Genomic DNA, 72,089 nt, shown 5'->3' on the forward strand with positions numbered 1-72,089 from the left:
GCGTGACCGATTTAGATTATCCTTCTGAGGGCATTATTTAGATAAAAAAAAACTGGCTAAAGATTTGCGATATTTCACTATCAAGGACAAGCGGTTTAAGTACAGACAAGCGTTGCTTCTTTCTTGACGTGGGAGAAGATAGTGGTAGGCATCGTTAGCCTGTTCCGGAAGACCCTAGCATTACGCTCGTTCCAAATTTTTCAAGATACCAGCATGAGGATTGAAGCGGCGGACTTAGAAAGGTAGCATTGTGGTCAGAGACCGCTCCCCACCATCAAAGATAGAGTCGAAGCGCTGCCAGGAAGTGGGGTTGAGGCCATGCCAACCTAGCCAAAGTTTGATCATATTCCAAATCCGCATAGAGAAACGGCATTTGAACCACTCAAAGACAGAGTCGGCGTGCTACCAAGAAGCGGGGTTAAGGTCATGCCAACCAATCCAAAGTTTGATCATGTTCCAAATCCGCACAGAAAAGCGATATTTGAAAATAAGGCGAGACGCGGTCTTGGGATCAGGCTTGAAAAGTTGATAGGCCCCATAATTTGGCCATCCTTGTCTCTTTCTAGTTGTGCTGATCCCCTATAGTATTGTTGTTTACTTTACCAGTAATTAGAGCATCTATAATCGGACTTGACAAATTCGATCCCTCAAACGCCTGCAGACGCGATCGGATGCGCCCACGGACAGTGACCGATCACGCCTCAAATTAGCTACTCTGCATTAGAGTCCCTCATATTTCAAACCCTAAATCCATACAAAGCATGCAAAAATATCCTACGTACTACCATATTAGCTAAGCTTCGCGGTCGGAGATGACCACGACGTAGGTGCCGGGCGCCAGGTGGATGGGCGTGTAGGAGGGCTCCGGCTCCTCCTTCTCTTGCTTGGTGACATCCATGTAGGCGAGCATCTCCTCCTCCTCCGCGGCGTGCTGCGCCTCCATCTCCTGTTGGCGACGGCGTCTGGCCTCCGCATCCGACTCCGAGCGGAGAGAATGGAGGATGGTCTGCTGCTCCGCCTGCAGATCCGCGTCTCCAGCGTCCTCCATATGCTCCTCAACCTCCTCCTCCTCCTCCTCCTCCTCCTCCCCCTCCTCCTTCGGATCTACTGCATCCGAAGGTAGCCCCGCGGCGCTCTGGGCTTCGTGCCTTGCCCAGATCTGCTCAAGGAGTTGCCGTGGGCGCTCCAACATTATAAATGGATAACCCCTTATCCAGCGGCGCGTGTGGGCATGCCTACTAGTGGTGGCGGACGGGGGAGGGGTACGGTTTCAGTGTCGACGGTTGGCTTAAATAGTCGGGCTAGGCACTACGTGGCCCACCCGAGCGGCGCCACGCGGCAACATCGGTCCGACGGAGGAAAAGAACATCGGACCATTGAGTTTCCAGGCGATTCCGCGTGGGGACCCCGACGTCAGTCCGACCTGGCGGGCGCGTCCGGACGCTCTCATATCCGCCTCATGTTTGGACTAGATATGAGGGGTGCGGTTAGCCCATGCGTTTGGAGCCGTTTGAGGCGCCCGTTTGGATCGAATTTTCATAACCTGTCAGTGACCGGGCGGCCCCGATCCGGACATATGAGGCTGGTCTGGGGCATCTTGCTGTAGCTGCTGTTACAAGTATATAAAATGGGAGGCTAAGACTCCGGTCGGAAATGATTGGCCACTTAGTTAAGCATGACAAAATCGCCTATCAACGACAGCTCGAACGTATATGTTTGTTTATTTTGGAAGACGAATTATCCGGTTAAGAACCCACATTGACTCTCCACAGAAGAAGAAAAGACATGGAAAGAGAGGCGCGCATTATAAAACAAGAGTAGCAGCAACCAGAAGACAAAGGTTTGATGGAACTGGTCAACTGTATATGATCCGGATGAGGCCGGCCGGTCTTAGTATAAGTGGCCGAGTCGGGTCAGTGGAGGCAGCCGTCATCTTGGATGCGTTGGCATGTCCCTGGCTACCTCTCGGAACATCACACATCGCACACAAAGTTAAGCCGATGGGTAGCATTGGTTGTAGGGTAGTGTAGTGCCGCTGCCGTGTATCACTAGACAGTAGACACTGATGCGCTGTGCTGCCCCTCTTGTGCTTGTGCTTGGACCCGTGTTCTCTTGAGGCAATTGATTTTGTGATCCGTAGCCACCCGTTTTATTATCGGCTCCCTTTGTCGTCTCTGTTCCAGAAAGAAGGGGGGCTTGATCGGAGCAGATAACTCTTGAGTCTCTGTAGGGGTGCTTGCTTGATGACCTGCACTGCAGCAACTCTAGTGGTAAGCAGAATTCAGTAACATTTTCATTGGGACAAACCCACAGTCAGAACGTTCAGTTATCTTGCTCGCCTTCCTTTTCATTGAGACAAATCCTTAGATTTTCTTGCCCATGTTCCTTCTCTTAGAACAAAGAATCCAAGCTATGGAGCCCCTGTAGATTCGATCAACCACCCATGCAAAGCCAGTTGATCTAGGGTGGGGTAGTAGCAACACAAAAGATCGATGAACCGGGGTGAAGGTATCGGAATTTTGCACCCCCACCCCACCCCCCAGCCCTACGCACGTTGACTAGCAGCAGATACCAAAGCTGAAAATAATTAGCATCACCAGAAATTAAAACTCCGTAATCACCTAACCAGACATAGCTATTGGAGTTACAAAATGCTCAACTTGGGATTGCTTTTTAAAGAATTCTTCAAAACTCACAGCCTCGTAAAACTCCGTAATCACCTACCCATGTTTACTCTTACCAAGATCCTACAGGTTTCTTCTGCATGGCATTTCTTCCCTGTCAACCATTCACAATAAAACATCATTCTGTATTTTACTGGACTAGGAGCTCAACCCTCACTCACCTTCAAGATTCTGGTCAAGGTAATAAATGACTAATTTTTTTAGCACATGTAGTAATAAATACGATAAAGGAACCTATCGTGGTTTTGTCACGGTAGATGTCCTCGTCAAAGGACTAAGTCTCGAGGCCATCGCGACTAGGTGGTAGCTTGAACGGGGTTGACCGATAACGAAGGACACAAGTTTACCCGGGTCCAGCCCCTCACCGTGAAGGTAAAAACCTACTCCTGCTTGACTGATATTAATGATGATCCCAATTACAAGGATTCACTTTTGCTACCTAGCTTTTGAGAGGTTGCAATTTAGTCTTTGGGTTCTAGGAACTCCCTTTTATATAACAGGTTGAGTCCCTAGTTTTACAGAAACATCCGGGTCGGACTCCTAACCCGTATCCTACTTTGTCTCATATTGATCGTGCTCACCAAGTTTAGGAAAACCTCCCCTGGGCCTCTTCGTGAGTTGGCCCATAGGGCCCATGTGAGAGCCAACACCTTCGGGCCGGGTCAAGATCTGGGCCTTCTATCTTTCTTCTTGTTTGGCTTCACCGTGACCCGGAAGTGGAGTGACTCCCAGAGCCTACAGGATTGGTTCTTTAAGAACCCCTATGTCCACACATAATTGGTTCTTTAAGAACACACATGCTATACCCAATGTTTGTACATATCCTACAAGGACTAATCACGAGAATCCATAAACGGGGTCTCGTCGTCCTGTCGACTTGCAGCAGCCTATTGATGTGAGCAGTTCTCCAGATGTTGCTTCACACCAACATACACATGCTTTAGATCAGGCATCCTGACTGTTGGGACTATGCATGAACTCCGAGAAATCATGAATATTCAAGCCTAATAATTAAGAGTAAGGAATCTGTGATATATGGATTTTGGTGTTTACGTGAAAACTTCATCGCCTTTATACGGGTGTGTTATCACAAGTCTCCTCACTTGTGTTGGGTCGCCGCAGATAAGCGAAGAACGGTTAATAAGGCAAAAAAAAAAATAAAGCCAAGATCTGACAACAAGCATGGCCTATGATAACATGCATCTTGATTTTGAACTAAGGATAAAACTTCCATCAACAACATGAACAAGTAATGATCCAACCGAAAAAAGTGAAAGAAAAAAGAAGCAAATCTGACTCTTAGGGACACAACGTGCTGTCACCAAAATGCATAAACTGCCAGTGTAGAGATATCTCGCCAATCGTCAATGAGCTTCCCACTATGAAACAAGGGAAGAATACAGTACGATGCCGAGCTAATAAAAAATAATCTCAGCAGACAAGAAATCGGGCCTACTTTTATGAGCCGAAAAAATGTCATCGAATAGCTAATAATGTCACAAATTACCCCTCGTTGACAATTTTATGGGCGTCAACGTCACAAGCATCGTCATGGAATCCCGTCACAAATTGCTCCTAGTGGCGGCGCGCACAGAAAATGCCACTGATAATGGGACCTTCGGTGACATATTCCCTCAAAAAAATTGACCTCTGGAGATAGAGGAAGAGTTCTAGACTTTTAGGGATAGGGCGTCCGCTAGGAATGCTCTGATAAGTATATAAAATGCGCGGCTAAGACTCCGGTCGGAAATGATTGGCCACTTAGTTAAGCATGACAAAATCGCCTATCGACGACAGCTCGTGCATATATGTTTGTTTATTTTGGAAGACGAATTATCCGGTTAAGAACACCATTGACTCCTCCCCAAAGAAGAAGAAAAGACATGGAAGGAGAGGCGCGGATTATTATATAATAGAGCACCAACAAGATGAAGAAAAGGTTTGATGGAACAGGTCAACTGTATATGATCCGGATGAGGCCGGTCGTAGTATATATATAGTGGTTCGCCGCTGAGACTGGTCAGTGGAGGCAGCCGTCATGTGGATGCGTTGGCATGTTCCTGGCTCCCTCTCGGTCTCGGAACATCGATCACAATGCGCACAAAGGTAAGCAGATGATGGGTAGGAGGAGCTCGCACTGGTTGTAGTGTAGTATAGTGCCACTGCTGTGTATTGGTAGACAAGTAGACACTGATGCGCTGTGTTGCCCCTCTTGTGCTTGGACTCGTGTTCTCTCATGCAATTGATTTTGTGATCCGTAGTCGCCCGCTTTATTATCTATACGGGTGCTTGATCGGAACCTGCAGATAACTCTTGAGTCTCTGTAGGGGTGCTTGATGACCTGCACTGCAGCAGCTCTAGTTTTTTTCTAGGCAAACTCGCAAAGCTTTTCATTAAAACGTCAAGGACGAAGGAAAGATCTTCAGGATGGCCTAACCAAACATGGCGACCGGTCCTTTATTAAAGCTGTCTTGCTCACATTCCTTTTTAATTGATTGATTGAAACAAATCCACAGATAATCTTGCTCATGTTCCTTCTCTTTAAACAAATCCAAGCTATGGAGCCGCTGTAGATTCGATCAACTCACTGCGCAAAACAGGTTGGCTATTGATACCATGATCTAGGTAGCAACACAAACGATGCAAACCGGGGTAAAAGGTATGGATTTTGCAGTCGAACCATGTGTGCATAGCCAGATTTTTCACAACCAGGTTTACCCTTACCAAAGTCTCTACAGGTTTCTGCATGACATTTGTTCCCCGTCTGTCAACAATTCACAAGAAAACATCATTCTGTAATTTATTTATTTTGACCTGTAACATCATTCAGTATTTTACTTGGCTAGGAGCTCAACCCTCACCTTTCAGGTTCTGGATTTGCAGGCTCCCTTCCTGATCCTGATCCATATAAGTTGTAAGGTGAAGGTAATCCGTGACTAAAAACATGTTTATAGTATGGTAAAATACAATTAAAAAAAAGTATGTCCACAAATAACCGGTTCTGTAATAACGAGCTATACCAGATGTTTGTACAGATCCTACAAAGGCTAATCGTGAGGGTCTACAAGCGAGAAGCGATCCATCTGATGACTAGCACCCACCTATGGAGGCTAGCACTTCCCTGAATGTTGCTTCAAATCAAACCTACACAGGCTTCAGATCAGGCCTCCTGATATAGTGATCCAGAGAAGGCCATGACTACGCGACCAGTAGTTATCGTTGATCCGTTTGTCTATTGCTGACGCTGATATGTGAAGATGAAACCACACACCATTTACTCTATACGGCTCTATTGTAATGTCGGGGACCATGCACTCCATGTTGTGAACAGGAAAGACTATCTGAACATCTCGAAAAAATCGCCGGCGTGGCCAAGCGTGCGATTCCACCTAGTTGTCTTCATCTTCTGAATCCGATTCATCCTCTTCCTCTCTATCGTAGTCCTCCATACCCTAGTTTGTTCCGCGTAAACATCAGGACATCATTGACAGATGAACAAGATGTACTAGGAAGGCATGATACGATAGGATACGTAATGATTACCTCATCATAGCCCGCTGTATCGTCTTCACTTTCTGAACCTGATCCATCCTCGTCCTCTTCATCATAGTCCTCCATGCCCTATTTTGTTTCGCATCACATCAGAAAATCATTAATCGATGAACGAGATGTACTAGGAAGACATATAGGATACATAATACTACTAGTGTAAGTATAGTCATCTGCCTCACTGACTCTAGTATTATGCAATTTATGTTGCTTCAAAACCAGTTATTATGACATTCCAGAAGGTTTTCAAGCACAAGTTAATATGAACATGGCTTGGAAGCCAGTGTGGAAATCTTATCTGCTATTGTGTTGCTAGTAAAGTGACAAATAATAATGATGTGTCTTTTCTACAACTCATACAATGAATTACTAAATTTGGATGGGACAGTTAGCCAGTTATTGGGGGGGAGGGGTATGGCCTAACATAAACATACTGTCTTAATGGACACAGAATAAGAAAAATTACATACCAAATCACGCTTCATCTTCTTCATGTTGATTTCCAGTTGATCTATATGCTGGCTTAGTGCCTGCATGACAAGTCATGAGTTCAAAGAAAAACAAAAGGAAGTTAGCTCTTTTATGTGGCAACCTAACAAAAGTGAACTTACCTCATGGCGTTGCATTGCAACTGCGCGTTTCAATGCCTTAGCCTTTGTTAAGAGATTTCTAGGCCTTATGTTAATAGGCCTCCTATAATTCTTTCCACGGTAAAAAATAAGTGCATGACCCTTGGGAACTCTTTCGATTGCAACTAGTATACCACCACTCTCATACTCTAGAAGTCGTGCTGTCTCCTCAACAAACGCCAAGGTCTTTTGCTTTGTAATCAATTTGACAACTTCCCTGTGCTTCCAGTGCAAGTGCATATTTTCAATGACGCCATCAAAGACACCACGGATTCCTAATATAAATAAAGAGGATAAATCAAGTACTCGATAAAAATGGTGAATCATGTTCTAAGGTGATTGTTCAAGAAACTTACCAACAGGCAAATATGCTTTCATTTTCAGACCAATTCTACGGAAAACAGATCTCTCCTCGGCTGTGATCATTTCTCGGTCATCGGATGGGTTCGCAAGGACCATGGAAGCTTCAATCTTTGATAATAACTTCCCTGCTCTATGTATTTTTGCTTGAGCCTGTATATTAAAGAAGAAATCAAGGAAGAAAAAATAACTAAGGTTACAAGATTATGTCACACTAGCATACCTATAAAAGATAAGCAAACTCAACTTCATAGTTGCAAGAGCAATACAAAATAAGCATTTCAATGCAATGATATGTACACTGAAAATGAAATAATCCAATTTAAGTGGAAGCCCATTTTGCCTTCTGAACCTTCTGAAGCTACAGTTGTTATCTAAGAACAACATATATAAATTGCTTACAATGGAAAGCTTGTGTTCGAGTCTTCTGAAAAGCTTTTCCTTCTCTGATCTAAAAGACGCTTCTTTCATCTCTTGTTGCTCCTTAGAAGTTACATTTCTTCCCCAACGGGCTTGCGCCTCCTGAAATTCAGCAAGAGTTCCTACGAGAGCATGCCCATCAAAACCATCCTCCGGAGAGTGTTCAATGGAAATGGATCTTCTCTGCTCCTCTAGATTCTGGATATCTTTTGTCAACTCCTCTCTTTCAGCCAACGCAGCAGCAACAGACGTTGGGAGGAAGTCTTTTCCACGATATATTACAATGTAATATTTATTTCGAAGAAGCAGGGTACCCCCTGTTAGATTCTGGATGTACAAAATTGGGAAACATTAGCAAATGCACCAGAGCTTGTAGAGGTTACAAAAATTATAGAAGGACGAAAATGATCTCCTGAAACATGCTTTTGAACTCAATGTAAACACTAACATGGGAATATAATGCTAAACTGTGCAAGTTCCTAAAGAAAAGATGCTCTTATTGATTCATGGTGCTCTATCAGAACACTTCATCAGCAAGACTATTTTATTGGTACAGGATCCAGGAAGCAAGTTCTATTATGTGTAACACACTTTTGCTGCTAATATTTTATGATTCAGTAAGTGCTGGACATGGTTTAATCCTTTCTACATGTTTACTTGAGCTGTATTCTGGTGGTGATTTTTAGGAACTCTTGATATTGCTAGTTGCTTTGGTAGTAAAAAGATAAATTTCATAAGAGATTGATCCAGAAACTTGTCTTGGGACAGTCTTTTAGTTGCACTTATTCATGCCTTGAAAGTCTTTAGATGGTATTCAGTTGGGACTCAGCTTAGCTACCAAGGACAAAATACAGTCTGATAAGAACAAGAGTTTCCAAGGTCCATTGATGCAACTTTTACAAAGTAGCCATGCGGCCATGCCTATCAATGAGAGGGAACAACAATAAGATGGTATCCAAACCTTTATTTCGTCTGACATCAGCTTATTATTTGTGTTCTGGATTCCACGTTTGACAGCTATTTTCACCACCAAACTCTTCTCCCAAAGCTTAACAATAGCCGCGGCCAAGCCTTGATGATTCCGGTTTCTCCCTTCAATGAAGGTTAGGAAGCAATAAGCAGTTGTTTAATGCCAGCAGTAAAAACTGTGATGAGGAAATGATATTCGCACTATCGAAAAGCAATACCTAGAGCAAAATGACAAGGGAGGTTCCTTGCTAACTTTCGCAAATTAGTAAGCTCTGAGTTGGTAAGGCTTGTACGCATTCCAGTTGGAAGAACTCTAAATGGCGCCTTATAACCTGGAATTGTTTGTGGCAGCAAGTCGGCATCCACAGGTAAAATTCCCGTTCCCCACCAATCCACGAAACGAGGGCCCAGCTCATCAAGCATTTGATTGAACTCCAGCTCTTCTTCCGTCATGTCCTCTGTGTTGTGCAGATCCAATATGGGTGCATTATCATGTTGAGCAGTTAGATCCTTCCCCTGATTATCATTCTCAGCAGTGCTCGAGCCATCCGGGATGAACAATGTACTATCTTCACCCTTCCTCGGTGACGAGGTACCGTCCAAAGGTTGAGATTTCAGAGGCCTCGTGTAATTGCTCCCGCGATAGACAACCATAACACTCCCTGCCCTCCATATGATCAGTCCTCCTGTTCGTCGCTGATCAATAAAGACTGAACATCAAATTCACTGGAACAAACAGAAGATTGCAAGTCCAATTGCGCCAACCAATAATGAGACTGAACATTCCTAGTGCTGCATTGTTTGATAATGCAGGGGCAGAGTACCTCGACAAGCTCATGGGCAGTCTTCATGTCGTTGGCGAGGTCCTCGTGGAACTTGAGGCGGACCAGCTCCGACTTCCTCCAGGCGTCGTGGATCTTCTCCGTGATGGCCTGCGTGACCCCGGCCTTGGGCACGGTGATGCGGTCCTTGAGAGTCATGCCCATGCCCCGCAGGCGGCGCAGCTCCACGTCGTCCATGGTGAGCTCGGCCAGCGAGGGCGCCCTGACCCGCTTCCTCTTGACCCCGTCCGCCTCCTCGCCGTCGCTCTCCCGATCCCTCTCCCACGGGAGGACGGCCTCGTCGAGGCCGGAGGCGGCGAACTGGCGGTCGGGGCGCGCCCAGCTGCGGTCGAGCAGGTCGCCGAGGCGCTCCCTGCCGTCGAGCGGGGCGTCGGCGGGGGAGGAGGGCTCGTCGTCGTCGGTGCCGAGGCCGAGGTTGCGGAGGCGGTGGACGATGCGGTCGATGGAGGTGGAGGGCGCGTGGCCCGGGGAGGGCGCGGGTGCGGGCGCGGAGGGGTCGGCCGGGGCCCACTTCTGCATCCATGGCGCGCCGCCGCGGCTGGGGGCCGGAGGGGCGCGGTTGCGGCCGGAGGAGGAGGGGGCGGCGGCGGCGGCGGTGGGGGAGGCGGAGGACGAGGCGGGGCGGGAGAGGGAGAGGAGGCGGAGCGGGAGGAGCGGGCGGGAGGAGAGGCGGAAGGAGTGGTGGAGGGGGAGCTCGGAGAGCGCCATGGAGGTGGTTGGTTGACCCGTGTGGGTGGGGGTTTGGCCGGCCTAGCGCGGTGGCGCCATGGATGGGGGTGAGAGGTTTTGGGCCGGCGGATAAGGTGGAGGGGAAAGGGAAACAGGGTGGGGATATTTTTTTAGCGGGTTTGGGCTTTTGGTGGGTTTATAAACGGGTTTGAGTGGACGGCTCTTTGATTTGAATTTGAAAGAATTTGAATTGAATTTTCAGGATATAAACTCTTAGAAACGGTTTCATGTAAAGGCCGTTTGGTTTGTAAGATTATGAAACTTCATGAATGTTTTTACGAACTACTTTTACGCTCGAGGGGTTAGGCTTTAGCATGATGCCCGCATTGGAGGCTTACATCACGACACTCGCTAAAGGATATCAAGGCGATGAGTAAATACGTGACTACTAATTTTAACTTCCTCGATTTTTTTTATAGACTTGCGGAAATAATAGGGTCTCTAAAAGTACAACTGAGTTGCACTCTGAAATGGTGAGCTCAAACAAGCAAGCTAGCTAGGTACATAAAGTAAACAGGCAAACAAGTAACAAAGACCACGATAGATGTATCGTGGAGTCCGCACCCTTTGGGGATGCTAATCTCCATTGGAGAAGCGATAACCAACCGAAGCACCATGTGTCACAAAGTCCCCATTTCTCTTCGAGAGTCTCAGACCAAAATACATGAGCTCTCTTCACTAAGAGGTGGGTCTTGAGGTGGTCTCTAAACCCTCACAAAATTCTTGGAGTAAATCCACATTATTGGAAGCTTCCAGAATGCTCCAGTTGTGTGGGGTTCCTCGCAAAACCAAGAATGGAGCTTTATGGAGGAATCTCAAGATTTTTCAAGGTTTAATAGTGGCGAGGGGGAGGGGGCTCATTGCTGGAATTTTTGTCTATTTGGGCCTAGCCCAATAGCAGTTTCAGAAATTCCTAATAAATCCTAGAGGCCCACGCAGTCCATTCGTGCAAGGCAAGAGGTGGAACTAAAGTTTAGTCCCACATTGCTAGTTTAGAGGGAGTTGGACCTTTTTATAAGGGAGGCTCTTTCCCCACTTGTATGAGCATGAGAATAAGAGGGACATCCACGCGCGCTCCTCCGCCGCCGCCCGCCTCGTCACGACGCGATGCGCCGCGCCGCGGGTTGCGGGTTGCGGGAATGAGCCGAGCCGATGTTAAATTTTTGCCACGTACGATGGGTATACTAAAGGTCATGCGGGAGCTGAAACGTTTTTCGTAGTGGACACTGAATCCGAACGGGGTGCTTCTTCGGCAGAAGTCCGTTTGCTTCGTCTCCCTCTCTTCGTTTCGCCTCCCGTCACTGCCCTCTCGCCTCCTTCTCTTGCGCCTATAAAAGGGAGGTCGCTCCTCTCAGAGAGATGCACCAGAACTTCTCCTTCCTCTCGCCACTGGTTCCAATCTCTAAGCTGATGTTGTCTTCCTCATCCCGGCTTGCGGCGTGCACCGCGAGTCGGGACAGTAGGCCTCCGAAACCGCACCTCTTTGTGTCCTGTACGGGAGAAGGGTGATAAGGTTTTTGGGGAGCGCTCTGCGCGACTACTGACTTCTTCGTCACGGACGCCCCGGACTCCGACGACTACTTCCCCGACATCGACAACCTCCTCGACGACATGGAGGACATCGACCCCAAGTCTAGTGCCTCTGCTCCGGCTGCTGTCCAGTACGTGTTCTTGTTTTTCCCATTAGAGGTCCTGCCACAGTTCCTTGTTCTAGTGTTTGCCCTACACATGTTAGGATCTACCTCATATATGCATCTTGATCTACTGTCTGCTCGAGAGATGATCGGTTCTAGCTCATATATGCAGATGTTATTTACCTTCACTTTGTCAAATCGCATGACTTGTTTTATCACTGCTATACTAGTCATGCTTTATCTAGTATTTCTGTTAATAAAATCATTCGGTAAATTGCTCATATTTCCAACAATCCAAAAACCTTATTATAGGCAATTTACCCCAAGTGGTTTTGCTGCTTCCATGAGACCTCCTATGTTTGAGGGTATCCACTATAAGAGGTGGCGCGTGAGAGCAGTCTTATGATTTCAAACCATGAGTTTCTAGGATGCCACTCTTGGCAAACCTAAAGGAGAGCAAGATGCCCAACATGCACAAGCTTTTCAGAAAATGGACACCTTGTTTAAGGCTGCTCTCTTGAGTGTTCTTGGTGAGAACATAGTTGATGCTTATGTGTCAACTGATAATGGAAAAGATATGTGGGACGACCTCGATGCCAAGTTTGGGGTCTCGGATGCTGGCACTGAGCTGTACATCATGGAGCAATTTATGACTACAGGATGACTGAAGAGCAGTTCGTGGTTGAGCAAGCTCATGAGATACAATCATTTGCTAGAGAACTTGAGCAGTTCAATTGTATCCTATCGAACAAGTTTATTGCCAGAGGTATCATCACTAAGCTTCCTCCCACGTGGAGGAACTTTGCTACCTCACTGAAGCATAAGAGGCAGGAGTTTTCCGTTCCGGATCTCATTGGTACTCTTGATGTGGAAGAAAAGGCGAGAGCAAAGGACAACCGTGCTCGAGGTATTGAGGGAGGTTCTAGTGCCAATCTGGTACGGAAGAAGAACTTCCAGCCCCACAAGTTCAAGAACAAGGGCAAGTTTGATGGTAAAGCAAAGTTTGATGGGAAGAACAAGGTTGTGCAGCACACGAACTTCAAGAAGAAGAATGACAAGAAGAAAGGTGTTTGTCATGTGTGTGGGGATCCTGATCATTGGGCTCCAAGTTGCCCTAATCGCTATGACAAGCATCATCCTGAGAAAGGCGGCAAGACAGCTAATGTTGTCATTGGAGACACTAACATGAAGGATGCTGGGTATGGTATATTTCCCACTATTCTTTCAGTATGTCATTCTCCTGATTGGTTGATTGACACGGGTGCTAATGTGCATGTATGCGGTGATATTTCCATGTTTTCGTCTTATCAGACTGCAGGGACTTCCACCCTGATGATGGGTAATGGTTCAAGTGCTTCTGTTCGTGGTGTTGGCATGGTCGATCTGAAGTTTACTTCGGGGAAGATTGTGCGGCTGAAGAACGTGCATTATGTCCCCTCCGTCAATAAAAATCTTGTTAGCGGATCTCTTTTGTGTAGAGATGGCTACAAGCTTGTCTTTGAGTCGAATAAATTTGTAATTTCCAAGTATGGAACCTTTGTTGGTAAAGGCTATGAGTCAGGAGGCCTGTTTCGTTTATCCTTATCAGACGTTTGCAATAAAGTTGTTAATCATATTTGCAACAATAGTGAATCAAATGTGTGGCATTCACATCTTTGTCATGTTAACTTTGGTTGCATGTCGCGACTAGCGAAGTTGAACTTAATCCCTAGTTTCACCACCATCAAGGGATCCAAGTGTCAAGTGTGTGTACAAGCTAAGCAACCTCGTAAGTCTCATGTGACTGCGCAAACAAGAAATCTTGCACCACTAGAACTCATACATTCAGATCTATGTGAAATGAATGGTGTTTTGACAAAAGGTGGAAAGAAATATTTCATGACTTTAATTGACGACTCCACTAGATACTGACGTGTGTATCTTCTGAAATCTAAGGATGAGGCTTTGAACTTTTTCAAGATCTATAAAGCTGAAGTGGAAAACCAACTTGATCGAAAAATCAAGAGGCTTAGGTCCGACCGTGGTGGAGAGTATTTTTCCAATGAATTTGATGCTTTTTGTGCGGAACATGGTATAATCCATGAGAGGACGCCTCCCTATTCACCTCAGTCAAATGGGGTGGCCGAAAGAAAGAACCATACTCTAACTAATTTGTTAACGCCATGTTAGACACATCGGGTCTCTCCAAGGCATGGTGGGGGGAGGCGATATTGACTGCATGTCATGTCCTAAACGGAGTTCTCACAAAGAACAAAGAGATAACTCCATTCGAGGAATGGGAGAAGAAAAGGTTAAAGCTCTCTTATCTACGAACCCGGGGTTGTTTGGCGAAAGTCAATGTGCCAATTCCAAAGAAGCGGAAGCTGGGACCAAAAACTGTGGATTGTGCTTTCCTGGGATATGCTTTTCATAGCATTGGTTATAGATTCCTGGTTGTAAAATCTGAGGTACCTGACATGCATGCCGGTACGATCATGGAGTCGAATGATGCGACTTTCTTTGAAGATATCTTTCCCATGAAGGATATGGCTACCTCATCTAATCAGGAGATGCCTAGTTCATCGAATCAGGAACCAGTTACAATTACTGAACCTGCCATTTCGATGGAACACTTTGAAAGTCCTATGGAGGAGAACAACGAAGTTCCTACTAGGAGCAAGTGACAGAGGACCCCAAAGTCCTTTGGTGATGATTTTCTTGTGTATCTCATAGATGACACTCCCAGCTCTATTTCAGAGGCCTATGCATCTGAAGATGCTGACTACTGGAAGGAAGCAGTTCGTAGCGAGATGGATTCCATCTTGGCGAATGAAACTTGGGAGATAACTGATCGTCCTTATGGATGCAAACCTATAGGGTGCAAATGGGTATTCAAGAAGAAGCTTAGGCCTGATGGTACTATTGAAAAGTACAAGGCTCGGCTCGTGGCTAAGGGTTATACCCAAAAGGAAGGTGAAGACTTCTTTGATACTTACTCAAATGTGGCTCGACTTACCACTATTCGAGTTCTACTTTCACTAGCTGCCTCACATGGTCTTCTCGTTCATCAAATGGATGTTAAGACTGCTTTCCTAAATGAAGAGTTGGACGAGGAAATTTATATGGAACAACCAGATGGGTTTGTAATAGATGGTCAGGAAGGGAAAGTGTGCAAGTTGCTGAAGTCTTTGTATGCACTACAAAAAAATACACTTCCGTGATGATACGTGTTTGTCACAGTAGGTCGCGTTTTTTGTCATGCATGTACATCCATGAAAAATTTATGACAGAATCAAGATAGTCATACTTGTGCTGTCGTAGAAGTGTTCCATGACATTACCAAAATTATCATCACGGAAGTGTCCACTTCTCTGACGATAAATCGCGCGTCACAGAACTGCTTTCGTCAAGGGTGACCGACACGTGGCATCCACCGTAACGGAACGCCGTTAAGCTATCGGGTTGGGTTTTGGATCCGATAACCGTTAACAGACCCGACCAATGGGGATTTTCCACGTGTAAAATCATCATTGGCTGGAGGAAACACGTGTCGGCTCACCGTTGGGACAGATGTCATCCACTCATTGGATAGAAGGCGCCTATGATATGTCGACACGTGGCACGACCTAATAGAGGCCCATTCCTGTGAAAAGGCCGGCCCATTTGACTTGGTCAAAAGGTGGAGGGTCGGCCCACGGAAAGCCTGTTAACAGCCTGTTCGCATATAGCCCATTTATAGCCCGCTAATCGAGGGCCTGTTATGCCCTATCCGAATTAGGCCTAGTAGCGTCATCTGGGCCGTCCAATATGATTCGGCCCGTTTTAACTTCCGGCCCATGTGTGGCCCATGACTTCTTTCGGCCCATATGAGGACCTTTGTAACTCTTGGCCCATTAACGGGCCGTTGTGAAACTAGCCCGTAATGAACAGTGTATCAATTTATACCCATTAACGGCCCGTTATTCCATTGGGCCGTTTCCAGCCCAAGTTATCTTTCGGCCTTCTCAGGGCCCATTGATTCTTGGGCTCATTTGCAGCATTCGGTTACATACGGCCGGTTACTGTCATTTTCTACTTGTGGGTCAAATTTAGCCCGTCGTTACAGTCGGCCCGTTTGCGGACCATTAATACGTTGGGCCGTTTTCATGTAAAAAAACCCGTTGGGCTGTTTACATAGAGTTATCAAATACGGCCTATTAACGGCCCGTTATGGTCCATGAATAGTACAACCCATGATTGGCAAAATGATGATACGCCCCGTAGAAGGCCCATGGATCCTATGGCCCATATGAGGCCCATGGATGGTACAGCCCGTAGAAGGCCCATGGACCCTATGGTCCGTAGAAGGCCCATTGTTCCCTAAGGCCCGTATAGAAGGCCGATGGATCCTACGGCCCGTATAGAAGGCCAATGGTCCTACGGCCGAACGAAGGCCCATGGATCATACGACCTGCAGGAGGCCCATGGTGACAACAGTCCATGTGTTGCCATGATTATTTTGGCCTAGTTACCAAAAATAGGCTATTGTGGCCACTAGAAAAACACAGAAAAAGAACTGCAGTGACTATAAGCAAACAACTAAACAAGACAATAAGGAAATAAATAAGCAAGCAATTAAGGCTAGCCTATTACCGCTATTACACATATTACATCCACTGGGCATCAAAGTTCACCACCAGTGCAAATATAGGGAACAAAGCAGCATATTACATACACTTGGCCGTCAAAATTGGCCACCAGTGCAAATAAACGCGGCAGCAAAACAAGAGCATAACTGAAACAACTTCAGAAGAGCTCAAGAAACGTTATCCTGGGTATCCACCATGCTAGCAATAAGCTTAGCAAGCTGATTAGCTTTGTCCTGTTTGGCGCTAAAATCCTCCAACGCTTGCTGTTGCACCAGAAAGTATGCATCTGAATGCTCCAGGGACTTCCGCAGTCCTTCCGCTTCTTGTCGCAGGACAGCTGATCGATGTCTTTCAGCTTGTAGTTGAGACTCAAGAAACCGAACTGATTCAGACAGTGAGTTTGAATAGCTTGTGCATGCGGTAGTGGCCAGTACCTCGAACACTAAACCAAGACAGGACTTTGGGGTTGTCTCGTTGTCTTCAAGATAGTCTTCCTTAGCTGTTTTATCAGCTTTGTTGGAGACCAACAAGGATGTGTCACTATCCTGAACCTTATCTGCATTACTTCCTTTACCATTGCTTAATAAGGCACTCTTCCCCAATATTCTGTCAGCATTCTAAAAGAAGAAACAAGCAGACACATAACAAGTTTAGCATGTACTAGTATATGAAACTCATTTCGATGAACCAGTTCATTAGTAAGGTGGACATGATTAAACTACAAAGTCTTCTATTGCCAAGTACTAGTACATAATAAAAGCATCAAACAAACATATATCTATGTCCTATGGTCACTGCATTGTCTTGCCAAATCAAAATAGAGACATGGTTCAAATCATATCAGTTCAAGACAAAGCAGCAGTGAAAGAATACAAAGCGTGGGAAACTACACGGCACAACAAGATTTCAGATGGGTACCATGGGTCTACATGTACAACAACACTATTGGCTCTGTTGTGATGCTAGTAATGTGCATGATATGAAAGTCAACTGTATACACAATTGAAATTGAAATCAACAGAGCTATTGATAAGAGCAAACCTGTTAAAGAAACATGCGTGAACATACCTGTTGTGCCGTTGAAGTTTCGATTGAATCCTTCAATTTAGAAATAAGTTCGTATCAGTAAATACAGTGATACAAGAGCAAAGCAATCATAGTTAAAAAAGGCGCGCCTAAGCGAGCGCTTAAGCGCGCCTAGGCTCTAGGCGTTGGCAAAACGCATTGTGCATAACTACACATAATCTGTGCATAACTGCGCATAAGCATGCGCTTTGGTCAGTAAAGCGTAAGGCGGTGGCAAAATACACAATTAACGCCTAGCGCTTTTTGAACTATGATAGCAATGGAATCTTAAATTAGAACAGTTGTTCTTCAGGTTTAGGCACTTGTTCTACATAAACAGAGTATAGTAAGACGCAAGAATAAAATACTTAAAAATAGAAAATGAACTCATAGACCTTACCACATTCTTGGTTCGGGACCAGTACAGAACAAGGCGTTCCCAGCCATCGTCTAGTAAATGTGTCTCAGGAGAACGTAAGGGAATTTGATGAGTTTCTTTGCCGGTGAAGTACGCTTTCTTCAGGTAATTCCGATACTGCCACCAAGCATTCTTGAAGATAGCAGAGGTATTAGCACAGGTTATCTCATCCTGAGTTTCCAAATCGGTCCTTCTCTATAGAGAAAAATGGGAAAATTTATTGTATTATAACCATCATGGAGGTAGGATGTATGGGACGAAGCAAAGTAATTGCCATGAATAACATTACTTACACATAACTCCTGGACAAACACCTGCAACTGGCATTTTCCTTCATCTTCAGTATAATATTTCTAAGATGGGAAGATACGCACATATGATTTAACAATGTCAAATGCGATAGATGCTAAACTAGAACTGGCTGGTTGTGCTTCCTCCACAGGAATAGGCGTACTAACTGGTGGAGTTGGGGTTCGCCGTGATAGTACTGGCCCTTTGGGCACTGGATCTGCCTTACTAACTGCTGTTGTTTGGGAGCTCTGTGGTGGAGATGGTGCTGTGTCAACAGGAACTGGGTTACTATCGGCTGGGGTTGGGGTTAGATTGGGTGAAGCTGGTTCTCTGTCCATCACAGTAGGGGTACAATCTACGAGAGTTTGGGTTATGTGTGGTAGGTCTGGTTCTTGTGCATGTACAACCGGGGTGCTATCTCCACCAAGAGGTAGCACTGTTTTATTTGAAGACCGTGTTTTTATTCTGCTAGATACTGGCATCACCCGCTCCAATTCAAATGGCTGATAAACAGGAAACATAGTTGAATGTACAGACATTGTATGAGAGAAAGATGCAATAGATAGTGTGGAAAAAAGAGGGCATGAAATAGTTGGCATGTATATTTTTTAACTAAAACAGATAGCATGACATAATTTCACATATATGATGTCTATCTAAACTGGATAGCATAGCATAACATAATTCAAAGATATGATGAATAACTAAACAGGATCACATGACATAATTCACCTACATGTTATCTAAGTAATCAGGATCGCATCATTTAATTCACATATGTGATTTATATGCTAAACAGAGGGCATTCGATATGATGTCTGAACTAAGAACATGGTGTTGAATATTGTGTATATGATGTCTAAACTATGCAATGCAAGACACCGTATGCATGATATGATCAGTATAACTGTGCCAAGTTAGAGCATACACCTCAGTGGGGGAATATGACTGGTCATCTGTCTCTGAATCCATCTCCGAGGAGCTATCGGGACCCAACAAGAGATCTGCTTCGACAGGTAGCACTGTCTGCTCTGACGGCCTTGTTTTCACTCCAGATTTTTTCATCTCCCACCCAAATGGCTGATTCACAGGAAGAGTAGTTTAATGTACAAACATTGTCGATAAATGGAAATGTAATGAAGAAAAGGATGGGCAAGATATCATTCAAATATATGATGCCTGGTTAAATAGGATGGCATTGCACATTTCACATATATTATGACTGGCTAAAAGACATGAGACTGCATAATTCCCATATATGATATAGAAACTAAACAGGTGGCATTACAGAACATGTCTAAACTAAGCAGATGACATATATGATGTCAAAAGTAGGCACTGCAAGGCAACATATGCATGATATGACTAACATCATCATGCCAAGGTAGAGCAAACACCTTGGGGGGTAAATAGGAGTGGTCAGCGGCATCTGAATACGCCTCAGAACAGATATCTTCCTCTGGATTACAATCTGGAGAGGGGTGGGGAGGGTTTGCCATTGAACCCAACCATGGAGCGATGTCTGCATGACATTGTATTGTTGCGCAAAACTCTTCTCTTTTTCTCTACATGTTCAGCATGACTGTGTACAATATCTGACATGCATACAAAAAAAAAATGGTGAGATCATGTAAGGAGAGCATGCAGAAATTTAGAGTGATGGTAACAACCAGTGGATCGACGTTTTTCCGTTGAACCAAAATAGCCCTAATGGATCGACGTGAATGTATAGTAATAACTGATGCAACAAGTGTACAACCTCTTTGCCGTAGCCGTGTCGACCTCAACATCATTGGGTTGGTCGCTGAAGTAGTTGAGGCAGAGGTGGCTGTTGGAGGTTTGGAGGAAGATATGAGGAATCTGTAGACGATGTCCAGGGCACTGCTCTGTTGTGATGGATCGTTCTGTCATTGGAGCAGCTCCGGTGAGCCGTAAGACGTCAAGGCTGAAGCAGCACAAGACAGACATCGTCAATCTCAAGTGGGATTCTAATAGCGTCTCCAATAGATGATGAAAAATGGATGTAAAATTAACATCACCAAAAACCACCTGACTACAACAGATGAGGTAAAAACTATTGACTCTGAACTTAACTGTCGAAACTAAAATTAACTGTGGAATCTGAATGCTACTGTCGAAACTGAACGCAATGGTAGCAGAGAGACACTTGACATGTAGTTTAGGGAGGGCCTGCAGTTCATCTTCAACCTGCACACCCCTGAGCCGCCTGCCACCACCGGCCGAACCGCCGGCCCCAGCACCGCCTCGCCGCCCCGAAACAACTCGCCACCGCCGCCCCGACCAGCTCTCTAGGCCCCCCGCCCCCACCCCGAACCCTAAGATAGATAGTGGGGTACCACTCCGGCGAGCCCCCGTCCCTGCTGCGGGTGGTTCTTCCTTAACTCCGGCGAGCCCTCCCCCCCCCCAACCCCTGAAAATTGACTGACCCAAAAGTCGATTCAGTCGACTGAAGTGTGGCTTAATCGGAGCAGAGCAGCAGCACGAGCGAGGGGGAGAGCAGCAGCAGCAGCTGGGCGAGCGAGCAATCGAGCGAGAGCCGGAGCAGCAGCAGCAGATCCGGCTGGTATGGACGCCGCCGTCGAAGGGGCCTCACACTGGGGGAGAGCCGCCGTGGAGATGTCGCCCAGCGGCGCCGGCTTCAAGGTAGTCGCTCCATGGCGGTGCGGGATGGAGCACCGTCGGCGCCGGGAGGTCGAGTTAAGGAGAAGGTGCGATGCGATGAGTGTACAACCTCTTTGGTGGCGCCGAGTAGGCCTCGGCTTCGTCCGAGGAGTCGGTGAGGATGCTGCGGTTCCGGTGGAGCAGGTTAAGGCGGCGCTGTGGGGATGGAGCAGCCGCGATAGACGAGGCAATCATCGGAGAATCTCCTTGGAGGTGGAGGACGGGGCGGCTAAACCGGTGGGACGGCGAGATGGACGATGGATCCTCATCCGGGGAGGTGGACGAGGGACGTCGAGCTGTTGCGATGGACGACTCAAGGAAATATGCCCTAGAGGCAATAATAAAGTTATTATTTATTTCCTCATATTATGATAAATGTTTATTATTCATGCTAGAATTGTATTAACCGGAAACATGATACATGTGTGAATACATAGACAAACATATAGTCACTAGTATGGCTCTACTTGACTAGCTCATTAATCAAAGATGGTTATGTTTCCTAATCATAGACATGTGTTGTCATTTGATTAATGGGATCACATCATTAGGAGAATGATGTGATTGACATGACCCATTCCGTTAGCCTAGCACTTGATCGTTTAGTATATTGCTATTGCTTTCTTCATGACTTATACATGTTCCTGTAATTATGAGATTATGCAACTCCCCTTTATCGGAGGAACACTTTGGGTGCTACCAAACGTCACAACGTAACTGGGTGATTATAAAGGAGTACTACAGGTGTCTCCAAAGGTACATGTTGGGTTGGCGTATTTCGAGATTAGGTTTTGTCACTCCGATTGTCGGAGAGGTATCTCTGGGCCCTCTCGGTAATGCACATCACTATAAGCCTTGCAAGCAATGTAGCTAATGAGTTAGTTACGGAATGATGCATTATGTAACGAATAAAGAGACTTGCCGGTAACGAGATTGAACTAGGTATTGGATACCGACGATCGAATCTCGGGCAAGTAACATACCGATGACAAAGGGAACAACGTATGTTGTTATGCGGTTTGACCGATAAAGATCTTCGTAGAATATGTAGGAGCCAATATGAGCATCCAGGTTCCGCTATTGGTTATTGACCGAGAATAGTTCTAGGTCATGTCTACATTGTTCTCGAACCCGTAGGGTCCGCACGCTTAAGGTTTCGATGACAGTTATATTATGAGTTTATGAGTTTTGATGTACCGAAGGAGTTAGGAGTGCCGGATGAGATCGGGGACATGACGAGGAGTCTCGAAATGGTCGAGACGTAAAGATCGATATATTGGACGACTATATTCGGACTTCGGAAAGGTTCCGAGTGATTCGGGTATTTTTCGGAGTACCGGAGAGTTACGGGAATTCGCCCGGGAGTATATGGGCCTTATTGGGCCATACGGGAATAGAGGAGAGAGGCCAAAAGGAAGGAGGCTTGCGCCCCCCCTCTGGTCCGAATTGGACAAGGGGGGCAGCCCCCTTTTCCTTCTCCCTCTCCTCCTCTTTCCTTCTCCAACAAGGAAAGGAGGAGTCCTACTCCCGGTGGGAGTAGGACTCCCCCCTTGGCGCGCTTCCTCCCTAGGCCGGCCGCCTCCCCCGTGCTCCTTTATATACGGGGGCAGGGGGGCACCCCATAGACACAACAACAATTGATCCCTTGGATCTCTTAGCCGTGTGCGGTGCCCCCCTCCACCATAATCCACCTCGATAATATCGTAGCGGTGCTTAGGCGAAGCCCTGCGACGGTAGAACATCAAGATTGTCACCACGCCGTCATGCTGACGGGACTCTCCCTCGACACTCGGCTGGATCGGAGTCCGAGGGACGTCATCGAGCTGAACGTGTGCTAGAACTCGGAGGTGCCGTAGTTTCGGTGCTTGATCGGTCGGGCCGTGAAGACGTACGTTTATGTTATCCGAGCCTAGGTTTTATACGTTTATGTTATTTGCACGAGTAGAACACAAGTGAGTTGTGGGTGATACAAGTCATACTGCTTACCAGCATGTCATACTTTGGTTCAGCGGTATTGTTGGATGAAGCGGCCCGGACCGACATTATGCGTACACTTACGCGAGACTGGTTTTACCGCCGTGCTTCGCACACAGGTGACTAGCGGATGTCGTTTCTCCAACTTTAGTTGAACCGAGTGTGGCTACGCCCCGTCCTTGCGAAGGTTAAAATAGCACTAACTTGACGAACTATCGTTGTGGTTTTGATGCGTAGGTAAGAACGGTTCTTGCTCAGCCCGTAGCAGCCACGTAAAATTTGCAACAACTAAGTAGAGGACGTCTAACTTGTTTTTGCAGGGCATGTTGTGATGTGATATGGTCAAGATGTGATGCTATATTTTATTGTATGAGATGATCATATTTTGTAACCGAAGTTATCGGCAACTAGCTGGAGCCATATGGTTGTCGCTTTATTGTATGAAATGCAAACGCCCTGTAATTGCTTTACTTTATCACTAAGCGGTAGCGATAGTTGTAGAAGCAATAGATGGCGTAACGACAACGATGCTACGATGGAGATCAAGGTGTTGCGCCGGTGACGATGGTGATCATGACGGTGCTTCGGAGATGGAGATCACAAGCACAAGATGATGATGGCCATATCATATTACTTATATTGATTGCATGTGATGTTTATCCTTTATGCATCTTATCTTGCTTTGATTGACGGTAGCATTTTAAGATGATCTCTCACTAATTATCAAGAAGTATTCTCCCTGAGTATGCACCGTTGCGAAAGTTCTTCGTGCTGAGACACCACGTGATGATCGGGTGTGATAGGCTCTACGTTCAAATACAACGGGTGCAAAACAGTTGCACACGCGGAATACTCAGGTTAAACTTGACGAGCCTAGCATATAACAGATATGGCCTCGGAACACGGAGACCGAAAGGTCGAGCGTGAATCATATAGTAGATATGATCAACATATTGATGTTCACCATTGAAAACTACTCCATCTCACGTGATGATCGGACATGGTTTAGTTGATTTGGATCACGTGATCACTTAGATGACTAGAGAGATGTCTGTCTAAGTGGGAGTTCTTAAGTAATATGATTAATTGAACTTTAATTTATCATGAACTTAGTCCTGGTAGTATTTTGCAAATTATGCTGTAGATCAATAGCTCGCATTGTTGCTTCCCTATGTTTTTATATGTGTTCCTAGAGAAAAACTAAGTTGAAAAGATGTTAGTAGCAATGATGCGGACTTGGTCCGTGATCTGAGGTTTATCCTCATTGCTGCACAGAAGAATTATGTCCTTGATGCACCGCTAGGTGACAGACCTATTGCATGAGCAGGTGCAGACATTATGAATGTTTGGCTAGCTCAATATGATGACTACTTGATAGTTTAGTGCACCATGCTTAACGACTTAGAATCGGGACTTCAAAGATGTTTTGAACGTCATGGACCATATGAGATGTTCCAGGAGTTGAAGTTAATATTTCAAGCAAATACCCTAGTTGAGAGATATGAAGTCTCCAACAAGTTCTATGGCTAAAAGATGGAGGAGAATCGCTCAACTAGTGAGCATGTGCTCAGGTTGTTTGGGTACTACAATCATTTGAATCAAGTGGGAGTTAATCTTCCAGATAAGATAGTGATTGACAGAGTTCTCTAGTCACCATCACCAAGTTAGTAGAACTTTGTGATGAACTATAGTATGCAAGGGATGACGAAAATGATTCCCGAGCTCTTCGTGATGTTGAAATCGACGAAGGTAGAAATCAAGAAAGAGCATCAAGTGTTGATGGTTGACAAGATCACTAGTTTCAAGTAAAGGGCAAAGGGAAAGAAAGGGAACTTCAACTAGAATGACAAGCAAGTTTTCACTCCCGCGATGAAGCCCAAAGCTGGACCAAAAGCCTGAAACTGAGTGATTATACTGCAAAGGAAATGGTCACTAGAAGCGGAAATGCCCTAAATATTTGGTTGATAAGAAGGATGGCAAACTGAACAAGGGTATATTTGATATACAGGTTATTGATGTGTACCTTACTAGTGTTTATAGTAACCCCTAAGTATTTGATACTTGTTCGGTTGCTAAGAGTAGTAACTCGAAACAGGAGTTACATAATAAACAGAGACTAGTTGAGGGGAAGTGACGATGAGTGTTGGAAATAGTTCCAAGATTGATATGTTCATCATCACACACTCCCTATATTTTAGAGATTAGTGTTAAACCTAAATAAATGTTATTTAGCGTTTGCGTTGAGCATGAATATGATTTGATCATGTTTATTGTGATACAGTTATTCATTTGAAGTTAAAGAATAATTGTTATTCTGTTTACATGAATAAGACCTTCGATGGTTATACACCCAATGGAAATAGTTTGTTGGATCTCGATCGTAGTGATACACATATTCATAATATTGATGCCAAAAGATGCAAAGTTAATAATGATAGTGCAACTTATTTGTGACACTGCCGTTTGGGTCATATCGGTGTAAAGAGCATGAAGAAACTCCATAAAGATGGATTTTTGGAATCACTTGGTTATGAATCATTTGATGCTTGCGAACCATGCCTTTTGGGCAAGATGACTAAAACTCCGTTCTCCGGAACAATGGAACGAGCTACTGACTTATTGGAAATAATACATACCGATGTATGCGATCCGATGAGTGTTAAGGCTCGTGGCAAGTATCGTTATTTTCTAACCTTCACAAATGATTTGAGCAGATATGGGTATATCTACTTGATGAAACATAAGTCTAAAATAGTTGAAAAGTTCAAAGAATTTCAGAGTGAAGTGGAAAAATCATCGTAACAAGAAAAATAAAGTTTCTACGATCTGATCGTGGAGACGAATATTTGAGTTATGAGTTTGGTCTTCATTTGAAACAATGTGAAATAGTTTCGCAACTCATGCCATCTGGAACACCACAATGTAATGGTGTGTCCAAACGTCGTAATCGTACTTTACTAGATATGGTGCGATCTATGATGTCTCTTATTGGTTTACCACTATCGTTTTGGGGTTATGCATTAGAGACAGCTGCATTCACGTTTAATAGGGCACCATCTAAATCCGTTGAGACGACACCGTATGAACTATGGTTTAGCAGTAAACCTAAGCTGTCGTTTCTTAAAACTTGGAGTTGCGATGCTTATATGAAAAAGGTTTTCAACCTGATAAGCTCGAACCCAAATTGGAGAAGTGCGTCTTCATAGAATACCCAAAGGTAACTATTGGGTACACCTTCTATCACAGATCTGAAGGCAAGTTATTCATTGCTAAGATGGATCCTTTCTAGAGAAGAAGTTTCTCTCGAAAGAAGTGAGTGGGAGGAAAGTAGAACTTGATGAGGTAATTGTACCTTCTCCCTTATTGGAAAGTAGTTCATCACAGAAATCAGTTCCAGTGATTCCTACACCAATTAGTGAGGAAGTTAATGATGATGATCATGAAACTTCAGATCAAGTTACTACCAAACCTCATAGGTCTTCCAGAGTAAGATCCGCACCAGAGTGGTATGGTAATCATGTTCTGGAAGTCATGTTACTAGACCATGATGAACCTACGAACTATGAGGAAGCGATGATGAGCCCAGATTCCACGAAATGGCTCGAGGCCATAAAATCTGAGATATGATCCATGTATGAGAAAAAACTATGGACTTTGATTGACTTGCTCGATGATCAGCAAGCCATGTTAAATAAATGGATCTTCAAGAGGAAGACGGACACTGATAGTAGTGTTACTATCTACTAAGCTCAACTTGTTGCGAAAGGTTTTCAACAAGTTCAAGGTATTGAATACGATGAGATTTTCTCACTCGTATCGAAGCTTAAGTCTGTCTGAATCATGTTAGCAATTGCCACATTTTATGAAATTTCGCAAATTAATGTCAAAACTGCATTCCTTAATGGATTTATTAAAGAAGAGTTGTATATGATGCAACCAGAAAGTTTTCGTCAATCCTAAAGATGCTAACAAAGTGTGCAAGCTCCAGCAATCCATCAATGGACTGGTGCAAGCATCTCGGAGTTGGAATATACACTTTGATGAGTTGATCAAAGCATATGGTTTTATACGGACTTTTGGAAAGACCTGTATTTACAAGAAAGTGAGTGGGAGCACTACAACATTTCTGATAAGTATATGTGAATGACATATTGTTGATCGGAAATAATGTAGAATTATTCTGCAAAGCATAAAGGAGTGTTTGAAAGGAGTTTTTCAAATAAAGACCTCAGTGAAGCTGCCTACATATTAAGCATCAAGATCTATTGAGATAGATCAAGACGCTCGATAAGATTTTCAATGAGTACATACCTTGACAAGATTTTGAAATAGTTCAAAATGGAACAGTCAAAGAAAGAGTTCTTGCATGTGCTGCAAGGTGTGAAATTGAGTAAGACTCAAAGCCCGACCACGGCAGAAGATATAAAGAGAATGAAAAGTCATTCCCTATGCCTCAGTCATAGGTTCTATAAAGTATGCTATGCTGTAAACCAGACCTATTGTATACCTTGCTCTGTGTTTGGCAAAGGAATATAATTTTGATCTAATAGTAGATCACTGGACAGCGGTCAAGAATATCCTTAGTGAGGACCAAGGAAATACTTCTCGATTATGGAGGTGATAAAAAAGCCCGTCGTAAAAAGTTACATCAGTGCAAGCTTTTACACCGATCCAGATGACTCTAAGTCTCAATCTGGATACATATTGAAAGTGGGAGCAATTAGCTAGAGTAGCTCCATGCAGAGCATTGTAGACATAGAATATTTGCAAAATACATACGGCTCTGAATGTGACAGACCCGTAGACTAAACTTCTCTCACGAGCAAAACATGATCATACCTTAGTACTCTTTGGGTGTTAATCACATAGCGATGTGAACTAGATTATTGACTCTAGTAAACTCTTTGGGTGTTGATCACATGACGATGTGAACTATGGGTGTTAATCATATACAGATATGAATATTGGTGTTAAATCACATGATGATGTGAACTAGATTATTGACTCTAGTTCAAGTGGGAGACTGAAGGAAATATGCCCTAGAGGCAATAATGAAGTTATTATTTATTTCCTCATATCATGATAAATGTTTATTATTCATGCTAGAATTGTATTAACCGGAAACATGATACATGTGTGAATACATAGACAAACATATAGTCACTAGTATGCCTCTACTTGACTAGCTCATTAATCAAAGATGGTTATGTTTACTAACCATAGACATGTGTTGTCATTTGATTAATGGGATCACATCATTAGGAGAATGATGTGATTGACATGACCCATTCCGTTAGCCTAGCACTTGATCGTTTAGTATATTGCTATTGCTTTCTTCATGACTTATACATGTTCCTGTAACTATGAGATTATGCAACTCCCATTTACCGGAGGAACACTTTGGGTGCTACCAAACGTCACAACGTAACTGGGTGATTATAAAGGAGTACTACAGGTGTCTCCAAAGGTACATGTTGGGTTGGCGTATTTCGAGATTAGGTTTTGTCACTCCGATTGTCGGAGAGGTATCTCTGGGCCCTCTCGGTAATGCACATCACTATAAGCCTTGCAAGCAATATAGCTAATGAGTTAGTTACGGAATGATGCATTACGTAACGAGTAAAGAGACTTGCCGGTAACGAGATTGAACTAGGTATTGGATACCGACGATCGAATCTCGGGAAAGTAACATACCGATGACAAAGGGAACAACGTATGTTGTTATGCGGTTTGACCGATAAAGATCTTCGTAGAATATGTAGGAGCCAATATGAGCATCCAGGTTCCGCTATTGGTTATTGACCGAGAATAGTTCTAGGACATGTCTACATTGTTCTCGAACCCGTAGGGTCCGCACGCTTAAGGTTTCGATGATAGTTATATTATGAGTTTATGAGTTTTGATGTACCGAAGGAGTTAGGAGTCCCGGATGAGATCGGGGACATGACGAGGAGTCTCGAAATGGTCGAGACGTAAAGATCGATATATTGGACGACTATATTCGGACTTCGGAAAGGTTCCGAGTGATTCGGGTATTTTTCGGAGTACCGGAGAGTTACGGGAATTCGCCCGGGAGTATATGGGCCTTATTGGGCCATACGGGAATAGAGGAGAGAGGCCAAAAGGAAGGAGGCCTGCGCCCCCCCTCTGGTCCAAATTGGACAAGGGGGGCAGCCCCCTTTTCCTTCTCCCTCTCCTCCTCTTTCCTTCTCCAACAAGGAAAGGAGGAGTCCTACTCCCGGTGGGAGTAGGACTCCCCCCTTGGCGCGCCTCCTCCCTAGGCCGGCCGCCTCCCCCCTTGCTCCTTTATATACGGGGGCAGGGGGCACCCCATAGACACAACAACAATTGATCCCTTGGATCTCTTAGCCGTGTGCGGTGCCCCCCTCCACCATAATCCACCTCGATAATATCATAGCGGTGCTTAGGCGAAGCCCTGCGACGGTAGAACATCAAGATCGTCACCACGCCGTCGTGCTGACGGAACTCTCACTCGACACTCGGCTGGATCGGAGTCCGAGGGACGTCATTGAGCTGAACGTGTGCTAGAACTCGGAGGTGCCGTAGTTTCGGTGCTTGATCAGTCGGGCCGTGAAGACGTACGACTACATCAACTGCGTTGTGCTAACGCTTCCGCTTACGGTCTACGAGGGTACGTAGACAACACTCTCCCCTCTCGTTGCTATGCATCACCATGATCTTGCGTGTGCGTAGGAATTTTTTTGAAATTACTACGTTCCCCAACAACGACGTCATCGGGGAAGAGGCTCCGACTGGGCAGCGGTGATGTGGCGGACAGAGGAGGGTCGGGTTTCGCGGCTGGAGCGGAGAGGTAATGGCAGCCTGGGATTTCAAATGGCGAAAAGGGGGCGATGGGAGGGGGTGAAGCATGACTTAGGGATGCGCTTGTCCAAAATGTAGGGTGTGTTACAAAAGTACCCCCCACCGATTTGAACTAGCGGCCCTTTCGGCTCAGGGTTAGAAGGGGGATTTCGCGTGTCGGGATTTGGCAGCTGGTGGGAGTTTTCGCGCGCGTTGTAATTTCAGGATAGCAAGGCGCGGGTTGTAAAGGCGCCAGTTTTCGGAGCACGATATCTGAATTTTCGGGATATAACAAGACGCGGGTTGAATTTTAGGGACAAGCCTAATGTGTAGTAATATTGTACTTGTACGTACCAAATCAATTCGCACTTCCCTCAACCAAAAAGAAAACGAAAAAAATAAAACTATTCACACCACACAAAGAGAGAGTCTTGCCCCGTTTTACTATACAAATGCTATTCAAAGCTACTCCCTCCTTCCATCTATATAGGGCCTAATGCGTTTTTCGATGCTAACTTTGACCAAATATTAGAGCAATGATATATGACATGCAACTTACACAAAGCACACCGTTAACTTCGTCTGTGAAAGGTTCTTTCAATGATATAATTTTCACATTGTGCATGTCATGTACTATTAATCTTGTCAATAGTCAAAGGCGGTCTTAAAAATCTCATTACGCCCTATATAGATGGAAGGAGGGAGTATGAATCCATATTATGTCCGATTAATTTTTTTCGCTTTGCTGTATAATGCATGTAACCTACTCATACCAACATTTTAGTGCATTCCAAATGTCTATACTACCGCTGCAATTCGAACTAAATTTGAATTTGTTTCTCTATTTCAATAAGAATCTACAATCATGATTGTTGCCAACTTCAACCATCATAGTTTCCTTGCTATCCGCCAGATATAAATCAGATGGCCTATAATGCAGGATGGCAGGCACACCATCATCAACAACTCCTTTTTTTATAAGAGTAGAGATAAAATATATTAAATGTAGTATAACATGTTCATAAACACACCATGTGTATCACCGTTATATATATTCACACATACGTCGGTTTAAAACACTATGATAAATTCTTTAAATATCCAAATTCGCTTTTTATAATGAAGTATATATGATCTCTATTCGTCTTTTACACCCACACAACCCTCTTATCTTTGTAGCTAGCGCTAACTTTCTCTTGTGCATGCACAAGCCCGCATCCCTTTCACCCTCCCTCAGCATTCTCTAGCTCCATCGCGCAAATTCGTCTTTTCACTTTAGGTCGTTCACCCACAGTGTGTGTAGCCCCCCCAGCTCCTTCTTTATGGCACACATCGATCGATATGCCTCTCTAGCCAGGTGTGCCTAACACAAACACAAGCTTCCCCTCTTCTCTTGTCACCGTCCCTGCCTCACTCCCACCACTCTTTTCATCGTTCTCGTACTCGCACACTCCTCCCCGCTCGATATAGTATGCCTCTCGTACCACCTCCTACATGCATCCCTCCATCTCTATCCTTCTCCTCGTGCCTCGTTTGCTTCTAACACACACATGCATGTATACCGATCGATCTCCCAACATATACCTGGATCGACTTTAACTACCCCCCCCATCGATCAACGTACCTCACAAGTTATGTATCTCCTTTCTCTAACAAAGGGCGATTGATCTTCCTATGTAGTTATGTCTGCTTACCACAACCACATTGTCCCCCCTTATCATTCGTGCATGCCTCCTGACCCCTCTCTCACACGCACGTGCACAGACAACAAGCAGCCATCTCCTATCTTATTGATATTGCGGGCGTGCCCTCCGTTTGTCTAGCAAGCCTATCCCACCATTTGTTAGAAGCAACTCCACTACCACCCCCTCGAACACTCTAGATCTATCTCTTTCCCAACCTTATTCCTCTCATGCACATATGCATGGATGCCGATCGATCTCCCTTAATACAGAAGGCAGATCGATCTCCTTAATACATGAGGTAGGCCTCTCTCCTCCTCCACATAGCCATTGTACCTCTATAGTTAAGTGGGCCTCCCTCTTCCCCCACCACACACCAATAGTCGAGCGCTGCAGGTAGGTATCCATGCCACAGAGACAAACTGCACATGTCCCCTCTCACGTTCCAGTAGGCCAGCCACTCTATATCTTTGACGTGGGAACACACAAATTTGATGGCACTTTTTATCGATCGCGCGCACACACACACACATCATCCCTCTTTTTGATTCTATGGACACCTCAAGCCGGTGATATCTCCACTCTCTTCTCGTGGATCGCCCCCTCTATATATATGTTATATCCAGGACTCTATTTCACACACATTGCATATGTAACATTTTTTGATTGACCCCCCCCCCAAAAAAACTCTCAAGAACCCACACACTATATCTCTCTAGGTTTGTATCTCTCTCACACAACCCCACGTAGGTGGTGTACGTATACAAGAAGAGAATAGGTGCACCGTGCACGTACTCACGCTTCGTGCCCAGCCACACCCGCGCGGGTACACGGTGGAGCTCATTTCTTTACGAAATGGCAGCCCACGTGCTAATTTGAACGCCTGTAGCGGTTGTTTACCTAGGGAGGTCGTGTACCACGCCTGCACGAAACAAAGTTCGACTTGACGCGTTGCCGCGTTATTTTTAAATAAAGTTATAGCGCTCAATGGCACGTACACAGAATATAAAACGATTTTTATGGAGAAAAAGGTAGTCCGCTCACTATATACAATGGAGCCTTGCATGCCTGGTTTGTCGCTCTTCAGAATATCTCACACAAGTCTGCGGTGGCCTCTCTCTCTCTCACCGTTGGTCACTGATCCGGCCGCATCCCGTCTGCCGGGGGAAAGGGAGTGCGGTGGCCTCTCTCTCTCTCTCACCGTTGGTCACTGATCCGTCCGCATCCCGTCCGCCGGGGGAAAGGGAGGAAGTGCATCGTTTCTCCGTTCGACGGTGCCGAGGCAGCACGTCCCGATCTGCGGTACACGCTGTTCTCTCTGACCAAGCTCTGGCGCGGCAGGGCCTACGCCACCTGCTCGCAGATTCCACCCGCCGCCGCTCACCTAGTTACATCCCGACGACCTCCAGGTATCCCCTCCAGCCTTGCTCTACTACCCGTCTTCCCACATTGCTGCATGTGGATCTTCCATAGTTCTTTGCCCAAAACGTAGCTCGTCCAGCGTACTTTCCATATTGCATTCTCGTCCTCACACCGTTTTAGACAAACACAACCGTGTTGCTATCTTCCCTTAGGGCAAGGAATATGCTTCTTTTTTGTCGTCGCATGTGTCATCAACTGTTATTGGCCAGTAATTGTTTCCTTTCTACCTCTTTTTTGCAAACAGGGCTATCCATTTCACCTTGTTGCTATTGCGACCTTTTGGTGAACTGCACAAATCACTTTTTTCTAAAGAGTGTTTTGTGCAGTTGTACTAAAATGTCACATGGGAAACGTCTCTACATTTCAGTGCGACTGCACAAAGGGAGATTGGTTTTGCTCTATCCTCCTCATCCAACTCCGAGCCTAATCTTCTCCAACTAGTTAGTCTTAAAAAAGACTGCAAAGGTGACCGTCTTCTATTTATGTGTTTATTGTTTCATCAGCAGTCCTCTATTATCGTAATCACACTTAATATCTTTGGAACAGGGACGCTCAACTCTATTTTAGTGGAACTGCACAAAATGATCTGAATGTTGCATGCTCTAGACAGCTACTTTTTTTCCAACATGCCTTGTTGATTTAGACAGAGCTGGTGGGGGACGTTGCTGCCAATGAAAGCATGGATCAATTTTAATTTAACACCTTCTCACTGTTGGAAATATGCCCTAGAGGCAATAATAAATTAGTTATTATTATTATATTTCCTTGTTCATGATAATCGTTTTTTATCCATGCTATAATTGTATTGATAGGAAACTCAGATACATGTGTGGATACATAGACAACACCATGTCCCTAGTAAGCCTCTATTGACTAGCTTGTTGATCAATAGATGGTTAAGGTTTCCTGACCATGGACATTGGATGTCGTTGATAATGGGATCACATCATTAGGAGAATGATGTGATGGACAAGACCCAATCCTAAGCCTAGCACAAAGATCGTGTAGTTCGTATGCTAAAGCTTTTCTAATGTCAAGTATCGTTTCCTTAGACCATGAGATTGTGCAACTCCCGGATACCGTAGGAGTGCTTTGGGTGTACCAAACGTCACACGTAACTGGGTGGCTATAAAGGTGCACTACGGGTATCTCCGAAAGTGTCTGTTGGGTTTGCATGAATCGAGACTGGGATTTGTCACTCTGTGTAACGGAGAGGTATCTCTGGGCCCACTCGGTAGGACATCATCATAATGTGCACAATGTGACCAAGGGGTTGATCACAGGATGATGTGTTACGAAACGAGTAAAGAGACTTGCCGGTAATGAGATTGAATAAGGTATCGGCATACCGACGATCGAATCTCGGGCAAGTACAATACCGCTAGACAAAGGGAATTGAATACGGGATTGATTGAATCCTCGACATCGTGGTTCATCCGATGAGATCATCGTGGAACATGTGGGAGCCAACATGGGTATCCAGATCCCGATGTTGGTTATTGACCGGCGAACGTCTCGGTCATGTCTGCATGGTTCCTGAACCCGTAGGGTCTACACACTTAAGGTTCGATGACGCTAGGGTTATAAAGGAAGTTTGTATGTGGTTACCGAATGTTGTTCGGAGTCCCGGTTGAGATCCCTGACGTCACGAGGAGTTCCGGAATGGTCCGGAGGTAAAGATTTATATATGGGAACTCCTGTTTTGGTCACCGGAAAAGTTTTGGGTGTTATCGGTAACGTACCGGGACCACCGGGAGGGTCCCGGGGGTCCACCAAGTGGGGCCACAGGCCCCAGAGGGCTGCATGGGCCAAGTGTGGGAGGGGACCAGCCCCAGGTGGGCTGGTGCGCCCCCCCACAAGGGCCCACGACGCCTAGGGTTTGGGAAGGGGGCGCCTCCACCTTGCTTGGGGGGCAAGTTTCCCCCTCTCTCCCCTTTGGTCGCCACCCCAGATGGGTTTTTGGGGCTGCCGCACCCCTTGGGGTGGGATCCCTAGAGGGGGCACAGCCCCCTCCCTCTCCCCTATATACACTTGAGGTTTTGGGGCTGCCATACACAAGAGTTTCCACCTCTCACTGGCGCAGCCCTACCTCTCTTTCTCCTCGTCTCTCGCGGTGCTTGGCGAAGCCCTGCTGGATTGCCATGCTCCTCCATCACCACCACGCCGTTGTGCTGCTATTGGATGGAGTCTTCCTCAACCTCTCCCTCTCTCCTTGCTGGATCAAGGCATGGGAGACGTCACCGGGCTGTACGTGTGTTGAACGCGGAGGTGCCGTCCGTTCGGCACTAGGATCTCCGGTGATTTGGATCACGACGAGTACAACTCCTTAAACCCCGTTCTCTTGAACGCTTCCGCTTAGCAATCTACAAGGGTATGTAGATGCACTCCCCTCTCTCTCATTGCTGGTTTCTTCATAGATAGATCTTGGTGACTCGTAGGAAAATTTTGAATTTCTGCTACGTTCACCAACAGTGGTATCAGAGCTAGGTCTATAGCGTAGATTCTTTGCACAAGTAGAACACAAATCTATTGTGGGTGTTGATTTTGTTCAATATGCTTACCGTTACTAGTCCAATCTTGTTTCAACGGTATTGTGGGATGAAGCGGCCCGGACCGACCTTACACGTACACTTACGTGAGACAGGTTCCACCGATTGACATGCACTTGTTGCATAAGGTGGCTAGCGGGTGGCAGTCTCTCCCACTTTAGTCGGATCGGATTCGATGAAAAGGGTCCTTATGAAGGGTAAACAACAATTGGCATATCACGTTGTGGCTTTTGCATAGGTAAGAAACGTTCTTGCTAGAAACCCATAGCAGCCACGTAAAACATGCAAACAACAATTAGAGGACGTCTAACTTGTTTTTGCAGGGTATGCTATGTGACGTGATATGCCCAAAAAGAATGTGATGAATGATATGTGATGTATGAGATTGATCATGTTCTTGTAATAGGAATCACGACTTGCATGTCGATGAGTATGACAACCGGCAGGAGCCATAGGAGTTGTCTTAATTTATTGTATGACCTGCGTGTCATTGAACAACGCCATGTAATTACTTTACTTTATTGCTAACCAGTAGCCATAGTAGTAGAAGTAATAGTTGGCGAGACAACTTCATGGAGACACGATGATGAAGATCATGATGATGGAGATCATGGTGTCATGCCGGTGACGATGATGATAATGGAGCCCTGAAGATGGAGATCAAAAGGAGCAAAATGATATTGGTCATATCATGTCACTTTTTGATTGCATGTGATGTTTATCATGTTTATGCATCTTATTTGCTTAGAACGACGGTAGTAAATAAGATGATCCCTCATTAAAATTTCAAGAAAGTGTTCCCCCTAACTGTGCACCGTTGCGAAAGTTCGTCGTTTCGAAGCACCACGTGATGATCGGGTGTGATAGATTCTAATGTTCACATACAACGGGTGTAAGCCAGATTTACACACACGAAACACTTAGGTTGACTTGACGAGCCTAGCATGTACAGACATGGCCTCGAAACACAAGAAACCGAAAGGTCGAGCATGAGTTGTATGGTGGATACGATCAACATGAAGATGTTCACCGATGATGACTAGTCCGTCTCACGTGATGATCGGACACGGCCTAGTTGATTCGGATCGTGTAATCACTTAGATGACTAGAGGGATGTCTATCTGAGTGGGAGTTCATAAGATGAACTTAATTATCCTGAACATAGTCAAAAACCCTTTGCAAATTATGTCATACCTCGCGCTTTAGTTCTACTGTTTTAGATATGTTCCTAGAGAAAATATAGTTGAAAGTTGACAGTAGCAATTATGCGGACAGTAGAAGGCTTATGTCCTTAATGCACCGCTAGGTGTGCTGGACCTCGAACGTGGTCTGTGGATGTTGCGAACATCTGACATACACGTTTTGATGACTACATGATAGTTCGGTAATGTTAAATGGTTTAGAATTGAGGCACCGAAGACATTTTTGAAATGTCGCAGAACATATGAGATGTTCCAAGAGCTGAAATTGGGATTTCAGGCTCGTGCCCACGTCAAGAGGTATGAGACCTCCGATGAGTTTTCTAGCCTACGAACTAAGGGAGAAGATCTCAATCGTTGAGCTTGTACTCAGATTGTCTGGGTACAACAATCACTTGAATCGAGTGGGAGTTAATCTTCCAGATGAGATAGTGATGTTTCTCCAAAAACATTGCCACCAAGCTATTAGAGCTTCGTGATGAACTATAACATAACAAGGATAGATATGATGATCCTTGAGCTATGCGTGATGTTTGACACCATGAATGTAGAAATCAAGAAGGAGCATCAATTGTTGATGGTTAGTGAAACCACTAGTTACAAGAAGGGCGAGGGTAAGAAGGGGTACTTCATGAAACGACAAATTAGTTGTTGCTCCAGTGAAGAAACCCAAGGTTGAACCCAAACTCGAGACTAAGTGCTTCTGTAATGAGAGGAACGGACACTGAAGCAGAACCACCCTAGATGCTTAGTAGATAAGAAGGCAGGCAAGGTCGATAGAAGTATATTGGATATACATTATGTTAATGTGTACTTTACTAGTACTCCTAGTAGCACCAGGGTATTAGATACCGGTTCGGTTGCTAAGTGTTAGTAACTCGAAATAAAAGCTACGGAATAAACAGAGACTAGCTAAAGGTGAGCTGACGATATGTGTTGGAAGTGTTTCCAAGGTTGATGTGATCAAGCATCGCACGCTCCCTCTACCATTGAGATTTGGTGTTTGCGTTGAGCATAGAAATGATTGGATTATGTATATCGCAATACGGTTATTCATTTAAGGAGAATAATGTTTACTCTATTTATTTGAATAATACCTACAATGGTCTTGCACCTAAAATGAATGGTTTATTGAATCTCGATCGTAGTGATACACATGTTCATGCCAAAAGATATAAGATAGTACCACCTACTTGTGGCACTGCCATGTAAGTCATATTGGTATAAAACGCACGAAGAAGCTCCATGTTGATGGATCTTTGGACTCACTCATTTTTTGAGAAGTTTGAGACATGTGAACCATGTCTATTGGTGTGTATGCATGAAGAAACTCCATGCAGATGGATCGTTTGAACTCACTTGATTTTGAATCACTTGAGACATGCAAATCATACCACATGGGCAAGATGACTGAAAAGCCTCGTTTTCAGTAAGATGGAACAAGAAAGAAACTTGTTGGAAGTAATACATTTTGATGTGTGCAGTCCAATGAGTGTTGAGGCACGCAGTGGATATCATTATGTTCTTACTTCATAGATGATTTGAGTAGATGTTGTATATTTACTTGATGAAACACAAGTCTGAATTATTGAAAGGTTCAAGTAATTTCAGAGTGAAGTTGAAGATCTTCGTGACAAGAGGATAAAATGTCTATGATATGATCATAGAGATGAATATCTGAGTTGCGAGTTTGGTACACAATTGAGACATTGTGGAAATTGTTTCACAACTAACACCGCCTGGAACACCATAGTGTGATGGTGTGTCCGAACATCATAGATGCACCCTATTGGATAAGGGGCATACCATGATGTCTCTTATCGAATTACCACTATCGTTCATGGGTTAGGCATTAGAGACAACCGCATTCACTTTAATAGGGCACCACGTATTTCCGTTGAGATGACACCGTATGAACTATGGTTTAGAGAAACCTAAGTTGTCATTTCTTGAAAGTTTGGGGCTGCGACGCTTATGTGAAAAAGTTTCATCGTGATAAGCTCGAACCCAAAACGGATAAATACATCTTCATAGGATACCCAAAATGGTTGGGTATACCTCCTATCTCAGATCCGGAAGCAAGAGTAATTGTTTCTAGAAACGGGTCCTTTCTCGAGGAAAGATTTCTCTCGAAAGAATTGAGTGGGAGGATGGTGGAGACTTGATGAGGTTATTGAACCATCACTTCAACTAGTGTGTAGCAGGGCACATGAATTTGTTCCTGTGGCACCTACACCAATTGAAGTAGAAGCTTATGATAGTGATCATGAAACTTCGGATCAAGTCACTACCGAAACTCGTAGGTCGACAAAGATACATATTACTCCATAGTGGTATGTAATCCTATCTTGGAGGTCATGTTGATAGACAACAATGAACCTATGAGCTATGGAGAAGCGATGGTGGGCCCGGATTCCGAAAAATGGCTCGAGGCCATAAAATCTGAGAGAGGATCCGTGTATGAGAACAAAGTGTGGACTTTGGAAGAACTGCTTGATGGTCGTAAGGCTGTTGGGTATAGATGGATTTTAAAAGGAAGACAGACAATGATGGTAAGTATTACCATTAAGAAAGCTCGATTTGTCGTTAAGATGTTTCCCGACAAGTTCAATGAGTTGACTACGGTGAGGCTTTATCACTCGTAGCGATACTAAGAGTCTGTTGGAATTATATTAGCAATTACTGCATGATTTATGAAATCTTGCAGATAGAATGTCAAAACATTGTTTCCTCGACGATATCCTTGAGGAAAGGTTGTATGTGATACAACCAGAAGGTTTTGTCAATCCTGAAAGACGCTAATAAGTATGCAAACCTCCAGCAATCCTTCTAAGGACTGGAGTAAGCATCTCGGAGTTGGAATATACGTTTTGATGAGATGATCAAAGATTTTGGGTTTATACAAAGTTTATGAGAAACTTGTATTTCCAAAGAAGTGAGTGGGAGCACTATACAATTTCTGATGAGTATATGTTGTTGACATATTGTTGATCAGAAATGATGTAGAATTTCTGGAAAGCATATAGGGTTATTTGAGAAGTGTTTTTCAATAGAAAACCTGGAATAAGCTGCTTGAACATTGAGCATCAAGATCTATGAGGATAGATAAAAAACGCTAAATGGTACTTTCAAATGAGCACATACCTTGACATGATCTTGAAGGTGTTCAAGATGGATCAGTCAAACAAGGAGTTCTTGCCTGAGTTGTAAGGTATGAAGTTAAGACTTAAAGCTCGACCACGGCATAAGAGAGAGAAAGGACGAAGGTTGTCCCCTATGCTTCAGACGTAGGATCTATAGTATGCTATGCTGTGTACCGCACCGGAAGTGTGCCTTGCCATGAGTCTGGTAAGGGGGTACAAGAGTGATCCAGAAATGGATCATTGGACAACGGTCAAAATTGTCCTTAGAGTAAATAAGGACATGTTTCTCTATTATGGAGGTGATAAAGAGTTCGGCGTAAAGGGTTACATCGATGCGAGCTTTAACTGTTGGAAATATGCCCTAGAGGCAATAATAAAAGCATTATTATTATATTTCCTTGTTCATGATAATTGTCTTTATTCATGCTATAATTGTGTTATCCGGAAATCGTAATACATGTGTGAATAACAGACACCAACGTGTCCCTAGTGAGCCTCTAGTTGACTAGCTCGTTGATCAACAGATAGTCATGGTTTCCTGACTATGGACACTGGATGTCATTGATAACGAGATCACATCATTGGGAGAATGATGTGATGGACAAGACCCAATCCTAAACATAGCACAAGATCGTATAGTTCGTTTGCTAGAGTTTTCAAATGTCAAGTATCTATTCCTTAGACCATGAGATCGTGTAACTCCCGGATACCGTAGGAGTGCTTTGGGTATGCCAAACGTCACAACGTAACTGGGTGACTATAAAGGTAGACTACGGGCATCTCCGAAAGTGTCTGTTGGGTGACATGGATCAAGACTGGGATTTGTCACTCCGTATGACGGAGAGGTATCACTGGGCCCACTCGGTAATGCATCATCATAATGAGCTCAGAGTGACCAAGTGTCTGGTCACGGGATCATGCAGTACGGTACGAGTAAAGTGACTTGCCGGTAACGAGATTGAACAAGGTATTGGGATACCGACGATCAAATCTCGGGCAAGTAACATATCGATAGACAAAGGGAATAGCGTACGGGGTTGATAGAATCCTCGACATCGTGGTTCATCCGATGAGATCATCGTGGAGCATGTGGGAGCCAACATGGGTATCCAGATCCCGCTGTTGGTTATTGACCGGAGAGTCGTCTCGGTCATGTCTGCTTGTCTCCCGAACCCGTAGGGTCTACACACTTAAGGTTCAGTTACGCTAGGGTTGTAGGGATATGTATATGCAGTAACCCGAATGTTGTTCGGAGTCCCGGATGAGATCCCGGACGTCACGAGGAGTTCCGGAATGGTCCGGAGGTAAAGATTTATATATGGGAAGTCCTGTTTCGGGCATCGGGACAAGTTTCGGGGTTATCGGTATTGTACCGGGACCACCGGAAGGGTCCCGGGGGTCCACCGGGTGGGTCCACCTGTCCCGGGGGGCCACATGGGCTGTAAGGGGGTGCGCCTTGGCCTAATGGGCCAAGGGCACCAGCCCCACATAGGCCCATGCGCCTAGGGTTTAGAGGGGGAAGAGTCCTAGGAGGGGAAGGCACCTCCTAGGTGCCTTGGGGGGGAGGGAAACCTCCCCTTGGCCGCCGGCCCATAGGAGATTGGATCTCCTAGGCTGCGCACCACCCCCCCTTTGGCCCTCCTATATATAGTGGGGGAGAGGAGGGACTTGATACCTGAATGCCTTGGCCTTTGGTTGCCTCCTTCTCCCTCCCCAACACCTCCTCCACCTCCATAGTGCTTAGCGAAGCTCTGCCGGAGTACTGCAGCTCCATCAACACCACGCCGTCGTGCTGCTGCTGGTGCCATCTCCCTCAACCTCTCCTCCCTCCCTTGCTGGATCAAGAAGGAGGAGACGTGGCTGTTCCGTACGTGTGTTGAATGCGGAGGTGCCGTCCGTTCGGCGCTGGTCATCGGTGATTTGGATCACGTCGAGTACGACTACATCATCACCGTTCTTTTGAACGCTTCCGCTCGCGATCTACAAAGGTATGTAGATGCATCTAATCACTCGTTGCTAGATGAACTCCTAGATGATCTTGGTGAAACGAGTAGGAAAATTTTTGTTTTCTGCAACGTTCCCCATCAGTGGCATCATGAGCTAGGTCTATGCGTAGTTCTTCTTGCGCGACTAGAACACAATTTGTTGTGGGCGTAGATTTGTCAACTTTCTTGCCGTTACTAGTCCTTTCTTGCTTCAGCGGTATTGTGGGATGAAGCGGCCCGGACCAACCTTACACGTACGCTTACGTGAGACCGGTTCCACCGACTAACATGCACTAGTTGCATAAGGTGGCTGGCGGGTGTCTGTCTCTCCTACTTTAGTTGGAGCGGAATCGATGAACAGGGTCCTTATGAAGGGTAAATAGAAGTTGACAAATCACGTTGTGGCTTTAACGTAGGTAAGAAAACGTTCTTGCTAGAACCCTAATTCAGCCACGTAAAAACTTGCAACAACAATTAGAGGACGTCTAACTTGTTTTTGCAGCAAGTGGTTTGTGATATGATATGGCCAAAGTTGTGATGAATGATGAATGATCTATATGTGATGTATGAGATGTTCATGCTATTGTAATAGGATTCACGACTTGCATGTCGATGAGTATGACAACCGGCAGGAGCCATAGGAGTTGTCTTTATTCTTTTATATGACCTGCGTGTCATCAAGAAACGCCATGTAAATTACTTTACTTTATTGCTAAACGCGTTAGCCATAGTAGTAGAAGTAATAGTTGGCGAGCAACTTCATGGAGACACGATGATGGAGATCATGATGATGGAGATCATGGTGTCAAGCCGGTGACAAGATGATCATGGAGCCCCAAGATGGAGATCAAAGGAGCTATGTGATATTGGCCATATCATGTCACGTTTATTATTTGATTGCATGTGATGTTTATCATGTTTTGCATCTTGTTTACTTAGAACGACGGTAGTAAATAAGATGATCCCTCACAATAAATTCAAGAAGTGTTCCCCCTAACTGTGCACCGTTGCGACAGTTCGCTGTTTCAAAACACCACGTGATGATCGGGTGTTTTATTCAGACGTTCACATACAACGGGTGTAAGACAGATTTACACATGCAAACACTTAGGTTGACTTGACGAGCCTAGCATGTACAGACATGGCCTCGGAACACAGAAGACCGAAAGGTCGAGCATGAGTCGTATAGAAGATACGATCAACATGAAGATGTTCACCGATGTTGACTAGTCCGTCTCACGTGATGATCGGACACGGTCTAGTTTAACTCGGATCATGTAATACTTAGATGACTAGAGGGATGTCTAATCTAAGTGGGAGTTCACTAATAATTTGATTAGTTGAACTTAATTATCATGAACTTAGTCTAAATATTTTACAATATGTCTTGTAGATTAAATGGCCAACGTAGTCCTCAACTTCAACGCGTTCCTAGAGAAAACCAAGCTGAAAGACGATGGCACCAACTATATGGACTGGGTCCGGAACCTGAGGATCATCCTCATAGCTGCCAAGAAAGATTATGTCCTACAAGCACCGCTTGGTGACGCACCCGTTCTCCCTGCAGAACAAGACGTTATGAACGCTTGGCAGGCACGTTTCGATGACTACTCCCTCGTTCAGTGCGGCATGCTTTACAGCCTAGAGCCGGGGCTCCAAAAACGTTTTGAGAGACATGGAGCATATGAGATGTTCGAAGAGCTGAAAATGGTTTTCCAAGCTCATGCCCGGGTCGAGAGATATGAAGTCTCCGAAAAATTCTTCAGCTGTAAGATGGAGGAAAACAGTTCTGTCAGTGAGCACATACTCACTATGTCTGGGTTGCATAACCGCTTGACTCAGCTGGGAGTTAATCTCCCGGATGATGCGGTCATTGACAGAATCCTCCAGTCGCTTCCACCAAGCTACAAGAGCTTTGTGATGAACTTCAATATGCAGGGGATGGAAAAGACCATTCCTGAAGTATTTGCTATGCTAAAATCAGCAGAGGTAGAAGTCAGGAAGGAACATCAAGTGTTGATGGTCAATAAAACCACTAAGTTCAAGAAAGGCAAGGGTAAAAGGAACTTCAAGAAGGACGGCAAGGAGGTTGCCGCGCCCGGCAAGCAAGCTGCCGGGAAGAAGCCAAAGAATGGACCCAAGCCCGAGACTGAGTGCTTTTATTGCAAGGGAAGCGGTCACTGGAAGCGGAACTGCCCTAAGTACTTAGCGGATAAGAAGGCCGGCAAAACAAAAGGTATATGTGATATACATGTAATTGATGTGTACCTTACTAGTGCCCGTAGTGGCTCCTGGGTATTTGATACCGGTGCAGTTGCTCACATTTGTAACTCAAAGCAGGGGCTGCGGAATAAGCGGAAACTGGCAAAGGACGAGGTGACGATGCGCGTCGGGAATGGTTCCAAGGTCAATGTGATCGCCGTCGGCACGCTACCTCTGCATCTCCCTTCGGGATTAGTTTTAAACCTTAATAATTGTTATTTAGTGCCAGCTTTGAGCATGAACATTGTATCGGGATCTCGTTTAATTCGAGATGGCTACTCTTTTAAATCTGAGAATAATGGTTGTTCCATTTTTATGAGAGATATTTTTATGGTCATGCTCCTATGGTGAATGGTTTATTCTTTATGAATCTCGAACGTGATGCTACACATATTCATAATGTGAGTACCAAAAGAAGTAAGGTTAATAATGATAGTCCCACATACTTGTGGCACTGCCGCCTTGGTCACATAGGTGTCAAACGCATGAAGAAGCTCCATGCTGATGGACTTTTAGAGTCTCTTGATTATGAATCATTTGACACGTGCGAACCATGCCTTATGGGTAAAATGACCAAGACTCCGTTCTCAGGAACAATGGAGCGAGCAACCGACTTATTGGAAATCATACATACCGATGTGTGCGGTCCAATGAGTGTTGAGGCTCGCGGTGGCTATCGTTATGTTCTCACCCTCACTGATGATTTAAGTAGGTATGGGTATATCTACTTAATGAAACACAAGTCTGAAACCTTTGAAAAGTTCAAGGAATTTAGAGTGAGGTTGAAAATCAACGTGACAGGAAAATCAAGTTTCTACGATCAGATCGTGGAGGAGAATACTTGAGTCACGAGTTTGGGGCACACTTAAGAAAATGTGGAATAGTTTCACAACTCACGCCGCCTGGAACACCTCAGCTTAATGGTGTGTCCGAACGTCGTAATCGCACTCTGTTAGATATGGTGCGATCTATGATGTCTCTTACCGATTTACCGCTTTCTTTTTGGGGCTATGCTTTAGAGACTGCCGCATTCACTTTAAATAGGGCTCCGTCGAAATCCGTTGAGACGACACCGTATGAATTATGGTTTGGGAAGAAACCTAAGCTGTCGTTTCTAAAAGTTTGGGGATGCGATGCTTATGTCAAGAAACTTCAACCTGAAAAGCTCGAACCCAAATCAGAAAAATGCGTCTTCATAGGATACCCAAAAGAAACTATTGGGTACACCTTCTACCTCAGATCCGAAGGCAAGATCTTTGTTGCCAAGAATGGGTCCTTTCTGGAGAAAGAGTTTCTCTCGAAAGAAGTAAGTGGGAGGAAAGTAGAGCTTGATGAAGTATTACCTCTTGAACCGGAAAATGGCGCAACTCAAGAAAATGTTCCTGAGGTGCCAGCACCGACTAGAGAGGATGATAATGATCAAGATACTTCTGATCAAGCTCCTACTAAAATTCGAAGGTCCACAAGGACACGTTTCGCACCAGAGTGGTACGGCAACCCTGTCTTGGAAATCATGCTGTTAGACAACGGTGAACCTTCGAACTATGAAGAAGCGATGGCGGGCCTGGATTCCGACAAATGGCTGGAAGCCATGAAATCCGAGATAGGATCCATGTATGAAAACAAAGTATGGACTTTGACTGACTTGCCCGTTGAGCGGCGAGCCATAGAAAATAAATGGATCTTTAAGAGGAAGACAGACGCGGATGGTAATGTGACCATCTATAAAGCTCGGCTTGTCGCTAAGGGTTATCGACAAGTTCAAGGGGTTGACTACGATGAGACTTTCTCACCGGTAGCGAAGCTGAAGTCCGTCCGAATCATGTTAGCAATTGCCGCATTCTATGATTACGAAATATGGCAAATGGACGTCAAAACGGCATTCCTTAATGGTTTCCTTAAGGAAGAATTGTATATGATGCAGCCGGAAGGTTTTGTCGATCCTAAGAATGCTGACAAAGTGTGCAAGCTCCAACGCTCGATTTATGGGCTGGTGCAAGCATCTCGGAGTTGGAACATTCGCTTTGATGAGATGATCAAAGCGTTTGGGTTTACACAGACTTATGGAGAAGCCTGCGTTTACAAGAAAGTGAGTGGGAGCTCTGTAGCATTTCTCATATTATATGTAGATGACATACTTTTGATGGGAAATGATATAGAACTCTTGGACAGCATCAAGGCCTACTTGAATAAAAGTTTTTCAATGAAGGACCTTGGAGAAGCTGCTTATATATTAGGCATCAAAATCTATAGAGATAGATCGAGATGCCTCATAGGTCTTTCACAAAGCACATACCTTGATAAGATATTGAAGAAGTTCAATATGGATCAATCCAAGAAGGGGTTCTTGCCTGTGTTGCAAGGTATGAAATTGAGCTCAGCTCAATGTCCGACCACGGCAGAAGATATAGAAGAGATGAGCGTCATCCCCTATGCCTCAGCCATAGGTTCTATTATGTATGCCATGCTGTGTACCAGACCTAATGTTAACCTTGCCGTTAGTTTGGTAGGAAGGTACCAAAGTGATCCCGGCAAGGAACACTGGACAGCGGTCAAGAATATCCTGAAGTACCTGAAAAGGACTAAGGAAATGTTTCTCGTTTATGGAGGTGACGAAGAGCTCGTCGTAAAGGGTTACGTCGACGCTAGCTTCGACACAGATCTGGATGACTCTAAGTCACAAACCGGATACGTGTATATTTTGAATGGTGGGGCAGTAAGCTGGTGCAGTTGCAAGCAGAGCGTCGTGGCGGGATCTACATGTGAAGCGGAGTACATGGCAGCCTCGGAGGCAGCACATGAAGCAATATGGGTGAAGGAGTTCATCACCGACCTAGGAGTCATACCCAATGCGTCGGGGCCGATCAAGCTCTTCTGTGACAACACTGGCGCTATTGCACTTGCCAAGGAGCCCAGGTTTCACAAGAAGACAAGGCACATCAAGCGTCGCTTCAACTCCATTCGTGAAAATGTTCAAGATGGAGACATAGAGATTTGTAAAGTACATACGGACCTGAATGTAGCAGATCCGTTGACTAAACCTCTCCCTAGAGCAAAACATGATCAACACCAGAATTCCATGGGTGTTCGATTCATCACAATGTAACTAGATTATTGACTCTAGTGCAAGTGGGAGACTGTTGGAAATATGCCCTAGAGGCAATAATAAAAGCATTATTATTATATTTCCTTGTTCATGATAATTGTCTTTATTCATGCTATAATTGTGTTATCCGGAAATCGTAATACATGTGTGAATAACAGACACCAACGTGTCCCTAGTGAGCCTCTAGTTGACTAGCTCGTTGATTAACAGATAGTCATGGTTTCCTGACTATGGACACTGGATGTCATTGATAACGAGATCACATCATTGGGAGAATGACGTGATGGACAAGACCCAATCCTAAACATAGCACAAGATCGTATAGTTCGTTTGCTAGAGTTTTCAAATGTCAAGTATCTATTCCTTAGACCATGAGATCGTGTAACTCCCGGATACCGTAGGAGTGCTTTGGGTATGCCAAACGTCACAACGTAACTGGGTGACTATAAAGGTAGACTACGGGCATCTCCGAAAGTGTCTGTTGGGTGACATGGATCAAGACTGGGATTTGTCACTCCGTATGATGGAGAGGTATCACTGGGCCCACTCGGTAATGCATCATCATAATGAGCTCAGAGTGACCAAGTGTCTGGTCACGGGATCATGCATTACGGTACGAGTAAAGTGACTTGCCGGTAACGAGATTGAACGAGGTATTGGGATACCGACGATCGAATCTCGGGCAAGTAACATATCGATAGACAAAGGGAATAGCGTACGGGGTTGATAGAATCCTCGACATCGTGGTTCATCCGATGAGATCATCGTGGAGCATGTGGGAGCCAACATGGGTATCCAGATCCCGCTGTTGGTTATTGACCGGAGAGTCGTCTCGGTCATGTCTGCTTGTCTCCCGAACCCGTAGGGTCTACACACTTAAGGTTCAGTTATGCTAGGGTTGTAGGGATATGTATATGCAGTAACCCGAATGTTGTTCAGAGTCCCGGATGAGATCCCGGACATCACGAGGAGTTCCGGAATGGTCCGGAGGTAAAGATTTATATATGGGAAGTCCTGTTTCGGGCATCGGGACAAGTTTCGGGGTTATCGGTATTGTACCGGGACCACCGGAAGGGTCCCGGGGGTCCACCGGGTGGGTCCACCTGTCCCGGGGGGCCACATGGGCTGTAAGGGGGTGCGCCTTGGCCTAATGGGCCAAGGGCACCAGCCCCACATAGGCCCATGCGCCTAGGGTTTAGAGGGGGAAGAGTCCTAGGAGGGGAAGGCACCTCCTAGGTGCCTTGGGGGGGAGGGAAACCTCCCCTTGGCCGCTGGCCATAGGAGATTGGATCTCCTAGGATGCGCACCACCCCCCCTTTGGCCCTCCTATATATAGTGGGGAGAGGAGGGACTTGATACCTGAATGCCTTGGCCTTTGGTTGCCTCCTTCTCCCTCCCCAACACCTCCTCCACCTCCATAGTGCTTAGCGAAGCTCTGCCGGAGTACTGTAGCTCCATCAACACCACGCCGTCGTGCTGCTGCTGGTGCCATCTCCCTCAACCTCTCCTCCCTCCCTTGCTGGATCAAGAAGGAGGAGACGTGGCTGTTCCGTACGTGTGTTGAACGCGGAGGTGCCGTCCGTTCGGCGCTGGTCATCGGTGATTTGGATCACGTCGAGTACGACTACATCATCACCGTTCTTTTGAACGCTTCCGCTCGCGATCTACAAAGGTATGTAGATGCATCTAATCACTCGTTGCTAGATGAACTCCTAGATGATCTTGGTGAAACGAGTAGGAACATTTTTGTTTTCTGCAACGTTCCCCAACATTAACACCTATCCGAATGACTCTGAGTAGCAAACCGGATACGTATAGTGGAGCAGCCATTTGGAATAGCTCCAAGTGGAGCGTGTAAGCAACATTTACAATATGACCTAGAGATTTGCGAAATACATACGGATCTGAATGTTGCAGACCCGTTGACTAAAACCTCTCTCACAAGCAAAACATGATCAAACCCCAGAACTCATTGAGTCTTAATCACATGGTGATGTGAACTAGTTTAGTGAAACTAGTAAACTCTTTGGATGTTGGTCACATGGCGATGTGACCTATCAGTGTTAATCACATGACGATGTGAACTAGATTATTGACTCTAGTGGAAGTGGGAGACTGTTGGAAATATGCCCTAGAGGCAATAATAAATTAGTTATTATTATTATATTTCCTTGTTCATGATAATCGTTTATTATCCATGCTATAATTGTATTGATAGGAAACTCAGATACATGTGTGGATACATCGACAACACCATGTCCCTAGTAAGCCTCTATTGACTAGCTCGTTGATCAATAGATGGTTACGGTTTCCTGACCATGGCCATTGGATGTCGTTGATAATGGGATCACATCATTAGGAGAATGATGTGATGGACAAGACCGATCCTAAGCCTAGCACAAAGATCATGTAGTTCGTATGCTAAAGCTTTTCTAATGTCAAGTATCATTTCCTTAGACCATGAGATTGTGCAACTCCCGGATACCGTAGGAGTGCTCTGGGTGTACCAAACGTCACAACGTAACTGGGTGGCTATAAAGGTGCACTACGGGTATCTCCGAAAGTGTCTGTTGGGTTGGCACGAATCGAGACTGGGATTTGTCACTCCGTGTAACGGAGAGGTATCTCTGGGCCCACTCTATAGGACATCATCATAATGTGCACAATGTGACCAAGGGGTTGATCACGAGATGATGTGTTACGGAACGATTAAAGAGACTTGTCGGTAACGAGATTGAACAAGGTATCGTCATACCGATGATCGAATCTCGGGCAAGTACAATACCGCTAGACAAAGGGAATTGAATACGGGATTGATTGAATCGTCGACATCATGGTTCATCTGATGAGATCATCGTGGAACATGTGGGAGCCAACATGGGTATCCAGATCCCGCTGTTGGTTATTGACCGGAGAACGTCTCGGTCATGTCTGCATGGTTCCCGAACCCGTAGGGTCTACACACTTAAGGTTTAATGACGCTAGGGTTATAAAGGAAGTTTGTATGTGGTTACCGAATGTTGTTCGGAGTCCCGGATGAGATCCCTGACGTCACGAGGAGTTCCGGAATGATCCGGAGGTAAAGATTTATATATGGGAAGTCCTGTTTTGGTTATCGGAAAAGTTTTGGGTGTTATCGGTAACGTACCAGGACCATCGGGAGGGTCCCGGGGGTCCACCAAGTGGGGCCACAGGCCCCAGAGGGATGCATGGGCCAAGTGTGGGAGGGGACCAGCCCCAGGTGGGCTGGTGCGCCCCCCCACAAGGGCCCAAGGCGCCTAGGGTTTGGGAAGGGGGCGCCTCCACCTTGCTTGGGGGGCAAGTTTCCCCCTCTCCCCCCTTTGGTCGCCACCCTAGATGGGTTTTTGGGGCTGCCGCACCCCTTGGGGTGGGAACCCTAGAGGGGGTGCATCCCCCTCCCTCTCCCCTATATACACTTGAGGTTTTGGGGCTGCCATACACAAGAGTTTCCACCTCTCCCTGGCGCAGCCCTACCTCTCTTTCTCCTCGTCTCTCGCGGTGCTTGGCGAAGCCCTGCTGGATTGCCACGCTCCTCCATCACCACCATGCTGTTGTGCTGCTGCTGGACGGAGTCTTCCTCAACCTCTCCCTCTCTCCTTGCTGGATCAAGGCATGGGAGACGTCACCGGGCTGTACGTGTGTTGAATGCGGAGGTGCCGTCCGTTCGGCACTAGGATCTCCGGTGATTTGGATCATGATGAGTACGACTCCTTCAACCCCATTCTCTTGAACGCTTCCGCTTAGCGATCTACAAGGGTATGTAGATGCACTCCCCTCTCTCTCTCGTTGCTGGTTTCTCCATAGATAGATCTTGGTGACTCGTAGGAAAATTTTGAATTTCTGCTACGTTCACCAACACTCACAACTCTGTCTTCAGTGATGATGTAATTATTAGCTCTGATCTGCTAATAATTGACACGCATTAGCAAGGAAGTTAGTTTTTTATTGTTTTCGAAAGAGCATCAATGGCAAGACACGCGAAACAGAAGCTAAAAGCTCACACCATTGTACAATTTCATGTCTCGCTGGAAAATTATTTGTATAGTACGTCAATTATGTAAACGAATGATGGAAGCTTGATAGCATTGCCAGAAGCCTCTTCATCATCCGGTTCCATGTGCCATGCACAAAATTATACTCCTTCGTTCCTAAATATTTGTCTTCTTACAAATTTCAAACGGGCAAATTTTAGAGTGTAGATTCACTCATTTTGCTTCGTATGTGTACTCCCTCCGTTCCTAAATATTCTATTCGTCTTTTAGAGATTTCAACAAGTGACTACATATAAAGCAAAATGAGAGAATCTACACTCTAAAATATGTATATACATCCATATGTGCCAGTCCATTTGAAATCTCTAAAAAGACAAATATTTGAGTAGTCACTCGTTGAAATCTCTAGAAAGACAAATATACTCCGGAGTATATTTAAGAACCGAGGGGGTAGTGCACAACCGCATGAGAGACTCAACCCTGTAGTTGCCCGCATTAATAGTGAGTAATGAGCAATCAAATCGTAAGCCCCACCTTTCCCGCTGTAAGTTGCTATGAAGAAGCAACCATCAATACACTCTTCTTTGAATCCGCTCATACTACTCCATCCATCACTGTTTATACAGCGCACTTCAAAAAAAAGAAAAAAGATCTGTGGGACCAAGGCGACTAGCGATCGGCCTGAAAAATAGCATTGGTAGTTATAGCACGGCGTCTATTACTAGTAGAGGGAATAATGCGTACACACATGCATGCAGTGCTTCCACCCCGGGTACACACATGCATGCACTTACTCCATTCCGTAGTTACATGGAGAGAAAATTGTGGACTTGATTGCAGTTACCACGCCCTAATTAATTGCGGTTACACGTCTAAAGTCTCTCTGGTGGTGGAAATGCATTGAGAGAAATGCATCATAATGAAGCGCGTCCTGTAAACTGTGACGGAGGGAGTAGTATGAAGGTTCAAAACCAAGTACGCGTATGGCCAGTCGGTCAACGCACCTCCTCTTGGCATATCACTGACATGTGGGACAGGAGTGTGAGCAAACCGATCTCAATTGACGGCAAAGAGCCAACCCGCCGTTCCTTGAGAGAGACGAGGAGCGAGAACACACAGACAGGTTCGCATGGAGGCCAAGATATATTCGAGCATGGTTGGTTGATCGATATCATTCATTACATGTTGATGTTGGGCTGCCGTTTTCCGCCCTTCTCCGGAATAAACGTGTACTTTATTAGAGATAAAAAGAAATAAGAGTACAAATGCTCCACCATGCGGTTCTAGTAGTAGTACTACTCGTACTACTGCGCTTGGCTCTTCGCCTCTTCGTGAAGTCGAACAATGATGGTACTCCGCATGTTGGGTACTACAGTGTATGCCTCTGACAATCTAACACCGAATGGACTGTTGCATGTCCACCGAGGGTAGGTTGCATTAGTCAAAAGGCGTAAGCGAGCTTCACCTTGTCCTGCAAGCTTCTCCTCGTTCTGCGAGTTGACGGGACACACCAAAAAGTAGTGCTAGTCCATACTCCCTCCTTTCCGGTTAATATGGCTCAATCCTTTTTGCGGGTAAATGAGAGAGCTTTATTCATATATAAGCATTCATAGGACGATCAGCCAAGACACTGGTCACTAGGAAGCGAGGTACCCCGCAAAAAAAGAAGTAGGAAGCGAGGTGTTTCATCAAGCCAGCTCTCGGCCACATTCAAAGTGCAGCAAGCACGGTTCGCACGAAGATGCGCCGCAAGGTTTGCTGACCTGTTTACATGCTGAATAACAAAAAAAGTGGAAATATTACCGAGCGCTACTATTTGTAATAGGATATGAGCCAGAATTAAGCGAGAATTGTGGCGAGTGTTCCATGCAATCAACTTCCATTATCACATGCGAGAACCCTCGAAGATAACCAAATTGCTTTATCACATTTTAAAATTATAATAAGAGTGCAGACGCTCCTCCATCCGGTTCCTAGTACTAGTATAGTACGTACCTTTATAGACTATATTAGTAAACTTTACGCTTGGCTGTTCGCTTATTCGGGAAGTCGAACAATAGTAGCACTAGTATAGTGTATGCTTCTGGCAATCTGACACCGAATTAACTGTTGCACGTCCACCGCCTGAGCGAGGGAGAGCTTGCATTAGTCAAAAGTTTCTCCTTGTCCTGCGAGCCACCGCGCACAAGTAATGCTAGTCCATACTGCCACCTCTCCGGTTAATATGGATTAATTTCAAACGAGATAAATACACTGTCTGTCACTGTATATTTGTAAAAATACAGTAAGTGGACTTCATAATACGCTCATTGCGCTCAATATATATATATATTCGGTGTTTATACGGTCACTAGCTCACCCTCACTGAGTATGTGTGTGCATGCACGTGTAGGTTGAGCACTTAGCGTGACCGTGTGTGTTCCGTCGTGTGCTCGGACATGCATGCATTAGGGCGTCGCGCGCGTTTTTGCGTCCATGTGTACGTGTGACTGTTGCATACACGTAGGGGGAGTACGTGTAGGGGCCACTAAGGAGCAGTCAAATCACATAGTAAATCACGTCTGTCGTGTTCGTGTCTCACCCTCCTCCACGGCTCGACCCACACGGTCGCTCGGCATGCCACTCACCGCAAACCGAGTATGCGATAACTTTCCCGTCTGCTTGTCGATGGATCACGCCATGGAGTACTACTAGCACTACTAGAAGAGATTGACGAGTTGGGGGAGGACAGCTAGCTGTAGCACGGACTCCCAAAAACTTTGTACATGCATGTTGTAGCCAGCTATTGCGACCTTCGAACGCGGAGCAGCCGCGTGCACCCGAAAGCGGCGTGGGCGACGCTCTCTCGGCTGGCGCGCCGCTTCAATGTCAGCGCCAGTGAGAGGTCGCGTCCGCTCTGGCCGGGCATGAATGCGGCACTGACCGTTTCGGGCGGGAAGCACGCGCGGGTGATGAAGAGGGTTCGGGTTGGTCAGGACCGACCGTGGCAGCGGTTCGGACGTGTGCAAACAAGAGATGTTGTATGTTAATATTGCTGCATATATAATTAACAACGTGAATAATGTGCCAGTTGGACAAATATGATTGGAGATGGAGATGGAAATGGAATTTTACGTAAACTCGGATATGCATGTCTATGTCTATGTGTGTGTGCGCGACGACTCGCGGCCTGGAAGCGGGGGCGTGTTTTTGATAGAGTTTTCTTTCTTGGTACGTTATAAAATCAGTTTGTCCAATTCACATCTAGATGTTATTTAAGGATATCACATCTAAGCTCCCACAAGTATATAATGTAGCAACAAGAAACAAAAAAACTAGGACAAAAAAAATAGACCACAAACTATCGATGCTCATGGTCGCGCCTCATGGTTGCGTCGGCTGATGAAGCTGATCGATTTTCAATGAAAAACAAGCTGTCTTCCATCAGTGCTATTTGCTTGTTATGCACAAAGATGATATCCTTCGTCAGTTCACCTTGGTTGCGTTGGAGACGCAGTTGTCTTTCATGTTGGTGCAATTTTATCACACAATTGGCTATGAACCAAATGTTTCCTCGAAGAAGGATCGACGTTGGTACTAAGAGCATAAGTTTTGTATTGATTTCTAAGCCTTCTTACAACTTTGTCTCCAGCTCCCCTGTAATTTTATTTGTCCAGCTATTAACTTTGATTTAAAAAATGGTGTGGACTAAAAACCCGGATGGACGTAGTAGCCCTCCATTTTAAAACTCCGCATATTAGATTTGACTGAAGTCAAACTTTGTAATACTCTCAAACCTTTCCGATAATTGAAATTAAAATTCTTTATTTGTACACACTCTCACACGTTTCCGATAATTTGGCGCATGTGTGGTTGTTCACTTAAGGGAGGGTAGTGTACCACACGTGAAGGACAGGAAGTGCGACCAGGACGCGTGGGCGTGGATCGTTAGTTCATTGGAAGTAGTACTCCCTCTGTACATTAAATAAAGAGTTTCGTTTCGTACTTACACAATTTAAAACGATTGTTATGGAGAGAATAAGAAAACCACTCCATTATATATTAGTCGTATACACACGAGAGTACTATATGGACGCAACTTCATTGACTTAGTGCACCTGCCTTTGGGTTTATGACAGGTGGGCCCAAAATGTGGCTGGCTCACCTATCATACAACCAAAAGAAGATGGAGTGAAGGCACCGGAGCTCAGTCCGTACTACATTAGTATATATATAAGCGGGAGCCTCAACGCTTGTTCGCTAGGGTTTGCACTCTCCACACGCTCGCCGCAATACATATATGTTACACGCTGGAGGCTCAATGTTCATTTGCTAGGGTTTGCTATATTCACAGTCTCTCACCTTATCTTCACCAGATCTAAACAAGATTGCGTTGGCCTCTTGTCTCTCGCCCCCCTCACAGCTGGTGAAGGAGGCGTCCGTATCCCGTCGCACCGGGAAGGGGAGGAGGTGCAGCGTTAACTCTATCGCCTTCGGCAAGGGAGGCAATCCACTGCCAGCTGCGCTATTCTCTTTCACCCAGCGCCTGTGCGGGAGGGCCACCGACCCCTTCTTCCTCGCTGCCGTACATAGTGTGGGCAGATCCGGCCTCTTGCCACACGCCTTGCCACATCCCGACGACCCTAAGGTATAAGTTTCTTTGAAACCGTCGTTGCTCTAGCTGCATGTGGATCTTTTCCGATCTGTAGTCGAATCTAGGTCTTGGTTCAAAGGGGAAAGAAAGGTGCGGTGGGGTGGAGCATGAATCTAGGACGTGGTTCAATGAGGAAAGGAGGGAGGAAAAGTAGTATAGACTGGCTATCCAGCCGCTTTGTTGGTCGAAAAGGGAAAAAGGGGGTAACCCAGTACACACATCTGTAAGGAACCGATCTCTTTGTTGAAAAGGGAAAGAAACTGGGGGGGGGGGTCGGGTAGTTTGTGCAGGACTAGATTTGCTGCCCTCACATAGGAAAAAGGTTCAAAGAGAACAAATATGGGACCAACACAGATATGCTGCTTGGCTACATACTCTGCATCACCCATTTATACGTGTGGACACACATGGTGCTAGCATGTCCCATACAGCTATTTTGCTGTTGTTAATCTAAGGGCCTATTTGGTTCCAAATAAGTCACCAACTTATAAGTCGAAAAGTGAAAAAGTGACTTATTTTGCCAAATAGACCCGACTTATAAATCACCCCAACTTATAAGTCATAAGTTGCTCCACCCCAACTTAAACCTTATAAGTCACCCCCTTTTACGTGTGTCCCACCACCTACATGATGTTGATTGGTGTGGGAAGGTGTGTCAGATGACTTATAAGTCAGGTGACAACCAAACAGGCGTAACTTATAAGTCACTGTTTTTAAGTCACCCGACTTATAAGTCAGGTGACTTATTGGAACCAAACAGGCCCTAAGAATGCCGCCGAAAAATTGAAGCAATGCCACTGTTAAAAGTAAATTACATTTTTTAACGAATGTTGTTTCAAGAGAGTGTCTCTGTTAATATGAATCAATGCTACCGTTTTAGAAATGCTACTATCCTACTTTGTTTTCCATCCAAGATAAGTTAGATGCTTCTTTCTGTCACCGTTTGTTTCATCCTCCTTTACCGGCAAGTAATTGTTTCCTTTTTTGCCTCTGTTAAAATAGGAGTCAATATGAATGAATCACACTAATGGAGAATTGCTCCTCTCCTGCTTTGTTTCCCATTAAGACAAGTCATCAACCGTTATTTTTCAGTAATTGTTTCCCTTATACCTATTGTTGCTTACAGGGATATCAAAATTAAAGCTCGGTTTTATTCCGACTTCGATTTTAGTTGAACTGCACAAAAGGAGCCAATGTGTCCAAGGCAAACTGCTGCGTTACTGGGTCCAGTTGGTCGTTCCACTTTGCAGAAAGAAGCAGTCACTGGATGCGGTACATTACAGAAGGAATGACCGAGAAGCTTTACAGAGTATTATTAGACACCGGTGACATGACTAGTCTGCAGAGACCATTGGCAATTTAACAACACGTGGAGTGCCCTGGGCAAAAAGTGCCCAAACAAGTACAAGAAGCTAAGACAGGACACGAACATAGGCATTACATATTTTGAATGGGAAAAGCTTGTCAAAGTTTAATCATTGATGTTAGCAAGAAGACATTAGTTTAATATATTGGAATTGGAAAACCTTGTCAAAATTTGCTCATTGATGTTAGCAAGAAGACGTTAGTTTAATATATTGGAATTGGAAAACCTTGTCAAAATTTGCTCATTGATGTTAGCCAGAAGACATGCATTTGATATTTTTGAGTGGGACGCCCTTGCTGTGAGCAGTGTCGAGTGTTTTTTCCTATTCCTGTGTTCAGTTTAGAAGTAAATAGTTACTCTGCTGAGATATTCCTGTGTTAAGAGTTTGTTCTGAATATTGTCTATGTAATGCCAGGCCTTGTGTTTGATTGCAAAGTTGAGCTTGGAATGTTGTGGCATGCGGCATCACGAGCTGTTCACCGTGCCTCCTGAGAATAATGCTTCGTATTGTTTTGCATGTCGATCTAATGCCAGTGATTTGCTTGTTAAGAAGATCATCCTATTCTGTTGTTTCCGTGCGTAAAAGTTCATCGTCTGATGTTTCATTAATAGCCTATACGACATGTCGGGTAGGTTAGACGTGAAACTATATGATCTTCCGACCAACTCATGATATTAGGCCGTGATTGGATTGACGTTTTCCAACCAAAACCGCTTGTAAAACTGATGCTTGTAAATTAAAGCAGATAGTCTCGGGCGAAGGCGCTTGGTTGGTCGATTTCGACTAGTAAAATATCGGAAGTACTTCACACACGATAAAAATGTTGAACGACACTCGGACGATTGCTAATCCAGCCATTAGCTGCTATTTCAGCCTTGCCCATGGATGGCATGATACGCACATCGTGCATGTATCGTCTGGTAATGTCGTCCATATAGCAATGCTCGTAAAATATACACTGGTCTCTCAAATTACACGCATAACCCGCCGGTTTTACTTACAGACCTCGGGCCTTCCGATGACGAGTACATTACACTTGTATGTTAATACAAGTTTGAAATAAACCAGAGCTCCCAAGCGCGGCCTTACCGTTTCATGCCGTCTCAGTTTCTTGAAGGTGCTCATAGGTGTCCGATGATCCCGGCTTCCTGAATGAGCAGCGGGCGCTGTATCAAACCTCCGTAGGGCCCGCGAGGCCCTCTCTGTTGTCCTTCAAGTTGTTGCGCTCGCCGTGGCGCCGAGCTTTGTTAACATGGTCAACGAACATGAGGATTCAGGAGATGACTTTATTTTGACTGGATGACACTAGGGACCCACTAGGGCCATAGCCGTACGTACGCAACTGCCTCCTTATTATGTATAACTATTTTTTTGCTTTCTCCTGGTTTCCTAACATCACGGTCCCACACCATTGTCAACCTATGTAGTCAATATAAACGAGAGAATTGCACAAGGTGCGGCCGACAGCTGGGACCAAGCAGCTCGAGCAGTATTTGTGTTTTTGAGGCGTGAGCACTGTAGAGTTTTTCTTGGCGATGATTTCGTTGTTGTTCAGAGGAGAGTAGGGTATTAACTGGGCGGGTTGTGGCCCATCTAGCCCAGGCCAGATATCCAACCCATATACTACTTTTTTCAAGATGAAAATGGCTACCCCAGCTATACATCTTTTTGAGGAATACCCAGGCAAGGTCAACTTGTTATTCTCTGCCCCACTGTGCTGCAAATTTTTCCTAGGAGGGATGCATTAGGCTTAACAGGAAAATGGGCTTTAAAAATAATAAATGGGATGTAATTATAAAAACTGGGCAGTAACTATAAAAAAATGCACCAAACACGAAATTAGTTTATAAAATATTACTTATGGATTCTGAAAATCTTAAATTTTCATTGTTGCGCGCGCAATGTTTCGTTGGATTTTTACGTAATACAAATTTATATTTAATCTGAATAGAAATTTCAGGATAAAAAATATTTCGGATCCCATCAAAATGTGGGAAATTTTATTGAATTCTGTCTTCAATGGTTGGTTGAAATTATTAATCGTTGTCCTAGCTAAAAAGGGGGTTGTACTTTTAACAAACTGTAAATGGGCTATTGTAAATTCCATTAGAATTCAAAAAAGGGCTGTACATTCTTACAAAACGCAAATGGGCTATAAGTTCTCTGCCACACACTTGTGGGCCTACTAAGTGACGCGTCCCCTAAAAAAAATAAGTTGACGCATATGCAAGGCTTTGTCAACTTATTATAGTTAACACACGGTTCTAGCAGCAGTGGCCGTTGGATGTCTATCCAACGGATGTCGTGCTTCTTCTTCAATCTTGGATATTCTTAGCTTCGGCCGCCCAAAAAATGATTCCTCCCCCTGACATCTGGGGCGCACCGTTTGGGAGGCTGACCTGTGGGCCTACTAAGTTGGAGCGTACAAAGGGCTTTGTCAACTTAGTCAATATAAACGATTCTAGCTTCAATGACCGTACGATGTCCATCCAACGGTCGTAGTGCTTCTTCAACCTCTGGTCTTCTTGGTCCAGCCGCCCAAAGCAGCGCCCGTCGTGCCGCCTGCTCCTGCCTCCCGTGGCCGGCTGTGCTGCCGTGGAGGCCTCACCGCCCCATACTACTCCCACCGCTGGCCAGGCCATCCCTCCACTCACCCACACCCCCTGTTATTCTGCGGCGACGGCAGCCTCACACCGCAGCCAAACCAGTGAACCCTCGTACTGCTCTCCACGCGGGCTTCCACTGCTGCGTCTTCCCCGCCTCCGCGTCGTCCCCTTCCTAGGCGTCGCCGTCGTCCACCGCCCTGGTGCTCTCAGTGCGGCGTGGTCAATGTGGTCAACGACCAACTTCCATCGGAAGAGTACTGTACATGGAGAGGCTGACAGCTGGGTCCACGGTGGCCGCAAGCAAGTGCCTCCTTATTACGCACAAAATAATTATTCCTCCACCTGACAGCAGGGACCCGCCGGACAGGCCACCTTATTTCGGGAAAAAAAAGTTTCCCCCCTGACTGTTGGTACCCACCGGACGGGCCACCGTATTTCGCAAAAAAACGTTCCCCCCACTGTCAGCTCAGACCCACCGGAAGTGCCTCTTTATTACGCACAAAAAAATGAATACTCCCCCTGCTAGTTGGGACTCACCTTGGTGGGAAGCTGACTTGTGGGCCTACTAAGTTGACGGGGACGGAGGGCTTTGTCAACTTAGTCAATATAAACGATTCTAGCTCTAGTGACCATACGATGTCCATCCAACGGCCGTAGTGCTTCTTCAACCTCTGGTCTTCTTGCTCCAGCCGCCCAAAGCAGCGCCGGTCGTACCGCCTGCTCCTGCCTCCCGTGGCCGGCTGTGCTGCCGCGGAGGACTCACCACCTCCATACTACTCCCACCGCTGGCCAGGGCATCCCTCCACTCCACTCACCCACACCCCATGTTATTCTGCGGCGACGGCAGCGCGGCCGAACCAGTGAACCCTCGCACTCCTCTCCGCGTGGGCATCCACTACTGCGTCTTCCCCGGCTCCGCGTCATCCCCTTCCTAGGCCTTGCCATCGTCCACCGCCGTGGTGCTCTCGGCGCGGCATGGTCAATGTGGTCAACAACCAAATTCCATCAGAAGAATACTGTACGTGAAGAGGCTGACAGCTGGGTCCACGGCAGCCGCAAGGAAGTGCCTCCTTATTATGCGGAAAATAATTATTCCTCCACCTGACAGCAGGGACCCACCGGACGGGCCACCAGTATTTCACGAAAAAATGTTTGCCCCTGACTGCTGGGACCCACCCGATGGGCCACCGTATTTCGCGAAAAAAACGTCCCCCCTGCTGTCAGCTCGGACCCACCGGAAGTGCCTCCTTATTACGCACAAAAAAATGAATATCCCCTGCTAGCTGGGACCCACCTTGGTGGGAGGATGACTTGTGGGCCTACTAAGTTGACGGGGACGAAGGGCTTTGTCAACTTAGTCGATATAAACGATTCTAGCTCCAGTGACAGTACGATGTCCATCCAACGGCCGTAGTGCTTCATCAACCTCTGGTCTTCTTGCTCCAGCCGCCCAAAGCGCCGGTCGTGCCGCATGCTCCTGCTTCCCGTGGCCGGATGTGCTGCTGCGGAGGCCTCACTGCCCCTACTATTCCCACCGCTGGCCAGGCCCTGCGGCGACGGCAGCCTCACACCGCAGCCGAACCAGTGAACCCTCGTACTCCTCTCCGCGCGAGCTTCCACTGCCGCGTCTTCCCCGGATCCCCGTCGTTCCCTTCCTAGGCCTCACCGGCGTCCACCGCCCTGGTGCTCTCGGCACGGTGTGGTCAACGTGGTCAAGGAACGACATCCATCGGACGTGGACTGTATGTGGAGAGGCTGACAGCTGGGTCGACGGCCGCAGCAAGGAAGTGCCTCCTTATTACGCGGAAAATAATTATTCCTCCACCGGATAGCGGGGATCCACTGGACGGGCCAAAGTATTTCGCGAAAAAAACGTTTTCCCCCTGACTACTGGGACCCACCAGCTGCACCTTAGCATGCAAGGAAGTGCGTCCGGGCAAAAAAAATGATTCGCCCCCCTGACTGCTGGGACCCACCAGCTACTTCTTCTCACGCAAGGAAGTGCGTCCAGGAAAAAAAACGATTTGCCCCCCTGACTGCTGGGACCCACCAGCTACATCTTCGCATGCAAAGAAGTGCGCCCGGGCAAAAAAAACGATTCGCCCCCCTGACTGCTGGGACCCACCAGCTACATCTTCGCAGGCAAGGAAGTGGCTGACAGTCGGGACCCACCTGGTCGAAGCGTACATACTGTTGTCATTCTGGTCTTGAACATGTACGTACATCTATACTGGTGGATGTAGAGGCGCGCATGTGTCGTAGTAGAGGCACGCACGTAGCATGTACACGTACGTACAACAGCGAGGGTGCAAGAAAGAAAATACGGCCACGTATGTACATACGGGCAGGGTCTCTAACGCCTATCGCGCATACGTACATGGCTGGGTCGGAACAGAGAAACAACGTCGTCGTCGTGTTCATGGGGAGCCAACCGGCTGGGTCGGAACAAAATGCGTGGTTGTGTTCATCGAGAGGACTTGGATGGAACAGGCGATGGAAACGAGGCCTGGCGTACCGCACAACAGAGGAAACGGCCTTGTGTTCGACTGGCCACGTTCGAAACGGGGTCCTGTTGATCGAGAGGGGCCTGGCGTACCGCAAAACAGAGGAAATGGACCTCCTACGGTAGAAATGGGGGTCCTGTTGATCGGGAGGGGTGTGGCGTACCGCAAAACGAACGAAACGGACCTCCTACGGTCGAAACGGGGGTCCTGTTGATCGGGAGGGGTGTGGCATACCGCAAAACAAACGAAACGGACTTGTGTTGGAGCACTACGGTCGAAACGGGGGTCCTGTTCATCGGGAGGGGTGTGGTGTACCACAAAATGGACTTGTGTTGGAGCGCTACAGTCGAAACGGGGGGGGGGGGGTGTGGCGTACGGCAAAACGGGACTCCAGGGGATACTGTTCATCTCCACCGTCGACCTCCTCCAGCCTCCACGGGCTACCGTCGACCTCCTCCAGCCTCCACGGGCTCCTGTTCAACCAGCCTCCACCACGCGCTACTCCACCGGCTACTGTTCAACCACCCCTCCACGGGCACCCCTCCAACGTCTACTGTTCATCCAGCCCTCGACACCACGGGGTCCTGTTCAACCATCCCTCCACGGCCACCCCTCCACCGTCTACTGTTCATCCAGCCCTCCACACCACGGGTTCATGTTCATCCAAAGGCAATGCCACCGCTCACTGTTCATCCAACCCCCTCCCCCCCGCAACACTCACTGTTCATCCAATCGATCGGCTTCAGTTAGCAGCAGTAGCGAAGGAATCGCTCCATCGGGTTCAGTTAACAGCCATCGATCGATCGCTCGGGTTCAGTAACGCGTAGCCTGCAGTGCAATCGCTCGGGTTCAGTTAGAGCCCGACGCCTCGCTCGGGTTCAGTTAGAGCCAACGCCTCGCACACATGCGCGTATGTACGAGAGAAACGCGCATCTCTCCGCCCCCGACCTCCCACCGTAACCGGCAACTCCCCGAAATTTTCCTCCCCCTCGCTTCTACCATGGTTTTTTCCGTCATGGACGGCCCAAAGAATGTCATGCAGTTGCGTCTCCGGCCCGCCCAGGACGAAAAGCCCATTTTCTGTCATGATTTTTTGTCATAGAAGTAGGAGCCCACCACATCTATGATGATACCGGCTTTTGTCACAATTATCGTCACAGAAGTGTCATATGTATGACAGAAAAAAACTTCGTTCGGCCCAAAATGTCACAAATGTGTCTTTTTTTGTAGTGATGGACTCAAGCAAGCACCCAAACAGTGGCATGAGAAGTTCGAAAGAACTTTAACAGCTGCAGGCTTTGTTGTGAACGAAGCTGACAAATGTGTGTACTATCACCATGGTGGGGGCGAGGGAGTTATGCTTTGCTTGTATGTTGATAACATACTGATTTTTTGAACAAATCTGAATGTTATTAAGGAGGTCAAGGATTTCCTATCTCGTTGTTTTGAGATGAAGGATTTAGGAGTGGCTGATGTCATTCTGAACATCAAGTTGTTGAGAGACGATGATGGTGGGATTACATTGCTTCAATCTCACTATGTGGAAAAGATCTTGAGTCGCTTTGGCTATAGTGACTGCAAGCCCTCTCCAACACCATATGATGCCAGTGTGTTGCTTAGAAAGAATCGAAGAATTGCTAGAGACCAATTGAAATATTCTCAGATTATTGGCTTGCTTATGTACTTAGCCAGTGCTACAAGACCTGACATCTCTTTTGCTATCAGCAAACTGAGCCGCTTTGTCTCAAAACCAGGAGATGTGCATTGGAAAGCTCTAGAGAGAGTTTTGCGTTATTTGAAAGGCACTGCGAATTATGGAATTCACTACACTGGGCACCCAAAGGTGCTTGAAGGGTATAGTGACTCAAACTGGATCTCAGATGCTGATGAGATAAAGTCCACGAGCGGATATGTATTCACTCATGGAGGTGGCGCTGTTTCCTGGAAGTCTTGCAAGCAGACCATCTTAACGAGGTCAACAATGGAAGCAGAACTCACATCACTAGATACAGCTATGGTCGAAGCAGATTGGCTTCGCCGGCTCTTGAATGACTTGTCGGTTGTTGAGAAACCTGTACCGGGTATCCTTATGAACTGCGACAATCAAACTGTGATCACGAAAGTGAACAGCTCAAAGGATAACATGAAGTCATCAAGACATGTTCAAAGAAGGTTAAAGTCTGTCAGAAAAATGAGAAACTCCGGAGTTATTGCATTGGATTATATCCAAACGTCTAAAAATCTGGCAGATCCTTTCACTAAGGGTCTATCACGTAATGTGATAGATAATGCATCGAGGGAGATGGGTATGAGACCCACAATATGAGTTGTTCACAGTGGTAACCTATTCTTTGTGATCGGAGATCCCGTGAATTAGATGTGGAAGACAAGCTGTTGGTCAACTGGGAGGAGAGTACCCTTACTATTAAAAATACCACTCCATGAAGATGCAATATTCTCCTAATCTGCATGGCAGGTTGATGTATATCTTAATGTGTTCTAAGTGGCTCTTTGAAGCAGAGATGTTGTCCTGCAGAACATATTTTGAAGAACGCACCTATATGAGTCTGATTGTTAAATGTTGCAATCTATGAGAGTAGGGTTCTCTCTAGTAAACTCATGAAAGGTCTCGGAGTATGACGCATAAGCTCCACCTGCGGGGAAGACCCACGGTAGCCATGTACCGGTCAAGGCTATATGTGAAGCTAGATTCGCAGAAAACTTGCAGTTCAAGGTCCAGTCCACTGTTCAAGTTGCTTACTAGTGTAGCATAGAGTTCTAGGTGGAAGTTCAACTTAACAGTCTCCACTGCAGTACCGGTATATAAAACAGTGTTTTGGAACCAAAGGCAAATTTTGTGTGCCTCTAGGATCTGGTGGGGGATTGCTGGATTTTTTGTCTATTTGGGCCTAGCCCAATAGCAGTTTCAGAAATTCCTAATAAATCCTAGAGGCCCACGCAGCCCATTCGTGCAAGGCAAGAGGTGGAACTAAAGTTTAGTCCCACATTGCTAGTTTAGAGGGAGTTGGACCTCTTTATAAGGGAGGCTCTTTCCCCACTTGTATGAGCATGAGAACAAGAAGGACATCCACGCGCGCTCCTCCTCCGCCGCCCGCCTCGCCATGCCACGCCTCATCACGACGCGCCGTGGGTTGCGGGAATGAGCCAAGCCGATGTTAAATTTTTGCCACGCACGACGGGTATACGAAAGGTCACGCGGGAGCTGAAACGTTTTTCATAGTGGACACTGAATCTAAACGGGGTGCCTCTTCGGCAGAAGTCCGTTTGCTTCATCTCCCTCTCTTTGTTTCGCCTCCCGTCGCTGCCCTCTCGCCTCCTTCTCTTGCGCCTGGTTCCAATCTCTGAGCTGTTGTTTTCTTCCTCATCCCGTCTTGCGATGTGCACCACGAGTCGGGACAGTAGGCCTCCGAAACCGCACCTCTTTGAGTCCTGTACGAGAGAAGGGTGATAAGGTTTTTGGGGAGCGCTCTGCGCGACTACTAACTTCTTCGTCACGGACGCCCCGGACTCCGATGACTACTTCCCCGACGACGACTACTTCCCCAACGTCGACAACCTCCTCGACGACATGGAGGACACCGAACCCAAGTCCAGTGCCTCTGCTCCGGTTGCTGTCCAGTACGTGTTCTTGTTTTTCCTGTTAGAGGTCCCCTCCACAGTTCCTTGTTCTAGTGTTTGCCCTACACAAGTTAGGATCTACCAGATATATGCATCTTGATCTACTATCTACTCAAGAGATGATCGGTTCTAGCTCATATATGTAGATGTTATTTACCTTCACTTTGTCAAATTGCATGACTTGTTTTATCACTGCTATACTAGTCATGCTTTATCTAGTATTTCTGTTAATAAAATCATTCGGTAAATTGCTCATATTTCCAACAGTCACCCCTTCCGCGTGTACGGAGGGGTGATTTTGCTTAACCGATGTTAGATGTGAAAACTTAAGTTCATTGTCTCAACTATAAAAGTGATTATGAAATTTCTGTTCTAGCTGTGACCATACCCGAATGGAACCATGTGGTAAAGCAGAAAACCACGAAAATGATGTACCAGTTAATGATGAAGGAAATAAACACACTTTCAATTCATTTAGTGAGCCTGCTTCTCCTAATTGTGCCAAGTATTGACTAACATGTTGCCATCTGGTTTTTGTGCCTTCTCCATTAAACTTAACGAAATCTGGAATTTTATATCCTGGAGGGCACTGAATTGCATCAAAGTACTCGGGATACAATTTTTGATAAATCCGATTCCTAGGTGATTCAACGCCAAAATTTTCCCCAAGCATCTTAGCCTTCTCCTCTCTAAAATTAGCTAAAGCTCGTCAGTACTAGATGATGAAGCATGCTGCTGTGGCATAGGAGGAGTAGGATTACTTGTTGTAGGTTGGAACTGTGGCATGTATGCCGAACCATAGTTCGGTCATGGCCGAGTGTTTGCACCTATAGGTGGGGTTTGGTTCGGCGTTGCCACCGAGCTTGGCATGCTCATGATAGGATTAATGGCTGCAGCGATAATCTAGTTTGCTTGGGTAGGATAATAAGTCATCGGCATGGGCGGCACCAATGACATAGGCAAAGCCAGATTAGGGTTTTGCACGCTAGCAGGTATACCACTATAACCACTAGATGATTGAGGTATATTCTTCTGAGAATTAGTGTTCTCTAAGAAAGTTTGATAGACCAGATTGTTGCCATCAGCAATACGACTCTCAATTTCAGCCCACTGCTCCAGAGAAAAGGTAGTACTCACATAGGGTTTAACCTGCTCGGCTTGAAGAGGAGGGAACTTGATTTGTTCAATCGGAGTGATATCGCCTTGGTGATCCTTCTTGAATTTTGCAAGGAACTCCTACAACTCCTTCTCTTCACGCGCCTTCTGGTACTCCTCATAGATTTGGCGATGGTCGGCCTATAACTCATCAAGACCGGGCTTAATGATATTATCGGCGTCTACCTCAGATGGCTAGGGAAGATCAGACATGATGGATGATGATGATTGATCTCTGGTCCCCAGCGAAGTCGCCAAAAAGTGCATTGACACATGAACACGTCATGTATACCCTCGATGTTGGGAGTGATGCACCGCAGCTCACGTCGAAGGAGACCCGACCGACAATGCGATACGCAGGACAGTCGGCGGGTGCATTTGAAGACTCGAAACCCCACATGCCCGGGAGGGACCCCGTCAGGGAGTGCGGTGGCTATGGGCTTCCCTAGGTTGATTCACTCGCCTCTAGAGCCTCGGGATTCGCAGCTCTCAAACATGAGGAACAATGAAGAACGAGAGAGAAAAACAATGGAAGATAATACGTAGATGAAAAGGTAGTATATTGATTTGTTTGATTGTGTGTTGTTCAATCGGCCGTCACCTCCAACATATATGAGAGGCGGCTGGACTTCCGGTACAAGCAAAGGATTCGTCTAGGCTTTCCTTACACGAAAAATTACATCAATTCATGTCCTAGAGCCCTAGTTCTAGTCCAACTCGGATTCAGTCTGAATCTGACCCAAACTTCTGTCTTCCTCCTTCCGCGGGCCGTCGAATTTTCATATGACCTCCGATCAAGACAGCCCAAACATCAAATTTGTGCGTCTCAACGAGCCGAACAACTCTCAGATCACTTTCCCAAATAAGGCAATCTTCAATACTCCACGAGACCATCTTTAACCTCTAGTCGGACTCGGTCATGTAGCTGACTGGAATGTCCGAGTCTTGAGCGACATTGCAGGATGTATACTACCTCAGATGATGATGACCCCAAAACCAAAGTTTACCGTTTTGGTGATACGCACAACTTCCATGTTGAACACTTTTTCATCCGAGACCATCCAGATAACCTTTCAGGCACATTTTCAGCTTCTGATCGGAGTACTCGGATTTGAATCTCCCCACTGGAATGTTACGGTCCTTCACTTGGATAACCCGGCAAGATTTTTCACTTGGATGGCAACTTTTCACTCGGATGGCAATATTTCATTCGGATCTCGAATATTTTCACTCGGACGGCAATCTTTTACACGAAAGGCAAGCTTTCACTCGAATTGTAAGTTTTTCACTCGGATTTCCCGACTGCAAACACAGTGTGATCTTCTTTTGCCTCCCCAGATTGCATACGACCTCGGATTGAGGCAATTTATGTATCAAAATCAACGGGCTCGATGAGATGAATCTTTCTTCTGTTGAATGATTTTCGATTCAAGGCCGTCTTGAGGGCCGAATCGCTCGCGCGACCCATCAGACATCACCCACGTGAGTGTCTGGTACCCCGTGCCACATTTTCACTCAGGGTTAGTCTGCATTGTATTAGCTCTAACTTTTGCACACGAACTCGGTTTGAGATAATTTATATGTGAAAATCGATTGTCTCGACGAGACAAAGACAATCCATGTAGAGTTCTCCTTTATCTGAGGTGGTCTTCGAGGCATAATCGGACCAAAAGCACTCAGAACACTAAATCCTGCCACTTTGAGTACAATTTCGGCCCCTAAGATGAGGTCGGATGGGATAACCTAAACATCAAAGTTGTTCCACTCGGTGATGCAAATTTTTTTCATGCTGAATACCCTTTCACTTGAGGCCATCTTATTTGCCTTATATGCCACCAAAATCTGATGTCAACACATTGGGGTGTGTCGGTGTCAAAACCGGCAGATCTGGGGTAGGGGTCCCAAACTATGCGTCTAAGGCTAATGGTAACAGGAGACCATGGACACGATGTTTACCCAGGTCCGGGCCCTCTCGATGGAGGTAATACCCTACTTCCTGCTTGATTGATCTTGATGATATGAGTATTACAAGAGTGGATCTACCACGAGATCGTACAGGCTAAACCCTAGAAGCTAGCCTATGATTATGATTGTTGTTGTCCTACGTACTAAACCCTCAGGTTTATATAGACACCGGAGGGGGCTAGGGTTACACAGAGTCGGTTACAGAGAAGGAGATCTATCACCCGAATCGCCAAGCTTGCCTTCCACGCAAAGGAGAGTCCCATCCGGACACGAGACGAAGTCTTCAATCTTGTATCTTCATAGTCCAACAGTCCGGCCAAAGTATATAGTCCGGCTGTCGGATACCCCCTTATCTAGGAATCCCTCAGTAGCCCCCGAACCAGGCTTCAATGACGATGAGTCCGGCGCGCAGATTGTCTTCGGCATTGCAAGGCGGGTTCTTCTCCAAATCCAGAGTACCTGTCGTAGCGAACAGTGTCCGGCTTCCCATTAATGTTGTACTCCTCGGCCTCGGTGCTTCAATAATGGCCATCTCCACGTGCCAAGTGAATATGAGGATCCGGGGTATTTTACATTCGCCACCCTGACCCCGTTAGCGAGCCGTCTATTTGAAGAGATGAGGATCCTCAGATCCAAATCACACCATCTTCTCCCGAGCAAGCATTCCATAGAGCGCGTCCGGAAAAGACCATCCCATCATGGACGGTCGCCGTAGCTCCTCCTCTCGCTCCCTTAGCTCGAAGCCAGGGGATTGGGAAAAGTGTTACGTCCCTCACAGTCGCTTAGTAGTGCTGCAGACCCAAGGGTTCCTTCCACTCGCATACAGGGTCCCCGTCCGATCCGGACTAGCCACCTATAATGGCGGGGAGCAAGCGGAGAAATTTCCTAACCCATCTCAGGGGGAGCGGGTATGCCTTGTCCCGTATCTGCTAAGAGGAGTCGAGTTTCCAATCCACCCATTCCTCCACGGGCTCGTGGAGTTCTACGGCCTCCAGCTGCATAACTTTACCCCCGCCTCCATACTGCACATCGCGGGTTACGTTGCCCTCTGCGAGCTATTTCTGGGTTGTGAAGCCCATTTTGAGTTATGGAAGAGGTTATTTTGCCTCGTCCCCCGTAACCATGAGGGATCTATATATCAAGTGGGCGGGGCCGAAATATGGCGCGTCGCCCAGACAGGATACTTGTCCCGTACTCCAAAGAAGGCGTCCGAAGACTGGCCTTCGGAGTGGTTTTATGTTGATGACGTTCCCCTTCCGGATCCAGTCCGGACAGGCCTTCCTGAGTTTACCAATACTCCACTGAAGAAACGCCAAAGTTGGCGCCCCCGGAGCCCCCAGGAGGAGGACAACAGAGAAGTTTTCTATCTGATGAGCAGGATAAAAATCCTGGCCAAATCAGGACTGACAATAACTGAAGTTATGTCGATATGCATAATACGAGGAGTGCAACCACTTCAATATAGGGGGAAACCCATGTGGCACTTCAATGGAGAAGACGACGCCTCCCGCTGCGGTCGTAAAGGTCCAGACTCCGCCACCGCTCTGGCAAAAATATTGTCCGACTTGTATAAAGGAGAAGAGGAGTTCCTCCGCATTAAACCGCGGGATGGATTTTCCATGTACAATCCCCCGAGTTGGGTAAGCTGTCATCCTTTACTCGACTCTGTCCATTCTTGCCTCCTTCATCACAATCATTTACCTTGTTATTTCAAAGCAGGAACGAAAAAAGGCCGTGAAAGAATTCAACAGCCCATCTCCGCAGCCAGAGGATCCTGACCGGGCCCTAGACCCTGGACTCGAAGAAGATCCGGACATATCCGTGGATTTTGTCAACGGGACTTTCTACCAGGCAAGCTGTGATGGCTCTTTAGTGGCCATCATCGCAGGTTATCCCAGACTGCTCCCTGTGTCGCATGTAAGTAAAGTCGGGGTCCTAACTTCCAGAAAGGATTTCTTTGTTATGCCATGCCTTATGCACATATGTTGCATATTTATAGAAACGGCCATCAGGACGCCGCGGACAAGGCAGGCTTAAAAGGAAGGCAGTTAGGGTTGAAATGCCGGCGCAGAGGTACGAATTAAACTTGCTCCGTGATTATCTCTGCCGAGATATGACAGTCTTAATTATGTCCTGGCAGAAAGAGTAGTCGTCGAACTATATCCGGGGACCCTGCCGGCCATGCCTCAGGCAGCCGGACTCCCGAACCGGACTCACGGATGGAGGCTGATGTGGGGACAACGCCAAACTGCCCTCATGCAGAGGATACGGATAGGCTTTTCGCCACAAATTCTCAAGTGTAGAGCGCCATGAATCACTGGCGCCGACGGGCCGTACTCCGTGGTGGTATTTTTTCCGAAGAGGCATTTAATGCCTTCAACTCCGGAGACGCATATATCCGCGCTGCTCAAGATGGACTTGCCAGAGCAACGGACCAGTATGTGAAGGATATACGGGTAAGAAAATTTGATAAGTATGTGTAGTAGTAGCCCCTGAGACTTGAAACAGTTGGCACAACTGATTTAAGGATCATTGTATGCATAGATTCTTGTAGAGAAGAATACCCATTTATCTCAAGAGCTGGAGGAATGTAAGATCCAGCTGAAGGCCGCTGTTGCCAAACAAGAGGAATCCAAAAAGGCCTCTTCTGGTAATACTTCCCTTGACAACGGAATTTGTAAGGACGTGTACCAGTTATTTATTCTGCATTGTTTATAAATCTAACAAAAGATTATGCAGACAATCCCGGAGAGAATCCAAAGATTGTGGAAGATAACGAGCCACATCTGTGAAGTCAGCTGAAGGCGGGCCAACGCGTGTTGATGCAGGCTATTCAAGAGAAAAATAAGCTCCAAGATGCCAATATCCGACTAAGCGTCGAACTGGCAGATGTTCGGGCTCAGCTTGCTGACCCCGTGAAGGAGAACAGGAGGCTTCGACGCGGCATGTATAGTAAGTGCTTTAAACAAGCTGCGAAACAGTTCGGCGAGGAAGAAAATTAACAGAGTTGTGTTTGTAGGTATGATGATGGGCCGTCCTGGAGAGGAGATGCTCGGATCCGCAGGTGATTTGCTGCAAGATCTTTCACTACTGCATGAGCGAGCTCGGCAGGTGATGCAGGGTATTGCCCAGGCCTTGTGGCCGTCTTCTTCCTTGCCAGGATGCATGAGCGAGCTTGTGGAGA

At 46.0% G+C, this 72,089-nt stretch overlaps 1 protein-coding gene across 1 annotated transcript; it reads right to left on the reverse strand.

The window, feature by feature from the left end:
• Positions 1-5,666: 5,666 nt before the first annotated feature.
• On the reverse strand, positions 5,667-10,278 carry LOC123144075 (CRM-domain containing factor CFM3, chloroplastic/mitochondrial). The gene is made up of 9 exons (XM_044563094.1): positions 9,436-10,278; positions 8,830-9,307; positions 8,604-8,734; positions 7,625-7,969; positions 7,219-7,375; positions 6,845-7,137; positions 6,704-6,763; positions 6,228-6,305; positions 5,667-6,136 (listed from the first exon to the last, which is right to left on the reverse strand). Exons 1-9 carry the CDS (start codon positions 10,159-10,161, stop codon positions 6,074-6,076), a joined length of 2,331 nt encoding a protein of 776 aa, XP_044419029.1. The 5' UTR covers positions 10,162-10,278; the 3' UTR covers positions 5,667-6,073.
• Between the last annotated feature and the right edge of the window lie 61,811 nt (positions 10,279-72,089).

Source organism: Triticum aestivum, chromosome 1B, assembly GCF_018294505.1.
Source record: "Triticum aestivum cultivar Chinese Spring chromosome 1B, IWGSC CS RefSeq v2.1, whole genome shotgun sequence".
Taxonomy (NCBI): Eukaryota; Viridiplantae; Streptophyta; class Magnoliopsida; order Poales; family Poaceae; genus Triticum; species Triticum aestivum.

Coding starts and splice junctions, on each gene's coding strand:
- LOC123144075 (XM_044563094.1), bottom strand. CDS start 10,161: ATGGCGCTCTCCGAGCTCCCCCTCCACCACTCCTTCCGCCTCTCCTCC. Junction 8,735..8,829: donor CCCTTGTCATTTTGCTCTAG/GTATTGCTTTTC, acceptor CCTTCATTGAAG/GGAGAAACCGGAATCATCAA. Junction 6,137..6,227: donor ATACAGCGGGCTATGATGAG/GTAATCATTACG, acceptor GGAACAAACTAG/GGTATGGAGGACTACGATAG.